Below are 72,089 nucleotides of genomic sequence, written 5' to 3'. Positions count from 1 at the left end.
TTATCTGCATCTACAGTACCTCTGAAAAAATATTTGGGCTTCTAGCTGTGTGTGGGACTTGTTCTATTAGTCCATCTATACTGACCTCCATCAGGTTGCAAATTGAATATAATTTTTATCTGCATCTAGCTCTGAAAAAATATTTGGCCTTCTAGCAGTGTGTGGGACTTTCTCTATTAGTCCATCTATACTGACCTCCATCAGGTTGCAAATTGAATATAATTTTTATCTGCATCTAGCTCTGAAAAAATATTTGGCCTTCTAGCAGTGTGTGGGACTTTCTCTATTAGTCCATCTATACTGACCTCCATCAGGTTGCAAATTGAATATAATTTTTATCTGCATCTACCTCTGAAAAAATATTTGGGCTTCTAGCAGTGTGTGGGACTCATTGTATTAGGCCATCTATACCAAGCTCCACCAGCTTTGAAATTAATAATAATTTTTAGCTGCATCTAGCCCTGAAAATAATTTTTCCCAATAGTGGTAGCAATAGAAATATGGGGCGCACGCCTGGCTAACAAAAATATACGCTTCATAACACAAAACACCAGCCTAGCGCACTGCATTAATAAGATGGCATCATCGTCTCTCCCAGTGCTAGGCCTACTACGCAGGCTAGTATTCCTGTGCCTAAAACACAATGTATGGGTCCGCGCTAGCCACTATGCTGAGGGGTATAAAGCTGCTGCTAACGCTTTATAACAATTCAATTGGCAGATTTTCACAGAGCTCTTCCACAACGCCCACCCATCAGGCAACAGTTGCCCACCCTCCCTATGGGATCTAGTGGCGAATAGCTGATGCCATTAATCAGAGCGTCAGTTGCCCCGTCAACGTGGCAAGCATACGGTAAGGCATGGGAAGAGTGGACACGACTAGTAGCAGGCAGACGGGTTGACCAATGTGAACAAGCCAGATCACAAGTCACCATAGAATTTCTCCACCAGCTAATGATGAGGGGCATATCAGGGGCATCAGCGCAGCGGTGTCTGACCGGAGTAGCATTTCACTTCCAACTACTGAATTGGGGAGATGTGACAAAGATTCATCATCAGACAATCCATAAAAGGGTGGAAAAGGGGTCAGCCAAGTCAGGAATGTAGACGTCCCGTCCCGTGTCACTAAAACTGATTTCTCACATGTTATCCCTAACACCATTAACATGACACTCACAATTTGAAGCAACACTAATGTCTACTGCATTTGTGATCGCCTTCTTCGGGGCGCTATGTATAAGCGAATTAGTCCCTCAATCCAAAATTACCACCAGTGGACGCTTATTACACCAGGAAGTAGTCATAGCCAATAATGCAATACGTGTACGCATACACCAATCGAAAACGGTTCCAGCAGGCAGGGGTACTTGGGTACTTCTACAACCCACAAACGGTACACTGAGTCGGGTAACAATAGTAAAAACATATCTAACCATCAGATCACAAAGTAATTTCTTCGTATCACACATTGATGGAACGCCATTATCAAGATACCTGTTCCAAGCTATATTTAATAAATGCATAACATCGGCAGGGAACCACCCCAAAGATTACGGGACACACTCATTCCGCATAGGTGCGGCCACGGAAGCAGCAAGAGCAGGACTGTCAGAAACGGAAGTTCAGAGGATAGGGAGATGGCGATCCACGTGTTTGGCGAGATACATAAGACCGGACTTGTTATCCTAACGTGGTTTGTTTCTTTTACAGGTGACGCTAAGCCAACAGTGTGAGTGATAGGCCACTCGTATATATATTGGGCACAAAAAAGGGCGAAAGTCCGCCCAGGCGGGAGGAAATTAGAGTTTCATAACAAATATTTCAACTGGAGAGGTATTAGAGGCCTGCTATGGCCACAGCTACTAATGGAGGTAATCAAGGTAGGGAGAGAGGCAAGAGGTCCGGTCATCTTAGTTATACAGGCCGGGGGAAACAACCTAGGTCATCACAAGAGCGCATAACTAATGGCAATAATGAAACTAGACACTGAGCGCTTCAGAGAATTTTTCACAAAATTAGCTACAGTATGGTCAGAGATTGTGCCGATAGCGGTATGGCACGGTGCGCGAGACATCACGGCCATCGAATGGACAAGTCGGGTAATAAATATTCGGATGGCAAAATTTAGAAGAGACAGAGGCGGTGTAGTGATACGACACCGAAAACTGGAAGGAGATAAAGCAGGCCTCATACGGCCCGACGGTGTTCACTTAATAGATATTGGACTGGACATTAGTGTTGAGCCACCCCCGTAGTGTTCGGGTTCGGTTCGGTTCGTCGAACACCGGGATGTTCGAGGAACTGTTCGTCGAACTGTTCGTCGAACACCTTAGAACACCGTCGAACACCGTTAAAACCAATGGCAGGCAAACAAAAACACATAGAAACACATAGAAAACACCTTCAAAGGTGTCCAAAAGCTGACAAACTGCTCAGAAGACGCTTTCTTTAAAAAAGCCGGCCGGCAATTCAGCAGCGGCATACACCGGTACCCGACAATTTAGACAAGAAGGAATAGAGCCTCACACATAGATTAGATAGATAGAAACATGTCAGTCACATATATATGAAGTACAGTGACAGTGTTGCTTACTGTACTTGTCATTTAGTGTAAAGGATTTATTAAAAAATATAATAGTGTTTTCATGCACTGTCTCTTTAAAAAAGCCGGCCGGCAATTCAGCATCTGTACCCGACAATTTATAACAGACAGAATAGAGCTTCACACATAGATTAGATAGATAGAAACATGTCAGTCACATATATATGAAGTACAGTGACAATGTTGCTTACTGTACTTGTCATTTAGTGTAAAGGATTTATTAAAAAAAATAATAGTGTTTTCATGCACCGTCTCTTTAAAAAAGCCGGCCGCAAATCAAGATCTGTACCCGACAATTTATAACAGACAGAATAGAGCTTCACACATAGATTAGATAGATAGAAACATGTCAGTCACATATATATGAAGTACAGTGATAGTGTTGGTTACTGTACTTGTCATTTAGTATTAAAATAAAGGATTTATTATTAAAAAAAATTGGCTTGGGGTTCCCCTTAATTTTAGTCTCTAGCGGAGGTTAAGCAGACAGCTGGGGCAGATGTTTGAAGCCTGGGAAGGGGGTAATACCCACGGAGCTTCCCAGGCTACTAATATGAGCCCCCAGCTGATTACATAGCCTTTACTAGCTATTAAAATGGGGGACCCCCCCAAAAAAATGACGTGGGGTCCCCCCTAATTTAATAGCTAGCAAAGGCTAGGCAGACAGCTGGGGGCTGATATTAATAGCCCAGGAAGGGAGCCATGAATATTGGCCCCCTCCCAGGCTAGAAACACCAGCCGTCAGACGCCCCAGAAATGGCGCATTCATAGGATGCGCCAATTCTGGCACTTAGCCTCGCTCTTCCACGCTGCCCTGTAGCGGTGGCAGGGGGTAATAGGGCTGGGGTTGATGTCAGCTTATAATGCCAGCTGACATCAAGCCCAGGTTAGTAATGGAGAGGCGTCTATAAGACACCCCCATTACTAACCCCATAGTCAAAGTTAAAAGAAAACACAAACACCCAGAATAAAGTCCTTTAATTGAAATAAAGACACAATCCTTTATTGTTCTAAATTAAACCATACTTACCATCACGCCCATTCCAGCTGAAGCCAACGATCTCCTGCAATAAATGAAAAATAATAAAGCAACATCATCCTTACCTTTCCATGGTTCCCACGACAGCTTCAGCTCTGCTACATCGAGATGACAGGCTGGACCGCAGCAGAACGCTGCCATCCAGCCTGTCATCCCGCAGACACTGAGAAGCACAGGCATGCTTGCGCTCTGCAGTGTCTGGCTGTGACGGCATAAAGATGAGACGAGTTCATGTCCAATGAACTCGGCGCACCTCATGCACGTCACTGACAGCGTGGGAGAATTCTCCTGCACTCAGCACTTCAGCGTGAGAATTCTCCCACGCTGTCAGTGAAGTGCATGAGGTGAGCTCATTCATGTCCAATGAACTCAGCTGACCCCATGTACGTCACTGACAGCGTGGGAGAATTCTCACGCTGAAGTGCTGAGTGCAGGAGAATTCTCCCACGCTGTCAGTGACGTGCATGAGGTGCGCCGAGTTCATTGGACATGAACTCGGCTCATCTGGATGCCGTCACAGCCAGACATTGCAGAGCGCAAGCATGCCTGCGCTTCTCAGTGTCTGCGGGATGACAGGCTGGATGGCAGCGTTCTGCTGCGGTCCAGCCTGTCATCTCGATGTAGCAGAGCTGAAGCTGTCGTGGGAACCATGGAAAGGTAAGGATGAGGTTGCTTTATTATTTATCTTTTATTGCAGGAGATCGTTGGCTTCAGCTGGAATGGGCGTGACGGTAAGTATGGTTTAATTTAGAATAATAAAGGATTGTGTCTTTATTTCAATTAAAGGACTTTATTCTGGGTGTTTGTGTTTTTTTTAACTTTGACTATGGGGTTAGTAATGGGGGTGTCTTATAGACGCCTCTCCATTACTAACCTGGGCTTGATGTCAGCTGGCATTATAAGCTGACATCAACCCCAACCCTATTACCCCCTGCCACCGAACCAGGGCAGCGTGGAAGAGCGAGGCTAAGTGCCAGAATTGGCGCATCCTATGAATGCGCCATTTCTGGGGCGGCTGACGGCTGGTGTTTCTAGCCTGGGAGGGGGCCAATATTCATGGCTCCCTTCCTGGGCTATTAATATCAGCCCCCAGCTGTCTGCCTAGCCTTTGCTAGCTATTAATATAGGGGGGACCCCACGTCATTTTTTTTGGGGGGTCCCCCATTTTAATAGCTAGTAAAGGCTATGTATTCAGCTGGGGGCTGATATTAGTAGCCTGGGAAGCTCCGTGGGTATTACCCCCTTCCCAGGCTTCAAACATCTGCCCCAGCTGTCTGCTTAACCTCCGCTAGAGCCTAAAATTAAGGGGAACCCCAAGCCAATTTTTTTAATAGTAAATCCTTTATTTTAATACTAAATGACAAGTACAGTAACCAACACTATCACTGTACTTCATATATATGTGACTGACATGTTTCTATCTATCTAATCTATGTGTGAAGCTCTATTCTGTCTGTTATAAATTGTCAGGTACAGATGCTGAATTGCCGGCCGGCTTTCTTAAAGAGACGGTGCATGAAAACACTATTATTTTTTTTAATAAATCCTTTACACTAAATGACAAGTACAGTAAGCAACACTGTCACTGTACTTCATATATATGTGACTGACATGTTTCTATCTATCTAATCTATGTGTGATTTTCTATTCCTTCTATTCTAAATTGTTGGGTACAGATGCTGAATTGCCGGCCGGCTTTTTTAAAGAGACGATGCATGAAAACACTATTATTTTTTTTGATAAATCCTTTACACTAAATGACAAGTACAGTAATCAACACTGTCACTGTACTTCATATATATGTGACTGACATGTTTCTATCTATCTAATCTATGTGTGATTCTCTATTCCTTCTATTCTAAATTGTCGGGTACCGCTGCTGAATTGCCGGCCGGCTTTTTTAAAGAGACGGTGCATGAAAACACTATTATTTTTTTTGATAAATCCTTTACGCTAAATGACAAGTACAGTAAGCAGCACTTTCACTGTACTTCGTATATATGTGGCTGACATGTTTATATCTATCTAATCTATGTGTGAAGCTCTATTCTTTCGGTTCTAAATTGTCGGGTACCGGTGTATGCCGCTGCTGAATTGCCGGCTTTTCATGTTTCACTGTTGGCACTGTTCCCATCGATTTGGGCAATCACTGTAATGCCACAACCACCATGGCTGTGGCATTACAGTGAGTGGCAGACAATCCCTGCATGATTGGTGCTCTAAATAGCACCAGGCATGCAGGACACGCTTTTGGTGCACTAACAGTTATCGAACATAACCTCGAACAGCCGAATTTTTTGCAAATCGTTCGGGTTCGTCGAACAACTCGAACACCGCCCAAAACAGCTCGAATTTGAGATTGGCGAACAGTTCTAGTCGAACACCGCTCATCTCTACTGGACATATTCCTGTCAGGACTCCAGGACGGAGTGGAACAAGCGTTAAGAGTGATGGGTGGGGGTCAGAGTCCTGCACACGAGTACGCTGGATCCTCCGTGGCCTGGAAATAGAAAGGACATGTTGGAGAGTTACACTTGTTGGCCAACTTGCCGGAGTGGGGACCCAGGGCATGCTGCAACAAGCTGAATTATTTTAGAAATAAAATGCCTTTCTAATGGAATGAGTATAAAGAGTTAATAAAGCTGTGACCGATCCTCACCCATCCAGTTGTAAGAGTTACATTATTGGGTTGTCCATGAAAGGGGGGCGGTAGGGGGGCTGAGCATCTGGGTTTGGTTGGGGATCCCCACAGTCTGCCTAGGCTAGATTAATTTAAAATTCTTATTAGATACACAGGCGGTGCAGCTTGCTTCGCAGCTGGGCTACTACGCCCAAAGTATTGCCTAGGCTAGATGCAGTTAAAAATTCTACGCTGACTAGCAGACACTGAAGATTTGGAGCAGACCTCTGAGTAAACAGCTCTTCAGACTCAACCATCTGTGTTACCCCAAGCCATAGTGTATGTAGTTTCTTACAGTTAAAAGGGGGGGGTGCGACCCAACCCACCTGGAATTGACGATGCCAACGTCACGTAAGACACAGCAAGGGGACTCCCAAAATTGTGGCACAGACACCACTTAACCCTAGAACGCATACCTGTGGCCTTGCAGGCCCGCCCAGTTAATTGTTTTCTATTTTCTGCAAGATTGCTTTAGTTAGAATTTTGAAACTCTAGGTATTCTTCATGTATATAGTTGTTTGTCATTTGAGTTTGAGTTATTCCATGTTATTTGCACACGGGCATAAAGGGCCCCAGGTATGTGAAAGTGTAGATTTTTATGGTCATGCGTTCTAGGGTTAAGTGGCATCAATTGTCCCACTGTTGCTTAAAACGGTTGGTGAGGTGATTTTACCAAATCCCCAAGCTTTTAGTCTCCCAAGGATGACACAGGGGTAGAAATGTCCTTGCGAATCCATGATTTGATCACCTTTATGAACGTGAGTCTGTCTACATTCTCAGTGGACAGCCGCGTGCGCTTATCTGTCAGCACACCACCAGCAGCGCTGAACACACGTTCAGAGAGAACGCTGGCTGCATGGCATGACAAGATCTCCAAAGCGTGAGTGGCGAGCTCCGGCGATTTTTCAAGATTGGAATACCAAAATGAGCAAGGGTCCAGTGACACAGTCATGGTTTCGATGTTCACTTGGAGATTCTCCTGTACCATCCTCTCTAGGCATTGACTATGTGTCAGACTTCTTGTCTCCTGTGGCCTTGCAAAGGATGGTCTAAAAAAGTGGTGAAACGATTCCACAAAATTGCTGTTACCAGCAGATACTGTGTTACTGTTACTGTTTGAGTGATGAAGACTCGACAGTCCCACCGTTGGCAAGTTAGAACTGTGAGATTCACTACGTGCACCACTGGTGTTTTGTGGAAAAGCACATGTAAGATTCTGCAACAGATACTCCTGCATTCGTCAATACCTTTTTATGGCAGGAATTATTTCGGCAAATATACTTTTGTACCGGGGATCTAAGAGTGTGGCAACCCAGTAGTCGGGATTACTTCGAATTCTGACAATCCGGGGGTCATGTTGCAGGTAGTGCAGCAAGAAGGCACTCATGTGTCTTGCGCATCCAGAAGGACCAAGTCCTTGTTGTGTTGGTAGCGAGGTAAGAATCATGCTTCCTTCCTCTGCCCTCTCCCTCCAACCTCGCACAACAGAAATGTGATCAAGGTCTCCCTCATCTGATGAGTCTTCCATGCCCATTGCCAGTTCGTTCTCCACTTCTTCCTCGGCTCCTGCACCTTCCTCAACAGTTTGGCTGCTACCATGCGCCCTGGTTAATCCCTCTCCCCCACCCTCCCATGCCTGCCGCCTTGGTGCTGCCAACCGTCTGGACCTTGGAGATGTTATCCCTTCCGCATACGACTCCTCCTCTACTTCCTCCACCTCCTCTTGTCCCACCACCTGACTCCGAATTCTGTTTAACATGTGCTCCAGCATGTAAATCACCGTAATAGTCATGCTGATAATGGCATCGTCAGCACTAAACATCTTCGTCGCCATTTCAAGACTGTGCAGAAGGGTGCATAGGTCCCTGATCTGAGACCACTCCTCCAGCGTGATTTGCCCCACCTCTGGATCTCGTTGGCCCAGGCTATACGTCAGAACGTATTGCACCAGGGCTTGTCGGTGCTGCCACAGTCGCTGCAACATGTGCAGAGTTGAATTCCACCGTGTCGGCACATCGCATTTCAGCCGGTGAACTGGCAGGCCCAACGACTTCTGTAGAGATGTAAGTCGTTGAACTGCGGGATGTGAACGGCGGAAGTGAGCACACAGCGACCGTGCACTCTGCAGAAGGCCATCTAGTCCGGGATAGTGGGCTAAAAATTGCTGGACAACCAGGTTCAACACGTGAGCCATACAAGGCACGTGTGTGACATTGCCCCGGCGAAGTGCCGCACCCAGGTTTGCAGCATTGTCGCACATGGCCTTCCCTGGTTGCAGGTCCAGTGGAGACAACCTTTCATGAAACTGGGTCTCCAGAGCTGACCAAAACTCCTCAGCTGTGTGACTCACATTTCCCAGACATTTCAAAGTCAACACTGATGCGTTGAGCCCTGCTGCCAGCATAGTAAGGAGGTGTGCAGGATTCCTTCTGCGCAGTTAGAAAGCAGGTGGCATTACCAGACAGGCTTTGGTTGCAGGTGGAGGACCGAGAGGAGGTTGAGGAGGCAGAAGCAGTGGAGGAAGTTCGAGATAAAGAGGATTAACACACAACTCGTGGGGACGGTAAGATTTTGACAGCAGCCCCTTGTCCTGCTGTCACCATAGTTACCCAGTGCCCAGTCAGCGACATGTAACGCCCCTGTCCATGCCTTCTCGTCCAAGTGTCTGTGGTGAAGTGCACCCTGTCACACACAGAGTTTCTCAAAGAAGCGGTGATGTTGTGTGCGACATGCTAGTGGAGCGCAGGCACACCTTTCTTTGAGAAGTAGTGCCGACTGGGCATCTGGTACTGGGGCACTGTGACGGACATAACGTCTTGAAAATCCTCTGTGTCCTCCAGGTGGAAAGGCAGCATTTCTGTAGCCAACAGCTTGCAGATGGTGAAATTCAACCTCTTAGCTTTCTCATGGCTAGGAGGAAATGGTCTTTTACTTTTCCACATCTGAGGGACCGAGGGCTGGCTGTTGTGCTTAGACGGTGTTGAGTAGGGTGTCCCCGGCAACTGCCGGTCTGTGAGGAAGATGCAGGCGGACATGTTAGGTTGCCTTGATCCAAAGGTGGTGCTCTCGATGTCGGAGAGCGCTCAACACTAGCAGGTGTTTCCACTTCCCAATGAACTGACGACCTGCCAATCACACTGGCTGTTGCGGGTAAAGAGGTGGCAGGTCTGCGTCCAAAAACATGTGTGACTGCTGTCCCCCCAGTCACAGAGGATGAAGAGGCTGCGGATGCACAAGATGGGGCAGACGGTGGTTGGCCCAGTCGGCTAGGCCGCATTGTAGCACAGTGAGCTTCCCACTGCAACTTATGCTTCATATCCATGTGACGGTACATGCATGAAGTACTCAAACTATGTATTTTTTGGCCTCTACTTAGCTTTTGCTGACAAATATTACAGATAACACGAGTTGGGTCATCCTTATCGATCTGAATAAATGCCCAGGCTATGCAAGGCTTAGAGCCTATGTGACCTGAAGAGCCACTACGACTTGTGGTCAGAGGCAGAGTTGTGGTTGAGGATGCAGTTGTTGACGTGCTTCCAGTACTCCGTCTCTGTTCAGGAAGGCGCAACCTAACCTCGTCGTCAATAGCATCTGTGATGCCCCGCTGCGCTTGGTATCACAGATCCTACAAGAGTGCATTGATGGAATCCTCCACAAGAGGCCCCCATAAACATTCACACATCTCCACCTTCCACCTCAGACCAGCAGAGGGAGCCCGTTAGGGATATAAATAGGGAAAGTGGAGCTAGGCAGTTCAGTTCCTCTGAAGAGTTCCTGCAGTAGAGAAGCCTAAGAGAGGTCAGTCTGCAGTGGAGCTCAGTCTAGTCTAGAGAACGCAGTTAATAGTTCAGCAGTGGAGCACGAGGCTCCTGCTTGCTAGATTCAGGGAGCCCAGATAGAGCTTAAGGTGTGCCGGTGCCGTAAGATCAGTGAAGCGCGGCAAGCTGCCGTTAGTGTGTATAGCCTAGTGAGGGCCCGAGTAGGCCGAAGGCGAGTGGCGAGTTAGTACATAAGAAGCAGAGGAGCTTAACCAGCTCACCCCGAAGCATTTACCGGACACAGGATCCGAGCTTACCGGTATCTCTATGACCCAGTAAGGCATAACCGGAATCCCTGGAGAACTACAAGTCCCAGGATCGCTAAGGTGCTGATATGTAACAGAGCCAAGAGACGCTTAGGCCCCGCATACTGGGAGCGTGAACTCCAAGAGAAGGCCCTACCACAAGGTCAGCCAGCGCAGGACAGAGACAAAGTTAGGCCTAGCTCCAGGCAGGTCAGAAACTTACTACGCAGAGGCAAGAAACAGGAGGCCCTACACCCGCTCATTGGGGAGGATCCTGATATGCACCCTTCACCCTACAGTGCTCCGGGATGTGCCTGAATTTCCACCAGTAAAAGGTACTGAAGTGACTACCGTGTCCGTTCCCGTTCTTGCTCTGACCCAGCTGGGTCTCGCCTGTCCTGCATTCCCCCTGCATACGCTGCACTGAGACCTAGCTCCACCTGTGGGGAGCTATACCATCAAGCTGCCTTATCACCGGCCTCAGTGGACTGCTGCAGCGCTGGTGCTTGTCACCAGATACCACAGGTGGCGTCATGAACTCTTATAAAATTAACAATTATCCACCCTTTTAAAGAGAGACCCCAGGGTACGGGTCAGGGAGCCGACCACCGCGACATCCCCAAGGCCAGGCAAATGCCCGGGTACTGAGTCATCCCCATCCCCAGGGCTAGTCACATCCTCCTCCACCTCCTCTGCTGACCTCATCGACTGTCTGACTGTGGGTTGACAGTAAGTGGGATCTCCAACCTCGTCATCATCACCCTGTGTGTTATCACACCCGTCGCCCTCAGAGCCAACCTCTTCCTGCCCTGACCGAAAAGTCAAGTTGTCGCTCCAATCAGGTATTTGAGTCTCATCATCGTCTTCATCATTGTCTCCACCAACAGGAGTTACAGTTTGGGAACAAGGGTCTACATTATGCTCAGAACCTTCTTCATCTGGTCCTGGATCCAACTTATAAAGATTCTGGGCATTGGATCAGATCATTACCTCATCTGGATTAACAGAAGCTCTGGAGCAGACCTCCATTTCCCAGGCTATAGTATGAGTAAAGAGCTGGGCAGACTCAGCCATCTGTGTTACCCCATACTCAGATGGGCAGCTGGAGACTTGGGAGCTGTGAGGAAGCAAGTGCGATTGGGGTGACACCTCTGAGGACTGGAGTATTTGTGATGTTGAAATTGAGGTGATGGAGAGCCCACTTGAAGGAGCACTTGATATCCATTGAAGCACCTGCTGTTTTTGTGCCTCATCTAGAATTTGTAGCGATGGGCGTGTCCGTAAGAATGGGATCGTATCACATTGTCCACGAAAAGAAGTCGACATCTTAGTTTGGCTGGAAGATGGTCTTTCTTCTGCAGATGTTACTCCCCCCCCACCGTGGGGGGCCTCGACCCACCGGCGGACAGGCACCAGTATTGGGATAGGGGGGCTGGCCGTCAGGGTCCACCGCGGCTCTGGCACAAACCCGGCGACACAGAGGTGGCACAGGCAGGAACGGACTGGCCGTGTCGGCTTCTCACTTTTTGGATTTTAGAAGGGCATGACATGCCTATATCTGTGTCTCCCCCTCCTTTTACTCCTCCACCTCTTTTCTTTTCGCATGACTATATGTACTTGTCACTTTTCCATGTGTTAGTTGTGTCTTCTGAGCAGTTTGTCAGCTTTTGGACACCTTTGAAGGTGTTTTCTATGTGTTTCTATGTGTTTTTGTTTGCCTGCCATTGGTTTTAATGGTGTTCGAAGGTGTTCGACGAACAGTTCGACGAACAGTTCGGCGAACACACGGGTGTTCGACGAACCGAACCGAACTCGAACACTACGGGGGTGGCTCAACACTACTCTCTAGCTGAAACTCAACCTATCCAAAACTGAACTTCTTTTGCTCCCGCCGTCTACTCACCTCACTAAATTTGACACCTCCCTCTCCGTGTGTGGTATCATAATAACACCAAGCCAGAAGGTGCTCTGTCTGGGTGTTGTGTTTGACACCAATCTTTCTTTCACCTTCCATATACAATCTCTTGCCTGCTCTTGTCGCTTGCACCTGAAGAACATCTCTAGAATCTGCCCATTTCTCACCTTGGAAACAACAAAAACCCTCACTGTTGCATTGATCCACTCCCACCTTGACTACTCTATTAATTGGCCTGCCCCTCATTTGACTTTCCCCTCTCCAGTCCATCCTTAATGCAGCAGCTAGGGTCATCTATCTGGCCAATCATTACTTGGACGCTTCAGCTCTGTGCCAGTCATTGCACTGGCACATTATAGGATCCAATTTAAATTTCTTGTTCTCACCCACAAAGCTCTCCACAGAGCAGAACCCCCCTACATCTCCTCTCTCATTTGTGTTTATCGGCCTACCCATTCTCTAAGCTCCGCAAGTGACTTTTGACTAACATCTGCACTAATCTGTACTTCCCCCTCCTGGCTCCAAGACATCTCCCGAGCTGCACCTATTCTTTGGAATGCTCTACCCCAAGGAATTAGGACAAACCACAACTTCCACAGTTTTAGGAGCTCCCTAAAAAACAAATCTGTTTAGAGTGCTCTTTCATGTTCCCTAATCGAAGTCCTTTTATATTTTTATAGCCCATTCATTATTTCTCCAAACATAAGACTCCACCAAACTCCACCGCACCCAAAAGCACTAGAGATACTGTCTGGTGATGAGCTCATGCAGCCTTTATCTATTCCTCATCCCCTCAAGATGGCTGGACCATCATTGTAAATAAGCCCCTGTACTTTGTGTCACCCCCACTTCATTGTAGATTGTAAGCTCTTACGAGCAGGGTCGTCATTATTTTTGCTTTAATTATTGTATTATCTTTAGCTATGTTAGTTATGACTGTTGTATATGAACCTCTGAATTGTAACGCTCTGCAGAATATGTTGGCACTATATAAATAAATATTAATAAGTGTCACCAACCAGTAATCACTGTCACCCCAAATTTTGACAACATGAGGGTCACAGGAAAGGCAGAGTAACATTTACTCAGCTATGTGTGCCAGACTGCTAACAGGCAAGACTTCCATGTCCTCATCTTGAGGACAACTGACCATGCTCTCCTCCTCCTCCTCCCTGTCCTCAGGACATCCACGCTGAACAGACGGTATGACAGTTGTGCAGGTAGTACCGTGTATAGCCCATGAAACTAGCTACTGTTCTTCCTCCTCCTTTTCCTCTTCCTCATTGTCATCCTATCCACATTGGGATGAGATGAGGCTGGGCTATGTGGAATCACCCTGTATGGTTCCTTGCTCCATCTCATCGTACTCCGTCTGCAATGCATCCTCTTTAATTGTGAGCAGAGAGAGTTTCAGAAGACAGAGAAGCAGGATGGTGATGCTAATTATGGCATCATTGCGGCTCACAATCTTGGTGGAGTCCTCAAAATTTTGGAGGATGGTACAGATATCTAACATCCATGTCCACTCCTGAGGTCTTATGTGTGGAGTCTGACCTGAATACCGATGGCCGTGTTTATGCTGGTGGTCAACAACTGCCCTCTTCTGCTCACAAATCCTTGCCAACATTTGCAATGTAGAGTTCCAATGGATATCGCACACCAGTCGGTGAGCTGGAAGCTGCAAATGCTGATGAAGCACGGCAAGGGCGGTGGAAGCTGTAACTGACTTTCTAAAATGCTGAACCACGAGGTTAAGCACATGGGCTAGGCATGGTACATGTGTGAGGTCGCCTCACTTCAGAGCCGCCACCAGGTTCCGGCCATTGTCACACATGACCATGCCTGGCTGTAGGTTCAGCAGTGTCAGCCACAGATCTGCCTGCTCTTTCAGAGCTGTCCACAACTCTTCAGCAGTGTGCGGTTTGTCACCTATGCATATTAGATTCAGCACAGTCTGTTGCCGCTTGGCCGAGGCAGTGCTGCAGTGCTTCCAGCTTGTGACTGATGTGGTCATTTTGGATATGGAGGCTGAAGAGGAGGAGCAGGAGGTGCAGGAGCTGTAGAATGTGGGGGCAACCCTGATTGACCCAGGGCCGCAATCCTCGGTGTCGGGAGGATGTGTTGCCTCTCAAGGTCCTACTTTCCCAGTAACTGCGTTGTTGAGGGCACGGATAATGTTGTGGGACACATGCTCGTGTAATGCGGAGATGGCACACCAGTAGAAATAGTGGAGGCTCAGTACCGAGGGACAGCCGTTGCCATCAGGATGCGGAAAGTTTCGCTCTCCAAGAGCCTAAAAGGCAACATTTTGAGCGCATTCATTCACAAAATGTGTGAATTTAGTAGTGTGGCCTGTGGGGCATTGGTTGCATTATTTGCACTTGCATTCCAAGGACTGGGATAGGGACTACTGAACACTGCGCTGGGACAAGGATGTGGACATGCTTGCTGATGGTGCTAGTTGAGAGTGTGCAATGACAGGTGCAGGGCGGGAGGTATCTTTGCATGTGCCATGGACAGGGGATTGGCGTGCACGCAAAACAGCGGAAGTAGCAGTGATGGCACCCGCAGACACTGTTTCTGGACCCTGGAGTTCGCCCACTTAATCGGGTGCTTTGCTGCCATTTGCCTGATCATGCTGGTGGTAGTCAAGCTGCAAGTTTTGCTACCCCTGCTGATGCTGGCCTGTTGTGGTGCTATGCCTCCCTCCCCCTGTGTGCTGCTGTCCTCGCTCTGCATGTCCCCCTGCCAAGTTAGGTCAGTTACCATATCATCCACCACCTCGTCTTCCACTTCCGCACCCTGGTCCTCCTCCTGACTTTCTGGCAATTGTGTCTCATCATCTACCTCTTGCGATAGTAATTGCACTTTCCCACCATTGCCTTTGTGTTACCGCAGCTGTGTAAATATTTAGGCATCACTACACATGTTGTTCTCCTCTTCACCCGCTTGAAGCTGGCCGGGCGAGAGGCCCGAATCTACAAATGGAAAAGTGAACAGCTCTTCTGAGTTTCCAAGTGTGGGATCAGTTGTCTCCAGGCACTCGACATGGTGGGAGGAAGGAGGATAAGGGTGAGGAATATGCGGTCCAGATTCATGGCTACTGGGACTTGACCATGTGGATGACAGGGTGGTGGTGGCAAAGTGACTGGAAGCATTATCTGCTATCCAAACAACAACCTTTTGACACTGCTCTGTGATCAATAGTGGTGTTCTGCGGTCCCCTAGTAATTGGGACAGGAAGGTTGAGTGACAAGATGTGGGTGTTTGTTATGGCACAATTTCAGCTTGCCCACGAACTCGGCCTCTGCATGCACCATCACCATCTTGTCCACTCTCCTGTCCCTTGCCATGCACCTTGCCCATTTTAAATGGAAGACAATATTTTCCATGTTCACTACAAATGGCTGGATTTGAACCGCAGTTATATGTGATACGTCTGATGGACCACCATGGTTTTAAAAAGTGGGCCTGCAGGAACTATTCTTCACAGCGACCTTGTGTGAATAGCTTCACTGACACACTGCAACAAAATGGAAATGGAAGCCAGAAATGGCTGATTTTGGAACTGAGTTATATGTGATACGTCTGACGGAGAACAATGGTTTTAAAAAGCGGGCCTGTAGTTTACTAATACTATTCTTCACAGCGACCTCATGTGAATAGCTTTACTGACACACTGCAACAAAATGGAAATGGTAGCCAGAAATGGCTGATTTTGGAACGCAGTTATATGTGATACGTCTGACGGAGAACCATGGTTTTAAAAAGCGGGCCTGTAGTTTACTAATACTATTTTTCACAGCGACCTCGTGTGAATAGCTTCACCGACACACTGCAACAAAATAGAAATGGAGGCCAATATTTTCCATGTTCAGTTCAAATTTCTGGATTTTTATCGCTGAATTAGGGAAAAGATCTGGCTGCATTCTGCAGTGCTAACAAGCAAATGGAGCAGAAAAATTGTGTACTCTGGATTGCTTTTTAAGCAAATAATCAGGATTAAGATAAGAAACAATTAGGCCTGGCCCCTGATACCTGGGGCTATGTCTACAAATATCTGTAATAGAAGGATCAGTCAGAACGTGCAATGGACCCTCTTGTGCTGTATGCACTGCAGTCTGTCAGATTCCCTGCCTGCCTTGCTTTTTAAGTAAATAACCAGGATTAAGATAAAAAAAAAATTATCCCTGGCCCCTAATATCTGGGGCTATGTCTACAAATATCTATAACAACAGCAGCAGCAGACAGAACGTACAATAGACCCTCTTGTGCTATATGCACTGCAGTCTGCCACATACACTGCCTGCATGCCTAACTCCTGCTATCACCACTGAATATATGCAGCTGGATTAGTCCTCAGAAAGACTGTTAGTACAGATGGATATATAGATATGCTGTGGCATACCTATACTAACTATTTACAAGCAAATTTTTCCCTGACTCAGAAGAATCTCTCCCTTCTCTGCCTGTTTCGGGGGTAGACTGTTATGAGCATAGCAGCACCAGGTCTTATATAGACCCGAAGACGCTATGCGGCCAGGCCAGGCAATCACTGTAATGCCCACAACCAACATGGTTGCAATCCCTGCATGTTCATTGGCTCAAAAAAGAGCGCCAAGCATGCAGGACGGGGACTCGAGCTCCCGCCCGAGCAACCCGGAAATACTCTTCGAGCGCCAAGCTTGTCGAGCACAGTGATGCTCAGGTGAGTACCAAGTAGTGGCGAGCACGTTCGCTCATCACTAGTCACAAGCAAACAGTGCATGCATACAACCCCTGGCAAAAATTATGGAATCACCGGGCTTGGAGGATGTTCATTCAGTTGTTTAATGTTGTTGAAAAAAAGCAGATCACAGACATGGGACAAAGCTAAAGTAATTTCAAATGGCAACTTTAGGGCTCTAAGAAACACATGTGGTACTCAGTAAGGGTTTTTTTTTTCAGACCAAGCAGAGAGAAAAAATTATGGAATCACTCAATTCTGAGGGAAAAAATTATGGAATCACCCTGTAAATTTTCATTTCCAAAACTAACACCTGCATCAAATTAGATCTGCTCGTAAGTCTACATCTAAAGAGGATTATCAAACTCTTAAAAGAAGGTAAATCATTATGAATCTGGATCAAATACAAACAACATGGGAAGGTTGTTAAAGGCAAACATACTGGTAGACCAAGGAAGACATCAAAGTGTCAAGACCGGAAACTTAAAGCAATATGTCTCCAAAACAGGAAATGCCTGGTGGAGTGCTTGCATGGCTTACCACCTCTCACCATGCAAGACCGCCATCTTACCTATCAATCCAGGCTGCACACTTTGCTCCAGTACCTGCTGTGTCTCTTGTCTGATTGCTTAGGGCGGCGGCACAGTGACTGCCTGATTCTTATAGTTACAGTGTGCGCACTCCTAATGCCTCCCCAGCTTATTGCTGTGAGTCACTGGATACTTAAACCCCCTCCACCCAGTAGGGGGTGCCTGAACAACACTTTCCTTCAGTGTGTTCCTTGCAACTGAGTTGCCAGGTCCTGTCCTGTATCTTGTCTGTTTCCACCCCTGGGGGCTGTATACCCAGGCCTGTTACCTGTATCTGTGACTTCTGTGACTTCTAGTCGGTTCCACCCCCCTGGGGGCTTTATACCCAGGCCTGATGCCTGTATCTGTGCCTTCTAATCTGTTTCCGCCACCCTGGGGGCTGAGTTCCCAGGCTCGTTCCTGTATCTTGTTCCTGGTTCAGTTCCTGTCTGAACTGTGTCCTAGCCCGTTAACTGTTTGTCTCTATGTCCGAACCTTCCCTTTTCCTGCAGTGTTTGAACCTGCACCTAACTCCAACTCGTTGTCTCTGTACTTCTGTTTGTGAGTTTTGTGTCCACTCGCTACTTCATTGTAAGTACCTTGTGTGCATCTGGTTCTGCTTGTCCCGTTTCCCTGCCTCCGTATCTACCTCCTGTGTTCTAACTATCTTCCTGTGTTTTCCAGTCTGTTCCATGTGAACAAAGTCCTGTCATGTCTGCCTGCACCTTCTGCTTTGTTCTGCTCTGCTTGCTCACCGCACCTGCGGTTTCGCTCTGCTCTGCTTGTTCACCGCACTTGCGGTTTCACTATGCTCTGCTTGTTCACCGCACCTGCGGTTTCGCTCTGCTCTACTTGTTCACCGCACCTGCGGTTTCGCTCTGCTCTGCTTGTTCACCGCACCTGCGGATTTGCTCCGCTCTGCTTGCTCACCGCACCTGCGGTTTTGCTCCGCTCTGCTTGTCCACTGCACCTGCGGTTTCGCTCTGCTCTGCTTGTTCACCGCACTGGCGGTTTCGCTCTGCTCTGCTTGTTCACCGCACCGGCGGTTTCGCTCTGCACTGCTTGTTCACCACACCTGCGGTTTCTCTCTGCACTGCTTGTTCACTGCACCTGCAGTTTTGCTCTGCTCTGCTTGTTCACCGCACCTGCAGTTTCGCTTTGCTCTGCTTGTTCACCACACCTGCAGTTTCGCTTTGCTCTGCTTGTTCACCACACCTGCGGTTTCGCTCTGCTCTGCTTGTTCACCGCACCTGCGGTTTCGCTCTGCTCTGCTTGTTCACAGCAACTGCGGTTTCGCTCTGCTTTGCTTGTTCACCGGCCCGGCGGTTTCGCTCTGCTCTGCTTGTTCACCGCATCTGCGGTTTCGCTCTGCTCTGCTTGTCCACCGCACCTGTGGTTTCGCTCTGCTCTACCCCACTTGTCCTCCGTGCCTGCGGTTCTGCTCTGCTAGTCCACCGCACCCCCACCTCTGTTCCTGTTTCCCAGTCTGTACTGGTCCCTATCCAGCCTGCGTTCATACCTGCCAGTGTCTGCCAGTCTGCATTCCAGCCGTGCCTGCTAGTACCCACCTGTCTGCATGCCAGCCGTGTCTGCATACTAGCCGTGCCTGCCAGTACCCATCTGTCTGCTTACCAGCCGTGCCTGCTGGTACCCGCCTGTCTGCATACCAGTCGTGCCTGCCAGTACCCACCTGTCTGCATACCAGCTTTGCCTGCCCATTCCTGCATTCCCAGCTGTGACCGGGGTCTGACCTGGAGTAGCACCTGGTCCCTCTGCTCGGTTCTTCCCTGGTTCACGGAGTCAACTGAGCCACGGTGCGACCTTGGTTGGACCGAGTTGATACTTAGTCACGCACCTCCAGGCACTCCTCGGTTCATCGTCCAGTGGGTTCACTAACCACGCTCACGCCAGTCAATCTGGGTGCGAGCGTAACAATGCACAACAAAACAAATGAGGAACGAATGGGAGGAAACTGGAGTCAATGTCTGTGACCGAACAGTAAGAAACCGCCTAAAGGAAATGGGATTTACATACAGAAAAGCTAAACATAAGCCATCATTAACACCTAAACAGTAAAAAGCAAGGTTACAATGGGCTAAGGAAGGGCAATCGTGGACTGTGGATGACTGGATGAAAGTTATATTCAGTGATGAATCGCGAATCTGCATTGGGCAAGGTGATGATGCTGGAACTTTTGTTTGGTGCCGCTCCAATGAGATTTATAAAGATGACTGCATGAAGAGAACATGCAAATTTCCACAGTCATTGATGATATGGGGCTGCATGTCAGGTAAAGGCACTGGGGAGATGGCTGTCATTACATCTTCAATAAATGCCCAAGTTTACATTGATATTTTGGACAGTTTTCTTATCCCATCAATTGAAAGGATGTTTGGGGATGATGACATCATTTTTCAAGATGATAATGCATCCTGCCATAGAGCAAAAACTGTGAAAACATTCCTTGAAAGAATACTCATAAGGTCAATGTCATGGCCTGCAAATAGTCCGGATCTCAATCCAATTGAAAATCTTTGGTGGACGTTGAAGAAAATGGTCCATGACAAGGCTCCAACCTACAAAGCTAATCTGGCAACAGCAATCAGAGAAAGTTGGAGCCAGATTGATGAAGAGTACTGTTTGTCACTCATTAAGTCCATGCCTCAGAGACTGCAATCTGTTATTATTGGTGCAACAAAATACTTGTGATGTATTGCAGTGTTCTTTTGTGTGTTTGTTTTTCATGATTCCATAATTTTTTCCTCAGAATTGAGTGATTCCACAATTTTTTCCCTCTGCTTGGTCTGAAAAAAATTACCCTTACTGAGTACCACATTTTTTATCTTGATTTCTTTTAGTGGTTCTTAAAGCCCTAAAGTTGCCATTTGAAATGACTTTAGTTTTGTGCCATATCTGTGATCTGCTTTTTTTCAACAACATTAAACAACTAAATGAACATCCCCCGAGCCCGGTGATTCCATAATTTTTGCCAGGGGTTGCAGTAGCGCAAGTGTTGTCTGGTGATACATAGATACATGACTGTTTCTTCCATTGCTGGACCTGTAAATTCACAGATAAAGGCTTTTGTGCATGTGGAAATAAAGTTCCCTGTTTCCTCTTGACTTCAAGATAATAGAATAAAACTAATTTGCTAGTATAAATAGATGTTATTCATAATTATCCTTTCAAGGCCAATTAAAGAGAATTCATCATCAGATTCATGCCACCTGAATTACGAGCAGCAGGAGCAAGACAATGACTGCACAATTGCAACCAGGTATGCTTTACTCTGAAGCGTTGCGACATTTCAGAATAGGGCTATGTTCACACGGCAGTATTTTGGTCAGTATTTTACATCAGTATTTGGAAGCAAAAAACATGCGTGGAACAATCAGAGGAAAAATATAATAGAAATATGTGCACCACTTCTGTATTTTTCTCCCACTCCTGATTTTGGCTTGAAAATACTGATTTAAAATACTGACCAAATACTTAACATGTTAATGTGGCCTTAAGTTAGTTTACAGAGACTATTTGTCAAGTCCGACTAGTTCAAGGTTTGTCCCAGATGGCATCTCCCTTTCCTACTCTTGTTGACTGACATAGGGAGAGACACCGTAATTTTGGTCCGAGTTCTATCCATTAAAAAATGGATCACACTAGGACCCATTCAAACAGTCCCTCAATACCTTCAAGTTCACACTCACTGCAGCAAAACAAACAACCATACTTCTCATCTCTCATATCCTCCCTTTCTTACAACCCCAATCAGCTATTCAACACTTTCAATTCTCTCCTGCATCCCCCAGTGTCTCCTCCCTCTCCTCTTATTTCAGCTGAAGACTTTGTCTCATTCTTCAGGCAAAAGATTGACACCATCAGACAAAGTGTTTGCCTAAAGTCCTCACAGCCCCTCCTCAAATCCACTCAACCCTCCCCCTCCAAAACCACCTTCTCTACCATTACGGAAGATCAGCTTTCCTCTTTACTCTCCAAATCACACTTCACCACCTGTAAACTTGACCCAATCCTATCCCACCTCATCCCAAACCTTACCACTATTTTCATCTCAACCCTAACCCACCTTTTCAACCTGTCACTAACAACTGGTGTCTTCCCCTCCTGCTTCAAACATGCCGCGATCACACCCATTACCCTTCCTCTCTGACTAGCTATTGCCCCATATCACTTCTCCCCTATGCCTCAAAACTACTGGAACAACACATCCATTCTGAACTGTCCTCTCACCTCTTGTCCTGCTCCCTCTTCTACCGCCTACATTCTGGTTTCCGACCGCATTATTCTACTGAATCTGCACTGACTAAAGTCACTAACGACCTACTAACTGCCAAATCCAAGCGATACTACTTTTTCTTCCTCCTTCTGGACCTGTCATCTGCCTTTGACACAGTGGACCATTCCCTCTAACTACAGACTCTCTCATCTCTCGGCATCACAGACTTGGCCCTATCCTGAATCTCCTCATACCTAACAGACCAGACATTCAGTGCCTCCCACTCACACACACCATCTCCTCATCTTGCCCCCTATTTGTCAGTGTTCCCCAAGGTTCAGTTCTAGGACCCCTGCTCTTCTCCATCTACACCTTAGGCCTGGGACAGCTCATAGAGTCTCATGGCTTTCAGTATCACATACTGTATATGCCGATGACACACAGATCTACCTCTCTGGACCCGATATCTCCTCCCTACTAACCAAAATCCCACTATGTCTGTTCGCTATATCATCCTTCTTCTCTGCTAGATTTCTAAAACTTAACATGGACAATGTAACATACCTGGCGGTGTGCTTGCATAGTGCACCACCTCCCACTATGCAAGACGTAATCTTACCCATCAGTCCAGCCTACAAACCTTGCTCCAGTTCATGTGTGCATGTCTCTTGTCTGATTGCTTAGGGCGGCGGTCCGGTTACTTCCTGATTCTCATAGCTGCTGTGGGTGTGCTCCTAATGCATCCCCAGCCTATTGCTGTGAGTCACTGGATATTTAAACCCCTTCCACCCAGAAGGAGGTGCCTGAGCATCACCTTCACTCAGTTTGTCTTTGCAACTGAATTGCCAGGTCCTGTATCTTGTCTGTTTCCGCCACTCTGGGAGCTGCATACCCAGACCTGTTATCTCTGACTTCTAGTCTGTTTCCGCCATTCTGGGTGCTGCATACCCAGACCTGTTTCCTGTGACTTCTAGTCTGTTTCTGCCAACCTGGGGGCTGCATACCCAGGCCTGTTATCTCTGACTTCTAGTCTGTTTCTGCCACTCTGGGGGCTGTATACCCAGGCCTGTTACCTGTGACTTCTAGTCTGTTTCTGCCACCCTGGGGGCTGTATACCCAGGCTCGTTCTTGTATCTCGTTGCAGAATCAGTTCCTGTCTGAGCTGTCTACTAGCCTGTTACCTGTTTGTCTCTATGTCCGTACCTTCACTTTTATTGCAGTGTCTGAACCTGCACCTAACTCCAACTCGTTGTCTCAGTACTTCTGTTTGTGAGTTTTGTGTCCACTCGCTACTTCATAGCAAGTACATTGTGTGTATCTGGTTCTGCTTGTCCCTTTTCCCTTCCTCCGTATCTACCTCCTGTGTTCTAGCCATCTTCCTGTATTTTCCAGTCTGTTCCATGTGAACAGAGTCCTGTCCTCTCTGCCTGCACCTTCAGCCCTGTTCGGCTCTGCTTGCTCACCGAGCCAGCGGTTTCTCTGCTCTGCCTTGCCCACCGCTCCGGCGGTTCCGCTCTGCTCTGCCTTGTCCACCGCACCTGCGCTTTCGCTCTGCTCTGCCTTGTCCACCACACCTGCGGTTTTGCTCTGCTCTGCCTTGTCCACCGCACCTGCGATTCCGCTCTGCTCTGCCTTGTCCACCGCACCTGCACTTTCGCTCTGCTCTGCCTTGTCCACCACACCTGCGGTTTTTCTCTGCTCTGCCTTGTCCACCGCACCTGCGGTTCCGCTCTGCTCTGCCTTGACCACCGCTCCGGTGGTTCCTCTCTGCTCTGCCTTGACCACCGCTCCGGCGGTTCATCTCTGCTCTGCCTTGACCACTGCTCCGGCGGTTCCTCTCTGCTCTGCTTTGTCCTCCGCTCCAGCGGTTTCGCTTTACACTGCTTGTCTACTGAATCTGCGGCTCTGTTTCTGTCTCCCAGTCTGTACTGGACCCTATCCAGCCTGTGCTCCAACCTGCTAGTACCTCCCTGTCTGCACTCCAGCCGTGCTTGCCAGTATCTCCCTGTCTGCACTCCAGCCGTGCTTGCCAGTACCCACCTGTCTGCATACCAGCCGTGCTTTCCAGTGCCCACCTGTCTGCATACCAGCCGTGTCTGCCAGTGCCCACCTGTCTGCATCCCAGCCGTGCTTGCCAGTACCCATCTGTCTGCATACCAGCTGTGCCTGCTAATACCCACCTGCCTGTATGCCAGTCTAACCTGTCTGCTCCTGCATTCCCCGGTGTGGGTCAACAGTGTGCAAAGCATTCATCAAAGCAAAAGGTGGCTACTTTGAAGAACCTAGAATATAAGACATATTTTCAGTTGTTTCGCACGTTTTTGTTAAGTATATAATTCCACATGTGTTAATTCATAGTTTTGATGCCTTCAGTGTGAATGTACAATTTTCATAGTCAAGAAAATACAGAAAAATCTTTAAATGAGAAGGTGTGTCCAAACTTTTGATCTGTACTGTATCTTAGTCTCCCGGGACATACCCGCACGCAACCTCCGGTCCTCACAAGATCTCCTTCTCTACTCCCTTCTTATCTCCTCTTCCCACAATCGCATACAAGATTTCTCCCGTGCATCCCCCTACTCTGATACGCTCTACCCCAACATATCAGACTCTCTCCTACCGTGGAAACCTTCAACAGGAACCTGAAGACCCACCTCTTCCGACAAGCGTACAACCTGCAGTAACCACTGCTGCATCATACCACTGCAGGACCAGCCCCACCCTCACCTACTGTATCCTTACCCATCCCTTGTAGACTGTGAGCCCTCGCGGGCAGGGTCCTCGCTCCTCCTGTACCAGTCGCCATCACATTTTGTTCAAGATTATTGTAATTGTTTTCACTATTTATACCCCTTTCTTATATGTAAAGCGCCATGGAATAAACGGCGCTATAATAATAATAAGTAATAAATAATAATAATAATAATAGCATCCAACTTTTATGGATGCATTGTAATTTTGTGACATAGAAAACTGTAAACTGGTCTTGTAAATGATTAATAGTGATGATCAAGCACTAAAATGCTCGAGTGCTCGGTACTCAAACTGATCAGGTCGGATGCTCGGACGCGCTCGACTCAAATATCAAGTATAATGGAGGTCAATGGGAATCTCAAGCATTTTTCCGGAAGACACAAACAAGAGGGCTAAAATGGATGGAAACAGCGCTCAAATGGAATGGGAACAGAATGGGGAAGACGTCTGGACTCATCTCTGACTCCCAGGTTTTGGCTGGGAACAATGTTGTCAGAGTGTTACTCCACTTTTACGGACTGACAATAAAACATACCAAACTGAAGATAAAATTAATATTACAGGAAAAAATGTTAGGAAATATTCGTTCCTGTATAATGAATTGTATGTATGGCAAAATTAAAAAGAGAAAAATGCCTCCTCCACCCCTTAATTGCCATCTCTCCTCGTATTTCCCCATTGCCTATGACTACAGTTGATGACATAGTAGAGGGGGAAATAAAACTACACCCACCGGTAGTCATAGATAAAAGTAATTTTAACATTTTACTACCTTATCTGGGCATGTGGTGTATGTGACATGGCTAGACCCAGAGGGACTCCGATACACCCTATTAGACATAAAGGAGGGCCTCACATGCCTTCTGTTAAAATTGTTAGGCAGTGGGACTCCTAGACTCATAAAGCCTATGTACTAAGTGCAAGGGCTGCCAAAAATTAGAAGGAGGGACTGCAATACACCCTGGAAGACAAATAGAGGAGGGTCTCAGAAAACATTGTTTTACCTATTTTTAAGGAGTGGGACTCCTAGACAGTTAAAGCCTATGTACTAAGTGCAAGGGCTGCCAAAAATTACAAGGAGGGACTGCGATACACCCTGTGTTTCTACAATTGTACTTCACATGAAGGCATTATGTGTTTAGTATAGATACGTGTATGCACTATTTCCTTAGTGCCACCAAGAACCATTTGATGTTTCTAATAAAGTTTTTTTAGTCTGACACCTTATTTGGCTAATAATAATAATAATAATATTTTTTGAACACTATGACCTAGGTGTTTTTCTTTTGGGCTACCCTGGAAGACACGTAGAGGAGGGCCTCAGAAAACTGGTAAAGCCTATGCACTAAGTGCAAGGGCCGAAAAACATTTACCCCTGGGGGTATACATATATATGTAAGATAATTGTAGAGGTAGGCCTCATACATTTCCTGAAAAAATTATGAAGGGGGGCATCATACATACCCTCTAAAAATTTGGAACCAGGGCCGCCTGTTTAGTCTCTAAAAATTATGAGTGAGGGCCGCCTGATGACCCTCTAAAAATTATGAGAGAGGGCCGCATGCCTTGCGTATTTTAAATTACATATATATTATATGCCTGCAAACTTTCCGACATTAATAGGGAAAAGAAAATATGAAGACCTGAAAAGGACTTATGTTTTTAGGTTGCAGCAGCAGTATATCTATAGAAAGACTGTAAGGTAATAAACCCTACATGCCTCTAATCCAAAACCATCCCTCCTCCACCAGCTATCCCTACACTGAATGCAGGTAACAGCGGTTTTTCTAGAGAAAGGACAATATGTAGCCCTGAAAACGACTTTTGTTTTAATGGTGCAGCAGTGGTATACAAGTACCGCAATAGCAATTAAACGCTGTCTATATGCCTGCTCTAATCTAAGCTAGGCCTCCTAGATCAATTATTCCTGAACTGCTTTCCGAGGAGGGTGGGCCGAGCATCGCATCACCAGGTCTTATATAAGACCCTATGACACAATGCGGCCTGCCAATCATAGAAATGCCAGTAGCCAACATGGCTACGGCATTACCATGTATGGCAGGTAATCCCTGCATGTTTATTGGCTGTCTAACGTGATACTCGATCGAGTAATGAGCATACCCGAGTACCCCAATGCTCATTCGAGAATCGAGCAGGGGTAAGCTTGCTCATCACTATTAATAGCTGCTGATGTAAAAAATGGATTGTACACTGACAGCACATTGATTGCATGTAACACCATTGCCAGCTCGCCTGCATCGTTTCCCTTCCTCCTCCATACAGGCATGCTGGCAAACTCACTGCTTTGGCCTCGCAGCATGGTTCCCTTTCTGCTGGCATGTCTCCTGCTTCTGTATGCCACACTTCCTGGCAGCTTGCCTACTGTGTGCGCGGGACCGCTTCCCCATTCTTAAAGGGGCAGCACGTGCACATAATAAAATTCCCTCAGTGAATAGCTGGGAAGCAATTAGTATAATGACCTCACCTGCTGGATGGCTCTCAGCCTATTGCTAAGAGACACCCTGTATAAAAGACTCCTTCTCACTTAGGGAGTCACTGAAGCAACAGCTTTCATTACTATGTAGTTTCCCCGACTAGTGAGTTGTTAGGTCCTCTGGTCCTGGTGTGGCCAGGTCCGGACCCTGAATCCCTGGTCCGTGTGTGGCCAGTGCCTGAACATTGTCCCTTGGTCCTGGTGTGACCAGTCCTGTTTTTGAAGTCCCCTGGTCCTGGTGTGGACAGTTCCCCGAGCACTGTCCATTGGTCCTGGAATGGCGAATCCTGCTCCTGGAGTCCCCTGGTCCTGGTGCGGCCAATGTCCAAACATTGCCGCCTGGTCCTGGTGCGCCCAGTTCCCTGAACATTGCCCCCTGGTCCTGGTCCGGCCAGTTCCCTGAATATTGTCCCCTGGTCCCGGTGTGGTCAGTGTCCGAACATTTCCCTATCCATGTATCCGACTGCTACAACGTATCCCAGAAGAATCCCCCTGAATCTCTGTGTCAGTATCCGTTCTGCAGTAAACCTGAACTTATTTTATTAGTCTGAATGGAGCCATAGTCTGTGTCAACTAACATTATCCCTGGGGTCAGCTGCTGTAGTATCAGCATCTGCCTAGGAGTGGTACCTGGCGGCTACCTGCAGCCCAGTCTGTTTCCACCATCTGGAGCTGCAGTGAACACCAGGTAGCATCTTAGCTACACCCCTATCTAGGCAGACCCGACCCTGTGGTACAGTGTGTCCACTAGTCCACTTGCACCACCGGGTGGTGTAGCATTGCACATGGATGACAAGTGAGATAAAAGTCGTTTCACTTTTCTGGATGAAATTCTAAATGATTTTTTATGCTGTCATGTGAACCTAGCATGATCAGAGCAGGGAGAAGCCACCAAGGACTGACCTCAGATTAGTCTGCCGAGTAACATGGCACTGATTCATCAATGTCTTTATGCCCAAAAAGAGCTGTTGTTTTCCCTGCGCCAAAAATCTCACTCCAGTCATGGAGGTTCATGCCACTCATCAGATGCTCCAGATTCATGAGTATGCATGCAACTCTTCATGAATCAGGAGCATCTGACTATCAGACCCTTGATCAAGACCGGTCTTGATAAATTTCGTCCACAGTCTCTAGACAACTTTGCAAAGTATCTTTATTCTGGAATGTGACAATGCTTAAGAGTAAGACATACCTGGCTGCAATTGACGTGCCCAAGGGATGGGGACTCGGCGTCCGGGCCTTGCTGTTTGGTTTTGGGGGATGCCGCAGTGGCCGGCTCCCAGGGCCGTACCCTGGGGTCAGTCTTAAAAGCAAGAAATAATGGGGGAAAAGGTGTATGGGAAAGGGGAAAGTTTGTGACGCCTCCCGTGGAGTCTGGTGAGGATCACCAGCGCTGCTACAGTCCTCTGAGGCCGGTGGTCAGGCAGCTTAGTTGGTGCGGCTCCCTACAGGTGGAGCGGGGCCTCAGGGCAGCGTAGGAGAGGGGATGCCGGACAGAGGAGACCCAGCCGGGACAGGAGAAGAATAGGCACACTCACAACAGTTCACTTCAGTACCTTTACTGGTGGTGTTTCAGGCACGATCCAGGGCACTGTAGGGTGAAGGGTGCATATCGGGACTCTCCCCAGTGAGCGGGTGTGGGGCCTCCCGTTTCTTGCCTTTTCCTGATAAGTTTTTGACCTGCCTGGAGCAAGGCCTAACTTAGTCTCTGTCTTGCACCGGCTGACCTGGTGGTAGGGCCTTCTGTTGGAGATCACACTCCCTGGTCTCTTGGGCCTCAGTGACTCCTGACCCTGGTATATCAGTCAGCTTTTGGTGTTCCTGGGACATGTAGTTCGCCAGGGGTTCCGGTTGTTTCTGCTGGTCCTTGAGATCCTTGCAGACACGGACCCGGTGTCCAGTAAATGGTTGTGGGGTGAGCTGGTTAAGCTCCTCTGCCCCCTATGTAGCTCACTTACTCCACTTGCCTTCGGCCTCGCTCGGGGCCCTCACTAGGCTTCACACTGGCAGTAGGCCTCACTACTCTTCACCGCTCTTATGGCGTCGGCACGCCTTAGGCTCACTAACCTGAGCTCCCTGAGTCTAGGCTGGACTGACAACTTCTCTGGCTGCAGCAGACTGACCTCCTCACAGACTAGACTGAACTGCCTAGCTCCACCTTCCCTTTTTATATCCCTATCCGGGCTCCCTCTGCTGGTCTGAGGTGGAAGGTGCAGGTGTGTGTATGCTATGAGGGCCTATTGTGGAGGAATCCGTCCATGCACCCCTCTAGGATCTGTGGCACCAATACGCAACAGGGCACCACACAATCATGCAGCCAATGTCTTGTTCATGCTGCGGTTCAGGTAGCATGAATCTGATGACAGTAGTCACATTATTAAAAAAATGAGGGTAACAATTTACCTCTACTGTGAATGCAATAAATACTGTATATCTCCATTAACTTTATTTTTGGAAAATCATGTAATTTAATTTGTATAGTTAGTGTCATTGTACTATATGCCTTTGACGCGCCCCCTGGGCCGTGGGGTACCCGGTGCCGGGCCGGTGGATGCTGGGGAAAAGTCACAGTGGCGATGACCCAGTCCGTGACCCAGGGCGGTCAATAAAAGGGGTTATGTATAGGGGATTTATAGAGGTTTTATAGAGTTTGTGACGCCACCTGTGGAGTGCGGCTAAAGGGAGCCGCCGCTGCGGAGTAGTCCTCTGAAGCTGATGTTACTGCAGCAGGGATGGTGTGGCTCTCCACAGGATGAGCTAGCTCCAGGGCAGTGTAGATATTGCAGGTTGTGCTGGACGTTGTAGTGCAGGGATTGATGACGCAGCAAGAAACACAGAGACAAGGAAATGCAGTCCCAGGGTCTTTACCTGTGCTATTTAGACAAGCCGGGACTAGGGTACTGGATAGAAGTGGAAGTCCGGGCAGCCTGAAAGCAAGTAAAGAATCCTCCTTACCAGGTGAAGTTGGAGGCCTTCCCTTTCCACTAAACTCTTTGGCCCTGCTGCTTGTAGCTGTGCGGTGGCCCTCGTCCCTGAGTGCGGCGTTTCTGTGCTCACCCGTATGACAGGCAGCTCGGGCCTTGCTGGGGCGTCGCTCCAACGTGGCGGTGCTGGACCCTGCGGTGCTGCTGAGCCTCCAGGCGTCTGATGGGCCAGGAGACCTGCAGTCTCCTGCCCTCCGGTTTCTGCAGCTGGGCCTTCAGTGCCCCACAGCCTCGGACTCTGGTGTCCGATTCTTCTGTGCGGTACTGCTGGGGTGAGCTGCCGCGCAGCTCCAGTCCCCAGCTCCTCTCTCCTCGACGTCCTCTCTTCAACTCCTGACACTAAGACTAACTAACCCCGCCCCCAGATCCCAGTTGCCAAGGGGAGGGGGCTCCCCTTGCTGGTCTGGAGCCAGGAAAGTGTTGCATGTTTAGTATCCCTGACAAGGGGATCCCTGCTTGCTTCCAGGCATGGCATTACCTCTTTTGAGGGAGGCAAAGCCACTGTGGCAACCGGACCCCCGGGGTGCCACACCTTCACTATCTGATGCCGGTTCTGCGACTTGTAAATGTTAGTAAGAAATGTGGTTTATTCCACTTCTAGCCCATGTATACACAGAGCGGACACACAATGGATTTTCAGTTTGGATTTTCAAAATGGAAAATCTGCAGTACATTACTGCACCAGCATAGATTTTATGAAATGTCATCCACATGTGCAAGAGACCTTTTGCAGTAGAAATTGACCAGCGCTACATGTCAATTTATACTGTGAATTTGTACTGCAGATTTCATCCTTCGCAATGCATAGAGTGAAATCTACAGCAAATATTCTGTTACAAAAGTTGTTTCAAATTTGTTTTCCACTTTCAAATTAAACTGTGAAGAGTCCACAGTGGATCAGTTTCTGAGATAGTTCTCATCTAAGGCATTTCCTTTAAGGCTGTGTGCCCACAATGCGTTTTTGGTGCGTTTTTTTATGCGGATTTGCAGCGTGGAAACGCTACAGAAATGCATTGCATACCTTATCCCATGAATTCCTATGACATTCTGCAAGTTCTGTGCACATGGTCAGGATTTTTTCTGCGTGGATTTTACTCACAGAAAAAATTTGGACATGACCAATTCTTGTGCGTTTCTGCATGCATATTTGCCTATACAGTGCATTGGAAAAACGCATGGCAAATCCGCATGCAAAAACGCATCAAAAACACGTCAAAAACGCATGTAAGAACCGCATGCATTTTTCTGCCAAGGAGATGCAGAAATGCTCAGGAAAATTTCTGCTTCATTTCTGTATCGTGGGCACTAAGCCTGAGGCTAAGTGCACACGATGCGTATTTGAAGCGGAAAATTTCCGCTTCATTTCCGCATGTCCTTTTTCCTGGAAAAAGCATGCGGAATTTGGCATGCGTTTTTCACGCGTAATTCGCGCGTTTTGCACATGCGGAATTGCCTTGCGTTTTCTACTGCATTGTAGATGGCAATACCGCATGCGTAAATGCACAAAGAATTGACATGCTGCGTAATTTTCCGCACAACAAAACGCTGCGGAAAATTCCACAGCGTGGGCATTACAATTGCGGAATGCCATAGGGGACCATAGCAGAAGGCTAACATGCGTAATTCATGCGTTTACGCTGTGGAATTTTCCGCACAAAATACGCATGAAATACGCATCGTGTGCACTTAGCCTTAGGCTATGTGCCCACGATGCAGAAATGCTGCATATTTTTACGCTTCTCCCTGGCAGGAAAAACGCATTCGTTTTTTACATGCGTTTTTCCCGCCAGGTAGAAGCGTTTGTGAAGCGTCTTTGCATGCATTTCTGCATGCGGGTAATCAAGCGCTTTTCCAAGCGATTTTAGCATCACTTGGAAAAGTGCTTGACAACTTGTTCACACTATATAAATCCATGCAACCGGCATATATAGTGTGACCAAGTAATAGTTAAAAAAAAGAATAAGAATGGTAAAAAAAAAAAAGATTATACTCACCTTCCGGTGTCTTCCCAGTGTCATCTCTGCTGCGTCCGGTCTCTTGCAATGCTCGGGGTGGTGTGAAGGACCTGTGGTGACGTCATTGAGTTATGTGATGGGTCACATGACTCAGTGACGTCATGGCAGGTCCTTTACAACAGCGCGAGCATTGCAAGAGACCGGACGGCGTGGACAAAACACCGGGAGGACATCGGAAGGTGAGTATAAACTTTATTTTTTATTTTAAATTCTTTTTTTTACAGATTCTATGGTATCTGGGTCTGGATAAGACTCTCCTCTCCTCCAGACTTGGGTACCATCCGCACATTAGAACGCGGCAATTACGCAAGTACAGATGCAGTCGTGCGGAATTGGCGCATTCTAATGCAAGTCAATGGTGGTGAAAACGCAGCGCTTCCGCAAAATTAATGGACATGCTGCAAATTTTTGAGCGCAGCATAAACGCTGCGGAAAAATACGCAGCATGGGCATTGAAAGTGCGGAATTGCATTGGAGACCATGGGGGAAGGTTTACCGAGCGTTTCCCAAGAGTTTACACTGCGGAAATTCCGCAGCGTAAACGCTTGAAAAACGCATCGTGGGCACACAGCCTTAGGCTATGTGCCCACGATGCAGAAATGAAGCAGAAAATTTCTGCAGCATTTCTGCATGGTCTTGGCAGTCAAAAACGCTTGGGGATTTTACACGCGTTTTTGCAGCATTTTTACATGCGGATTTGACTTGCGTTTTTCAAGTCCATTGGGACCTCAAATCCGCATTCAGAAACGCACAAATAATGGACATGCTGGACGTGCATGGGCACAGAACACGCAGGTTTTCATTGGGGATCATGGGGCACGGATTACCAAGCGTTTTTAAAGCGTTTCTGCTGTGGAAATTCTGCATCAAAAACGCTTGATAAACGCATGGTGGGCACACAGCCTTAGGCTTAATTAACAATTAAGGCTGTGTGCCCACGATGAGTTTTTGGTGCGGATTTGCAGCGCGGAAACGCTCCAGAAACGCATTGCATACCTTATCCCATGACTTCCTATGACATTCTGCAAGTTCTGTGCACATGGTCAGGATTTTTTCTGCGCAGATTTTACTCGCAGAAAAAATCTGGACATGACCAATTCTTGTGCGTTTCTGCATGCGTATTTCCCTATACAAAGCATTGGAAAAACGCATGGCAAATCCACCTGCAAAAACGCATCAAAAACGCGTCCAAAACCGCATGCGTTTTTCTGCCAAGGAGATGCAGAAATGCTCAGAAAATTTCTGCTTCATTTCTGCAAGTCCTCTCCCGGAAAAACGCATGCGGAATTCCGCACGCGTTTATCGCGCGTTTTTCTCGCGCTTATCGCGCGTTTTCCACATGAAGAATTGCCTTGCGTTTTTTATGCATTGGACAAAGGCAATTCCACTTGCGGAAACGCAAAATTAATTGACATGCTGCGGATTTTTGAACGCAGCATAAACGCTGCGGAAAAATCCGCAGCATGTGCATAGAACTTGCGGAATCCCATTGGGGACCATGGGGGGCGGAGTACCAAGCGTTTTACAAGCGTTTCCGCTGCGGAAATTCCGCATCAAAAACGCTTGTAATCCGCAACGTGGTCACGCAGCCTAATTTAAAAGGTCCTTAAAAGGTCATATAGATGGGAGTTATTAAGATATGACAACTCCTTTAAGTTTATATACAGTGAGGAAAATATTTAGATTTGAGAGTCCTCAGTGGTCTGAGGAGCACATTCCTTAGTTGATATAAAAAGACATAAATCCATGTGACACATTCATCCCTGTACTGTCAAAGGATGTCATTAGTTTGTATTCCCAGTAATTTCATGTCCATGATGCTGTGATCAGGGATACAAAAATGTTTTGCCACAGGTAGATCTATTCTTTTTCTTTTATTGTGTGGCAATGAGAATTCATCCTTGTTCTAAGTTTTTGTCCTGTCTCCCCTACTATTTCAATATTTACGGCCATATCTGTTTATCCCTCTCCCATACTAATAGTTCTGCTTTACGTCACTTGTCTCATCTATTGCGCTATTTCTGTGTCTTGCTGTGGATAAATATGTGACTCTTCAGATTTTGTGTTATACTATGCCTGATGAAGAGACCTGAGTAGTCTCGAAAGCTTGCAATTTGTTATCATCTTTTCAGTTAGGCATTAAAAGGTATCAACCACTGAGGACTCTCAAATCTAAATTTTTTCCACCTACTGGATAACAAGCTACAAAGTTATATATTTTTCCTATACAGTGAGGATTCACTCTCTTTGGCAGATGGCAGTGTTTACACGGGAACAAGGTTCTTGTATTAAACAGTGAGCGGTTTATTAAATGTCCATAAACAGTTCACAGCTCACAAAACAAAATAGCTTTTCCTTGGTATAAAGAGTATGACAAAACTAAAATAGTCCATAAAGCAATACGGGCTCACCCACTCAGGTTAAGGTTCACACTTTCAATTCCTGGCAGAAAATAAAAACCATTAGAGTCCTTCCCTTCTCTCACAAATAGACAACATCTGAGACAGCACAGTTGCCTATTAAATGGGCTGAGAAGCCTCGATTGGACATTTGGGAGCAGCCAGCCCCATCCAACTCTTCTAGATACTTTTAAAACCCGGACACAAATCAGCACTCAATAAAAAAAAGCCTCTCACTAACGATGCAGGAGCCTGCTTTCCCGGGCTTCACATCCCTGAGGCTAACCAGCTAGTAGGTGACACATACAGTGCTGGTCACTATTATTTGCACCCCTTCATTTTTTCATAGACTGTACAATATCTTCAGAAATAAATTGAAATGTACCAAAGTTATATCCTCATGCTTTTTTAATTAGTGGTCCAGAGTAATATAACAATAAACATTGGTTTTCAACTTCCATGTTGCAATTTCAAAAAAGAAACAGAATAAACAGCATGTGCAGCAATAAAGGCATGCCTAATTAATACATGGTTGCACATCCTTTGGCATTGATGACAGCCTTCAAATTTTTCTTGTAGCCATGTATAAGGTTCTCTCACTTCTCAGCTGTAATTTTCTCCCACTCTTCCTTTGCAGTTTGTCCAAGCTCTTGAAGGTTTGCAGAGTTCTTTTTCCCAATGGCAGATTTCACCTCACCCCAAAGATTTTCAATGTGATTAAGGTCAGGACTAGTGTTGAGCCACCCCCGTAGTGTTCGGGTTCGGTTCGGTTCGTCGAACACCGGGATGTTCGAGGAACTGTTCGTCGAACTGTTCGTCGAACACCTTAGAACACCGTCGAACACCGTTAAAACCAATGGCAGGCAAACAAAAACACATAGAAACACATAGAAAACACCTTCAAAGGTGTCCAAAAGCTGACAAACTGCTCAGAAGACGCTTTCTTTAAAAAAGCCGGCCGGCAATTCAGCAGCGGCATACACCGGTACCCGACAATTTAAACAAAAAGGAATAGAGCCTCACACATAGATTAGATAGATAGAAACATGTCAGTCACATATATATGAAGTACAGTGACAGTGTTGCTTACTGTACTTGTCATTTAGTGTAAAGGATTTATTAAAAAATATAATAGTGTTTTCATGCACTGTCTCTTTAAAAAAGCCGGCCGGCAATTCAGCAGCGGTATCCGACAATTTATAACAGACAGAATAGAGCTTCACACATAGATTAGATAGATAGAAACATGTCAGTCACATATATATGAAGTACAGTGACAATGTTGCTTACTGTACTTGTCATTTAGTGTAAAGGATTTATTAAAAAAAGTAATAGTGTTTTCATGCACCGTCTCTTTAAAAAAGCCGGCCGGCAATTCAGCATCTGTACCCGACAATTTATAACAGACAGAATAGAGCTTCACACATAGATTAGATAGATAGAAACATGTCAGTCACATATATATGAAGTACAGTGATAGTGTTGGTTACTGTACTTGTCATTTAGTATTAAAATAAAGGATTTATTATTAAAAAAAATTGGCGTGGGGTTCCCCTTAATTTTAGTCTCTAGCGGAGGTTAAGCAGACAGCTGGGGCAGATGTTTGAAGCCTGGGAAGGGGGTAATACCCACGGAGCTTCCCAGGCTACTAATATGAGCCCCCAGCTGAATACATAGCCTTTACTAGCTATTAAAATGGGGGACCCCCCCAAAAAAATGACGTGGGGTCCCCCCTAATTTAATAGCTAGCAAAGGCTAGGCAGACAGCTGGGGGCTGATATTAATAGCCCAGGAAGGGTGCCATGAATATTGGCCCCCTCCCAGGCTAGAAACACCAGCCGTCAGCCGCCCCAGAAATGGCGCATTCATAGGATGCGCCAATTCTGGCACTTAGCCTCGCTCTTCCACGCTGCCCTGGTGCGGTGGCAGGGGGTAATAGGGCTGGGGTTGATGTCAGCTTATAATGCCAGCTGACATCAAGCCCAGGTTAGTAATGGAGAGGCGTCTATAAGACACCCCCATTACTAACCCCATAGTCAAAGTTAAAAGAAAACACAAACACCCAGAATAAAGTCCTTTAATTGAAATAAAGACACAATCCTTTATTGTTCTAAATTAAACCATACTTACCATCACGCCCATTCCAGCTGAAGCCAACGATCTCCTGCAATAAAAGAAAAATAATAAAGCAACATCATCCTTACCTTTCCATGGTTCCCACGACAGCTTCAGCTCTGCTACATCGAGATGACAGGCTGGACCGCAGCAGAACGCCGCCATCCAGCCTGTCATCCCGCAGACACTGAGAAGCGCAGGCTTGCTTGCGCTCTGCAGTGTCTGGCTGTGACGGCATAAACATGAGACGAGTTCATGTCCAATGAACTCGGCGCACCTCATGCACGTCACTGACAGCGTGGGAAAATTCTCACGCTGAAGCGCTGAGTGCAGGAGAATTCTCCCACGCTGTCAGTGACGTGCATAAGGTGAGCTCATGTCCAATGAACTCAGCTCACCTCCTGCACGTCACTGACAGCGTGGGAGAATTCTCCTGCACTCAGCGCTTCAGCGTGAGAATTCTCCCACGCTGAAGCGCTGAGTGCAGGAGAATTTTCCCACGCTGTCAGTGACGTGCATAAGGTGAGCTCATGTCCAATGAACTCAGCTCACCTCCTGCACGTCACTGACAGCGTGGGAGAATTCTCCTGCACTCAGCTCTTCAGCGTGAGAATTCTCCCACGCTGAAGCGCTGAGTGCAGGAGAATTTTCCCACGCTGTCAGTGACGTGCATGAGGTGAGCCGAGTTCATTGGACATTAACTCGGCTCATCTGGATGCCCTCACAGAGAGACACTGTGGAGCGCAAGCAAGCCTGCGCTTCTCAGTGTCTGCGGGATGACAGGCTGGATGGCAGCGTTCTGCTGCGGTCCAGCCTGTCATCTCGATGTAGCAGAGCTGAAGCTGTCATGGGAACCACGGAAAGGTAAGGATGATGTTGCTTTATTATTTTTCTTTTATTTCAGGAGATCGTTGGCTTCAGCTGGAATGGGTGTGATGGTAAGTATGGTTTAATTTAGAACAATAAAGAATTGTGTGTTTATTTCAATTAAAGGACTTTTTTCTGGGTGTTGTGTTTTTTTTAAATACTTTACTAGAAATTCATGGTGGTCATGTCTAATATTGGCGTGACCCCATGAATTTTGGGCTTAGGGCCAGCTGATAATGCCAAGCTGGCCCTAACCCCTTTATTACCCAGTGAGCCACCGCATCAGGGCCCTGGATGAGTTGGGTACAGCGCCAGAAGATGGCGCTTCTATGAACGCGCCATTTTCCGGGGTGGCTGCGGACTGCAATTTGCAGCGGGGGTGGCCCAGAAAGCTTGGGCCTCCCTGCGCTGCGGATTCCAGCCCCCAGCTGCATAGTTGTACCTGACTGGACACAAAAACAGGGCGAAGCCCCACGTCAATTTTCTTTAAATTATTTCATGAAATAATTAAGAAAAAAAGGGCTTCCCTATATTGTTGTGTCCGGCCAGGTACAAATAGGCAGCTGGTGGTTGGGGGCAGCCCGTTCCTGCCTGCTGCACCTGACTGGACACAAATATAGTGCGAAGCCCCACGTCAATTTTTTTTTAATTATTTCATGAATTTCCTGAAATAATTTAAAAAAATTGAAGTGGGGCTTCGCACTATATTTGTGTCCAGCCAGGTACAGCAGGCAGGAACGGGCTGCCCCCATCCACCAGCTGCCTATTTATACCTGGCCGGACACAACAATATAGGGAAGGCCTTTTTTTCTTAATTATTTCATGAATTTCATGAAATAATTAAAAAAAATTGAAGTGGGGCTTCGCACTATATTTGTGTCCAGCCAGGTACAGCAGGCAGGAATGGGTGGCCCCAACCACCAGCTGCCTATTTGTACCTGGCCGGACACAACAATATAGGGAAGGCCTTTTTTTCTTAATTATTTCATGAATTTCATGAAATAATTAAAAAAAATTGAAGTGGGGCTTCGCACTATATTTGTGTCCAGCCAGGTACAGCAGGCAGGAACGGGCTGCCCCCAACCACCAGCTGACTATTTGTACCTGGCCGGACACAACAATATAGGGAAGGCCTTTTTTTCTTAATTATTTCATGAATTTCATGAAATAATTAAAAAAAAAATACGTGGGGCTTCGCCCTATTTTTGTGTCCAGCCAGGTACAACTAGGCAGCTGGGGGCTGGAATCTGCAGCGCAGGGAGGCCCAAGCTTTCTGGGCCCCCCCCGCTGCAAATTGCAGTCCGCAGCCACCCCGGAAAATGGCGCGTTCATAGAAGCGCCATCTTCTGGCGCTGTACCCAACTCATCCAGGGCCCTGGTGCGGTGGCTCACTGGGTAATAAAGGGGTTAGGGCCAGCTTGGTATTATCAGCTGGCCCCAAGCCCAAAATTCATGGGCTCACGCCAGTATTAGACATGACCGCCATGAATTTCTAGTAAAGTATTTAAAAAAAACACAACACCCAGAATAAAGTCCTTTAATTGAAATAAACACACAATTCTTTATTGTTCTAAATTAAACTATACTTACCATCACGCCCATTCCAGCTGAAGCCAACGATCTCCTGCAATAAAAGAAAAATAATAAACCAACCTCATCCTTACCTTTCCATGGTTCCCACGACAGCTTCAGCTCTGCTACATCGAGATGACAGGCTGGACCGCAGCAGAACGCTGCCATCCAGCCTGTCATGCCGCAGACACTGAGAAGAGCAGGCATGCTTGCGCTCCTCAGTGTCTCGCTGTGACGGCATCCAGATGAGCCGAGTTCATGTCCAATGAACTCAGCTCACCTCATGCACGTCACTGACAGCGTGGGAAAATTCTCACGCTGAAGTGCTGAGTGCAGGAGAATTGTCCCACGCTGTCAGTGACGTGCATGAGGTGAGCTCATGTCCAATGAACTCAGCTCACCTCATGCACCTCACTGACAGCGTGGGAAAATTCTCCTGCACTCAGCGCTTCAGCGTGAGAATTCTCCCACGCTGTAAGTGACGTGCATGAGGTGCGCCGAGTTCATTGGACATGAACTCGTCTCATCTTTATGCCGTCACAGCCAGACACTGCAGAGCGCAAGCAAGCCTGCGCTTCTCAGTGTCTGCGGGATGACAGGCTGGATGGCGGCGTTCTGCTGCGGTCCAGCCTGTCATCTCGATGTAGCAGAGCTGAAGCTGTCGTGGGAACCATGGAAAGGTAAGGATGAGGTTGCTTTATTATTTTATTTTTATTACAGGAGATCGTTGGCTTCAGCTGGAATGGGCGTGATGGTAAGTATGGTTTAATTTAGAACAATAAAGAATTGTGTCTTTATTTCAATTAAAGGACTTCATTCTGGGTGTTTGTGTTTTTTTTAACTTTGACTATGGGGTTAGTAATGGGGGTGTCTTATAGACGCCTCTCCATTACTAACCTGGGCTTGATGTCAGCTGGCATTATAAGCTGACATCAACCCCAGCCCTATTACCCCCTGCCACCGCACCAGGGCAGCGTGGAAGAGCGAGGCTAAGTGCCAGAATTGGCGCATCCTATGAATGCGCCATTTCTGGGGCAGCTGACGGCTGGTGTTTCTAGCCTGGGAGGGGGCCAATATTCATGGCTCCCTTCCTGGGCTATTAATATCAGCCCCCAGCTGTCTGCCTAGCCTTTGCTAGCTATTAAATTAGGGGGGACCCCACGTCATTTTTTTTGGGGGGTCCCCCATTTTAATAGCTAGTAAAGGCTATGTATTCAGCTGGGGGCTGATATTAGTAGCCTGGGAAGCGCCGTGGGTATTACCCCCTTCCCAGGCTTCAAACATCTGCCCCAGCTGTCTGCTTAACCTCTGCTAGAGCCTAAAATTAAGGGGAACCCCACGCCAATTTTTTTAATAATAAATCCTTTATTTTAATACTAAATGACAAGTACAGTAACCAACACTGTCACTGTACTTCATATATATGTGACTGACATGTTTCTATCTATCTAATCTATGTGTGAAGCTCTATTCTGTCTGTTATAAATTGTCGGGTACAGATGCTGAATTGCCGGCCGGCTTTCTTAAAGAGACGGTGCATGAAAACACTATTATTTTTTTTAATAAATCCTTTACACTAAATGACAAGTACAGTAAGCAACACTGTCACTGTACTTCATATATATGTGACTGACATGTTTCTATCTATCTAATCTATGTGTGATTCTCTATTCCTTCTATTCTAAATTGTTGGGTACAGATGCTGAATTGCCGGCCGGCTTTTTTAAAGAGACGGTGCATGAAAACACTATTATTTTTTTTGATAAATCCTTTACACTAAATGACAAGTACAGTAATCAACACTGTCACTGTACTTCATATATAGGTGACTGACATGTTTCTATCTATCTAATCTATGTGTGATTCTCTATTCCTTCTATTCTAAATTGTCGGGTACCGCTGCTGAATTGCCGGCCGGCTTTTTTAAAGAGACGGTGCATGAAAACACTATTATTTTTTTTGATAAATCCTTTACGCTAAATGACAAGTACAGTAAGCAGCACTTTCACTGTACTTCGTATATATGTGGCTGACATGTTTATATCTATCTAATCTATGTGTGAAGCTCTATTCTTTCGGTTCTAAATTGTCGGGTACCGGTGTATGCCGCTGCTGAATTGCCGGCTTTTCATGTTTCACTGTTGGCACTGTTCCCATCGATTTGGGCAATCACTGTAATGCCACAACCACCATGGCTGTGGCATTACAGTGAGTGGCAGACAATCCCTGCATGATTGGTGCTCTAAATAGCACCAGACATGCAGGACACGCTTTTGGTGCACGAACAGTTATCGAACATAACCTCGAACAGCCGAATTTTTTGCAAATCGTTCGGGTTCGTCGAACAACTCGAACACCGCCCAAAACAGCTCGAATTTGAGATTGGCGAACAGTTCTAGTCGAACACCGCTCATCTCTAGTCAGGACTCATTGCTGGCCATTTTAAAAGTGTCTATTTTTTCTTTTTCCATCCTTTCCTCTGTACTTTTGGATGTGTGCTTTGGGTCATTGTCTTGCTGGAGGACCCATGAACTTAGACTCAAACCAAGTTTTATTTTACACTGGGTAGGATATTTCGCTCTAAAATCTAATGATAGTTCTCTGATTTCATGATTCCTGTGATACGGTCAAGGCCACCAGTACCAGATGAAGCAAAGCAACGCCCCAGCACTATGGATCCTCCACCGTGCTTAACTGTTTGTAAGGTGTTCTTTTCCTTATAAGCTTCAATGTTCCGTCTGTAAATAAACTGTTGCTTTGCATTGCCAAAAAGCTCTATTTTTGTTTCATCTGTCCGCAGAACATTTTCCCAGAGGGATTATGGTTTGTCAAGATACTCTTTGGCAAAGATCAGTCATTCCTTTTTATGTCTTTTCTTTAGCAATGGCTTCTTCCTTGGTCTTTGCCCATAATGCTCTGCTTGTTTTAGTGTGCAGCGTATGGTACTTTTTGAAACCATGAACCCAGACTGTTCCAGGTTGGCCTTCAGGTCTTTGGATGTTTAACGTAGTGTTTTTTCCACGATTCGCACCAATCTTCGAAGACATCGCTTGTCAATTTTCCTCTTTTCCCCACGTTCAGAGAGGTTCTTGACGGCTCCATGCTTGGCAAACGTCTTAATAACATTGCGCGATGTTGAAACTGGGATACCAAGGTCTTTAGAGTTGGCCTTATACCCTTTAGATGTCTTGTGTTTGCTACTAATAGCAGTTCTGATTACCTCAGACAGCTTCTTTGTCTTCACCATTATGACAAAGGAACAAGGTTTACCATGTGGCTTTTTAAAACACTGAAGTCATCATTCATTGGCTAATTCATGTCACATGGGCACCGACAATTAATCACAGGAGTATCTCTATTGTAATTTACCACAGGCAAGTCAAAATGTGTTTCCATACTGAATTAATGTAAAAGATTCCAATACCAGTGTCACAGCAAGCTTTAGGTGTTGCTATTTTTCCCTCCCATTGTTTTTGGTTTTAAATTATTGTTTATCATTTGATCTTTTGTATTTAACACGAGTGCGCTATACAAAAAAAACTTTCACTTGATTCTGTGTGACTGCAGGCTTATGAATCCCCCCAGCACACACACTGTGCGCTGAGGGGATTCGCCAGTTTCTGACCCGGGACCAGAGGGTATGTATGTGTTTTGCAAACTTTCAGCCAGTGGGAGCGGCCTCGTTTCCATATACTTGTATGGAGCGAGGCTGCGTCCTCTAGTCGGCCACTCCCACTGGACAGACGCGTCACTAGACAGGGCAAAGCCTCGCTCAATACAAGTGTATGGAACGAGGCCATACCCACTTCTCTGACCCTGGATATGTGTATACATAATGCATACATACCCTTTTGTCCCAGGTCAGAAACCAGCGAATCCCCGCAGAGCACAGTTCATGCACTGGTGGGATTCATAAGTCTGCAGTCACACAGATTGACTGCAGACTTATCAATTTGGAACGGACAATCCATTTAAAGTGTTAATGTTGTCTTTAAGGATTGCTATTCCAATAAGTAGAACCAGAATTCAAGTGATCTTCCTCTCTGAAGAGAATATGTATATATTTATATACTGTTTAATACATAAATGTAAGCTAGGTGTAGTTTTATGTCAATGCTTATGTGATGAACTTTCTGATGTTTTTATTCCTGAATTTTACATAACAATTAGAACAAGTCATTTATTTACCTCAATTTTTCATGTTCTGAAAATAAAGACATTGAGAAGCATTAGCTGTACACTTGTGAAGCAAAACAAAGTCAACATCTATCACTTGTCTCACCGCAGACAAAGACAAATGATTTGACAGTTGTTTTACGATAGACGACTGATTTAGAGTTTGCAAACTTTAGAGATGCAGAGCTACTTGTAAACACTATACCTGGAAAATAAGAGCCAGGATTCCACTGAAAAATGTTGAATCTTTTCTCTATTATAGTCACTGTAGACATTTTGGAAATCAGGGATATCAGGAAAGCAGAGAGAATTCAAATTTTATGGTTAGCAGTAGAGCCTATGAACAGAAAGGTATACATTTACTGCATAATCTGAGAATTTAAGTGTCAAACTATGATTAAGATAATCCTGCGTCAACCACAAAATAATATAAGGAATGAACATTAATTATCTGGGCATAAAGAAATCAGAATTTAGGATTAATGACACTGTAAGTTATGCTATGTATCTTAAAGATTTCTGTTGAATTTGCAGCAAATTGTAATAATGAAAAGCTGATGAGAGAGAGACCGCTTCCCTATATTACTGTAATTTTTGGATTAGTATTCACAGACTGAGACTACTACTCTAATTTTCAGTGTGGTTTAGCACTGCAATAGTACATCACAATCAGATCAGTTAATGTTCACAATTTAAAACTGCTTATACTGCGTCTCTGTCCTGGAAGTAACCAACACTGTTCAACCTAAAGACAACGTCTGTCCTGGAAGTTGCACAGTTTTTTAGATAACGCTACATGCTTTGCCTATTTGTGCTGAGGCCACATAGTATTTTGCTTGCTGGTGGCGCAGGCTGGCAGGAGTGGTAAAGTCACCAGGTCAATACTAGTAAGGGAAGTAAAGGTACAAAATCAGTAGACTCAAGAGTAGTCCATAAACATGCCGAGATCAGTACAGGAAACCAACAAACAAAACAGGAACTGATAAGCAGCACACCAGAGCAAAAACTAACTATATCTGGCAACTACCCTCAGTAAGCTGGGATCTTAAGTGGGTTGTGTTGCTTAAGCAGGAAGCTGAACAGAATACAAACCCACACTGCAAGACTGGATGGCACTAATGGTCCCACCCAGCTGAATCTCAGTGGCCGGACAGTGCCTGTGCCGCACAGAGCTTCAGGTCCTGACATCTCATCCATCACCAGCGCCTCCCACTGAATAAATATGAAGGCACCTGTTGACAGAAGCAGACGTCGCAGGAGCAGGTCCCACATGACACCTGACATGTGACAGCAACATATTGCTAATGCTACCAAGAGCAGTCAAAGTGATCTAAACGTGCTACCATGACCTGCAACATCTCCAGACTTGTCTCCAATCGAGCACAACTGGAACACCATTGGTTGGCAATAGCAGAGGGAGCTGCCAGCGGTAGATCTTGATGATTTTCCCAAGTGCATTCAACGTAGCCGAACATTCCTCAGACAACCATTAGTAACCTCACTGGCAGCAGACAAAATGTGTAAGTGCATGTATTTTATACGAGACTCTGAATAAATCAAGATGTTTTAAAACATTTTGTGTTCAATTTTTCATCATGTGCATATTAGTAACATGTCTATCCATCTCAATCCAACTCCATGACTTTTCCTTCTTGGTGTTGCAATTTCAATGTTGAGGAGTGAGTGCATTAATCTTAGTATTGGTGTAATTGTACATTTAAAGTGTTTCTACAAAAAAGGGATAAAATGGCGTCCCTGATATAATTCTAACTGCAGCCCGTCCTAGTCACATGTCAGGAAGGGCTGCAGACTGAAGATATACAGCTCCCAAGATGTGTGTGCCAACTGACAAGAGCCTTATCACAAATATATCAGTTGTCCAGGCTGTAATACATGAAGAAATACACCTCTTCCTCACTAAGCACAAAGAAGATTATCTCCAGCTTCATCCTCTTCAATGATATTTGTTTTCCTTTTGGGCGCATTCAGTCTCCATGCACTGTTATAAAGCTGTCAGACTAGTGGAGGAGGATGAAGCTGGAGATATCCTCACCAAGCACAACATAAGTCAACATTTCTTCACATATCACAGCCCTGCTCCCAGCCGCCAATTTAGGTATGTGTGATATGTGTCACCCTGGCCTGGATGCCACAAAGTGTAATAAAGCTGTGTCTGAGAGCAAGGGGGAGGTTCTCTAGTCAGGGGAACATTAGCATGCAATGCCTCCTGTCTCAGGCCAGTAGGGGGAGCAGGCTGCCCCTATAAAAAGCTGGTACTGGGGGCAGGGTTAGGGAGAACTTGATGGCCTGTCTCAGCACTGAGACTTGTCCCAGAGCAGAGCAGGGACAGACAGTTGCACTGCACCTAAGAGGAAGTGTGGCAAGAGGAGAGCCACAAGCCAGAGACAAGAGGCGAAGCAAGCCTGTCTTGGCAGATAAGAGACTGACTTTACCAGACTTTGGTGTCTGAGGCTGGGAGGATTCTACATCCTCCAGCAGAGAACCAGTCCACAAGGGACTGTATATTCCTTGGCCTAAGAAGCCTGGAGACCCTGCCACAACAGAAGGGACCAGCAAAGCCGTACAAGGCTGGGAGCAGAAAGGAACCCACGTCGCAGGCCATACAGGCGAGAATACACGGAGAGCTCGGAAGCGTGGGCTGTTATCCTATAAGGAGGAGATAGCCTGAAGGAGCGCAGAAAGCACGGTAGGCCTACACCCTCACCCTGACCAGGGCCAATCTCCCAATTGCTCTCAGACATCCAGGTCCCCTCCTAGCCGGGACTGTTTGTGGGTCAGTTTACCTGTTCTAGTAAAGACCCTGGACTGCAACCTGTTGTCTGTGTGCTTCTTGCTCCTCCAGCACTATCAGCACTGAGACTCTCACTACCATCACTCCCACCATCCATTATACTGCCCTGGGGCCGCACTCTTCCCGTGGGGAGTCACACTACCCTAGCTGCATACATCATCAGCCCCAGCGGTCTGCATACAGCGGCAGTACCTAATGACCGCAAATCCACGGGTGGCGTAGTCGGACATTATCAATAGCACATAACGGACTACCACTGGCCTGACCACCCTGAGCCACGGAACCGGGTCGCCACTACTACTCCCATCGTCTCCCTATTGCCCGGATCCGAGTGCCCCACGGCCCAGGGGGCGAGTCAGCTTTGGCGTAGTCAGCAGGATTTCGTGCCCGCAACCACCGGGTACTGCGTGCCTGAAAAAGACTTTTGTAACTTACCTGTGGCGAAGTTTCCCGCCGTCCGAAGTCGTTTCCCGCCATCCGGAGCCGATTCCCACCATCAGATGCCATCTTGGACCGTTTCCCGCCGTCTTCTGCCGTCTTCCCGCCATCCGCAGCTGCTTCCCGCCATCGGACGCCATCTTCAGGACGCCGAGCAGGAAGAAGAGGGGCGTGGAAGCCGAAAGCGCGCGAGACCCGAAGCTCCGCCCCACGCACCGACGCTGCGCAAGGTCTTGGAAGGGAGAGAGAGCAACGCTGACGTCATCAGGACGCGACGCAAGGTCCTCGTCCAGAGCAGCAGCAGCGGAGCCGCGGCCTACAGAAGAGGATCGTCGGAAGGTAGGCCACGCTTGACTAGGGGGGAGGAAGATGTCGGACACAGAGGCGCCCACTACCACCAACGCAGCTGCAGCAGCGGTGATGCCCTTTTCCCTGCCCTACATCCCTGGAGCGGCCTGGCTGCCCAAGTACTCAGGGGAGCCCCATGCCCTAACTGACTTTAAGGAAAGGCTGTACAGTTTGTTCCAAGTTTACCCCCTGACAGAGGAACAGAAGGTCAGCATACTAACAGGGCAGTTAACTGGCGCAGTCCAAAGGGAGGTAAATTCATGGCCCACTGAGGAGAAAAGGACTGTGAAGGGTATTCTGGCCCGGCTGCGGGGTACCTTTGACACACGTACCTCTGCTGAGATTAAAATGAGGTTCTATGGATGTAAGCAGCGGGCACAGGACAGCATCAGAGACTATGCCCTAAATTTGCAGGAAGCCTTGAGGGCTATCCAACAAACTGACCCTGGCAGTGTGCAGGAAACGGATAAACTGCTAACAGAACAATTCATAGAAGGTCTGCTGTCTAGCGCCCACAGGGCCCAGCTGCGCCTCATGTTCTTCGAGACGGTCACTTCGAGACGGTCCTCCTTTACCTGGACGACGTGATCGTCTATTCGAAGACCTACGAGGACCATCTAAAGCACCTGGCCGAGGTGTTCGAAGCCCTGGCAGGCTACGGCCTGAAGGTGAAACCATTGAAGTGTCACCTGCTGAAACCAAAGGTCCAGTACCTAGGGCACGTGGTAAGCGCAGAAGGAGTGGCCCCCGACCCTGACAAGGTCACGGCAATCAAGAGCTGGCCAAGCCCCTCGAACATCAAAGAGGTGAGACAGTTTCTCGGGTTGGTAGGCTACTACCGAAGGTTCATCCCCGGGTTCACTAAGATGGCAGCTCCTATGCAGGACCTCCTGATCGGACAGTCTAAGTCCAGGAGCCAAAAGCCGCCCTTCAAGTGGGATAAACCGGAAGAGGAGTCCTTCCACCAGCTAAAGATGGCCCTCACAGGGGACGAGATTATGGCCAGCCTTTCATTCTCCACACAGATGCCAGTAATGTGGGACTGGGAGCCGTACTGTCCCAAAACCAACAGGGCAGAGAAAGGGTGATCGCGTACGCCAGCCGGAAGCTGAGGCCCACCGAGAGGAACCCGGAGAATTACAGCTCCTTCAAGCTAGAATTCTTGGCGGTGGTGTGGGCCGTGACGGAACGCTTCAAGCATTACCTGGCCTCCGCAAAGTTCACCGTGTACACGGACAACAACCCGTTGACACACCTGGACAATGCAAGACTGGGTGCCCTGGAACAGCGGTGGATGGCCCGTCTCTCCAACTATGACTTCATGATCAAGTACCGGGCAGGCAAAACCAATGCCAACGCGGACGCCCTATCAAGGATGCTTCACTTACCTGAAGGTGACGAAGACCCAGAAGAGCTGGAGGAGGTAGAACTCCCCGCGTTTCACCGGTATGGAGCTGCTCAACACTCTCACCGTGTGAAGGAGGAGGATCTAACAACCGTGATGATCAATCCACTACCTCACCACAGCTGGGCCGAGACCCAAGATAGTGACCCTGCCATCCGCCTGGTGAAACATCTGCTGACCCAGGAAGACGCCCGCATGGATCCAGATGCCCCAGAGGAAGCCAAGCAGCTATGGAAAGAGAAGAGCAAGCTGTTCCTCTACGAAGGCAAGTTGTGCAGAAGGATTGTCAATCACCGGACGCACGAGCTGACCTGGCAAGTCGTGGTCCCAAGGCGGGATGCAGCTATGGTCCTGGGGGCTTACCATGACCGAGCGGGACACTTCGGTTGGAAGAAACTGGAGTTCCTATTAAGAGGAAGGTTCTTTTGGGTCGGCATGAGAGGAGCTGTAGAAAAATGGTGCAGAGACTGTGGCCCTTGTCACCTAAGGAGGAAGGACCGTACCAGCCAGAAGACACCCTTGAGGCCCATCGTCACCACGCAGCCTCTTGAGCTGGTAGCTCTGGACAACATCAAATTGGCTCCAAGCCGGTCTGGATACATCTATGCCCTGACAATCGTGGACCACTATTCACGTTTTCTAGTGGTGGTCCCGGTAAAGGACTTGACAGCCCAAACAGCGGCCAGAGCCTTCCAGCAATATTTCTGCCGTCCACACGGGTATCCGGAACAGGTCCTGACAGACCAGGGTCCAGCGTTCGAGGCTGAAATCTTCCAGGAGTTCTGCAACCTCTATGGCTGTAAGAAGATTCGTACAATGCCTTACCACCCCCAAACCAACGGGATGTGTGAGAAGATGAACAATATAGTCATTTATCTCCTGAAGACGCTGCCCCTGGAGGAACGCAGCCTGTGGCCAGAAAAACTGCCGGACCTGATAGACCTATACAACAATATCCCGGTGAATGCTACAAACTGCACCCCGGCTTACCTGATGCGAGCTAGACCAGGTAAGCAAGAAAAACTCTTCAATCAACATGCCCCTGCTGGTCCCCTAGAACCTGGTGAGCAAGTCCTAAAGCGAAAAAGAAGGCTACATAAGTTGGATGACCAGTGGGAAAGGGAACCCTACACCGTACTGCAGTCTGACCACGACAACCCAAAGGTGTGCGTAATCACCAAGGACGGAGGAGAAACCACTAGTGTCGTCTCCAGAGACCACCTCAAAAGATGCCCCGAGCAACTCCGTAGTGCAGAAGAGGATCAGAGTGACCTTGAACCCGCAGAGGACAAGGAAGAAATGATCAGCACCGTTCTCGGAGAGTTCCCTCAGTCCTGGACTCGCATAAATGATGCCATAGTGGTACCTGTCCTGCATTTCCTGCAACCGGCACAGCAACAACCAACACCAGAGCCAGAAGGTGAAGAGGAGCAAGCAGTTCCAGAGGCAGAAGAGCCTGTACCAGCAGCCCAGGAGAGTCAACCCTCTGCTGACAGTGAGCCTGCCATGCCTGCGGTAAGCCAAAGAACCCGCAGACAGCTGCCTGCCCTACCTGTACACCCAGCTGGTAGCTGCACCCCTAACACTAGTGGGGAAAGCCAGGTTGGTCCACCACCAGACAGTGGGCTACATAGATCAACTAGGAGCACAAAGGGACAGATACCCGCTCGCTGGAGAATATAGAGCGCGCTAAGATTGTAAATGACCCTGCTGCCAAATGTTGAATTGTTTGCCAAGTTACATGCATGTTTGGTAATTCTGTGTTTCAGTTTCTTGCAGCTACCGTAAGGACTCAAAGGTTATGGACTTTTTATAACCGGGACCTTGTATGGACTGCATTCGGGGCCTAACCCAGGAATGAACTAAGACTGTAAAGGACTTGGGTTAGGACAGACCCCCACCTGGTTAAGGCTCCCCATTGTATTGGTGATATGGACACCCGGTCACAGGCCACACTGTGACCTTAAGAACTCAAATTTGTGCGTCGTCTGTCTGTTAATGTTTTATTGTTATGCATATTGTCTTTGTTTATTGTTTAGTCCCGGAGTACTAAATTTCACTAGGGGGGAATGTGTCACCCTGGCCTGGATGCCACAAAGTGTAATAAAGCTGTGTCTGAGAGCAAGGGGGAGGTTCTCTAGTCAGGGGAACATTAGCATGCAATGCCTCCTGTCTCAGGCCAGTAGGGGGAGCAGGCTGCCCCTATTAAAAGCTGGTACTGGGGGCAGGGTTAGGGAGAACTTGGTGGCCTGTCTCAGCACTGAGACTTGTCCCAGAGCAGAGCAGGGACAGACAGTTGCACTGCACCTAAAAGGAAGTGTGGCAGGAGGAGAGCCACAAGCCAGAGACAAGAGGCGAGGCAAGCCTGTCTTGGCAGATAAGAGACTGACTTTACCAGACTTTGGTGTCTGAGGCTGGAAGGATTCTACATCCTCCAGCAGAGAACCAGTCCGCAAGGGACTGTATATTCCTTGGCCTAAGAAGCCTGGAGGCCCTGCCACAACAGAAGGGACCAGCAACGCCGTACAAGGCTGGGAGCAGAAAGGAACCCACGTCTCAGGCCATACAGGCGAGAATACACGGAGAGCTCGGAAGCGTGGGCTGTTTTCCTATAAGGAGAAGATAGCCAGAAGGAGCGCAGAAAGCACGGTAGGCCTACACCCTCACCCTGACCAGGGCCAATCTCCCAATTGCTCTCAGACTTCCAGGTCCCCTCCTAGCCGGGACTGTTTGTGGGTCAATTTACCTGTTCTAGTAAAGACCCTGGACTGCAACCTGTTGTCTGTGTGCTTCTTGCTCCTCCAGCACTATCAGCACTGGGACTCTCACTACCATCACTCCCACCATCCATTATACTGCCCTGGGGCCGCACTCTTCCCGTGGGGAGTCACACTACCCTAGCTGCATACATCATCAGCCCCAGCGGTCTGCATGCAGAAGCGGTACCTAATGATCGCAAATCCACGGGTGGCGTAGTCGGACATTATCAATAGCACATAACGGACTACCACTGGCCTGACCACCCTGAGCCACGGAACCGGGTCGCCACTACTACTCCCATCGTCTCCCTATTGCCCGGATCCGAGTGCCCCACGGCCCAGGGGGTGAGTCAGATACATCTCATGTCAGTTGAGACACAGGTCTTGGGAGCTGCATGTCTTCAGTCTGCAGTCCATGGAAGATAGTCATAATACTTCTGTGGATGGGTGCACAAATAGGATCCTGTCCCGTAGATAAATAGAAAAAAATTTGGGACTGCAGATAGGCGCAATGGTGAATTTTATTATAAAGAGCAATCCAGAATGGTAATAAACGTTTCGGTCAGCAATAGACCTATCCTGCATTTACTAGCGGTGGACGGCGCAGCATTACACAAGCGCTGAGCTCCTAGCAGTCTCCACATTGCAATCTGAGCACTGACAAAGGTCTATTGCTGATTGAAACGTTAGTACTACACATATGCTTCATACATGTGGGTCACTGTACATAATACTGTTGTATTATTTCTTTATTAGTATGCTTTGCTTATATCGCCTGATTAATTCCGGAGCACTTTACAGACATTATTATCACTGACCTCATTGGGGCTCACAATCTATCAGTATGTCTTTGGAGTGTGGGAGGAGACTGGAGTACCAGGAAGAAACCCACGCAAACACGGGGAGAACATACAAACTCCTTACAAAAGTTGTCCTTGTAAATTAAACAGCGCCAAATGGATTCAGAAGGGACGGCTCCTACTAATCCATCGGATGATGGTAGATTGTATTTATGTATTCTGGAGACTGATTGCATATAAAAGGATTACGTTATTAAGTTACATGCGTTTTCAGTTTTACTTACTAAATTAAAAAATCAATAGAATACTAATCATCATAAAGGGTCAAATCCTAACATAAAGGATAATAATCGCTAGTTTTAACAAGAAGCTAAATTTTCAACATTCTAATAGAGCATAAGAATGACTAAAAAAACTGCAGCATTTAGATTCTGCTGCTTCGGATTGATATACAGACAGATGTCTATAAAGATCCTCGAATGGATTGGAGGAAAATGGTGGAAATGTTCTAATTTTAAAAATGTAGCATTAATAAAGTATGAGCAGTATGACTCAATTCCCATGAATTTAGCAACTATGGCAATGCATATGACTGTCTCTTGTAGGTGAGCCTCTTAATCAGTTTGGTTCATCTTTCAACTGTCTTGCGCCAGCGCCACTTTTGTGTAAATTGTGATGATGTGTTGCAAGTTTTCAAAAAGTTGTCAAAGCTGACTATGACTGGTGTAAAAATACTAAAACCCTCAATCATTTTGTGCAACTTTGTGTTGTGCTAAAAATGTGCAACATTTAAGTTTTAAGCAAAGATTTTGGTAAAAAACTTCTTAATGAATTGGGCCCTTTGTGCTAAAGTATAATTTTATGTATATTGAGAGAAGCAGGAAGAGAAGCTGGTCAGCATGTTACCGCAAGTACTCAAATCGCATACGAGCAGTCGCATGACGACTGCTCCAGCATCCAAACAGATCACAATCCTGACACTGTGCATATTGTACACTGGATTTGGTAAGACTCAGTCAGGTAACTTTACTGCAGAATTTGATGCCTGTTTCCAAAAAAAGACTCCAGTTTTAATATTACATGTGGCTTAAATTGCAACTTTTTTTTGCCAATACAAATAGCTTCTGCATTTTGGGAGAGTCGTCTAATTTAAAAAGATTCATTGCTATTATTATTATTAATAATATTTTGAAGATTTATTTACGTTTTGGCCTAAATGTATGGAGTATTAAACTTTTAGAGGAGAATTATCAGATGCGCAAGCGCATATGATGTTTATGTCCAATGTCAAAGGTTATGGCTTGTCAGGAAGGTTGTTTCAAACAACTTGGAGAATAAACCACAGCCTTTTTGTGGATGTCGGCTTGTACAAATTCTTCTGTTTCTTCATGTGATCCCAGACAGACGCAATAAGGTTGAGATCAGGGCTATGTTGATCACTGTCATCACTTCCAGGACTTCTTATTCTTCTTTTCGCTGAAGATAGTTCTTAATGACATTGGCTATATGACTGGGATTGTTGTCCTCCTGCAGAATATATGTGCAGCCATTCGGATGTCTCTCTAATAATATTGCATGATGGATATGTATCTCCCTGTATTTTTCAGTATTATGGACACCAATGAATAGGTAATGCTGAGGACCTCAGATGCTGTGGTCGACCAAGGAAAGTTGGTGTAGCAGATGAAAGACACATCATATTTACTTCTAAAGATGAGCCGGTCATTTGAAATTCAAAATTACCAGCTTCATCACATTTTCCCCCAAAATTTGATTTGCGGCAAATAAATGCACCACAAATTCTAATGCTAAAAGGTCTTCCCACACATAATCTTTGGTCTTCCCAAGACCTTCTTCTCTCCTCCACACTTGTATGTCCCTCACTCAATCGCCTCCAAGACTTCTCCCGAGTATCCCTCATTCTTTGGAATTCAGTGCCCCAACACGTCGAGTTATCCACCACATTTGCAACTTTCAGATGGAACTTCAAAAGCCATCTCTTCAAGAAAGTTTACAGCTTGCAATGGCCCTGCTGCTATCTCACAACCATCGGAACTGCTGCAACCTCAACCTACTTTCTTCTTATTCATTATCCTGTAGACTCTAAGCCCACAAGGGCAGGACACTCTCCTTTTAGTATCAGTCTGTCATTGTTAGTTTGTTCATTCTAATTTAAATTTGCATTTTTGTATGTAACTCATTTTTACATACATAGCACTATGGAATCAATGGTGCTCTAAAAATAGATAAATAATAATAATATAATAATACCTTTGCATGAAAACAGGAACTGCGGTGCAGAAAAATGGCAGCAGGTGCTCCAAATAGTTTAAAGTTTAAATTTGAGATATTTGGCTGTAACAGAAGGCAGTTTCTTGCTGAAAGCTGGAGAGCAGAACAATTAGTGTTTGCAGGCAAAAGTGAAGCATAGTGGAAGATCCTTGCAAATTTAGAGATGCGCTTCAGCAAACGGAGTTGATTATTTAGTCATAATTAATGAATTTTCCTCAGTGCTGAGAAATATAGGCAGGTGCTTATCCATCATGTAATACCATTAGGAATGTGTGTGATTGTCTGCAAAGTTATTCTGCAACAGGACAACAACCCCAAACATACAACCAATGTCATTAGGAACTATCTTGAGAGTGAAGAAGAACTGGAAGTCCTGGAAGTGATGATTTGGCCACACCGAGCATTGAGCTCAGCATCGTAAAGGCTGCCTGGGATTACATAAAGATACAGAAGGATTTGCATAAGCGACATCCACCGAAGATCTGTGGTTACTTAGTTCTCCAAGGTGCTTGGAACAACCTCCCTGCTCATTTCCTTCAATTACTATGTGGAGGAGTACCTAGAAATCATGCTGTGATGTTGTTTTGAAGGCAAAGGTTCAATTTCTCTTTTGTTCATTCACTTTGCTAATTGATAAAAAAAAATTAGTAACACTTCTATTTTTGAAAGCATTCTTACTTTGCAGCATTTTTCCAACACCTACCTAAAACTTTTGCACAGTACGGTATTTATTGTCTTATGCAGTATAAATTAATGGTGCTGGCAAATCCATTTTAAATTTGCAAGTGAAATGTTGCTATCCGACCACAATTATCCTTGTTATATTGTAATAAGTATACAGTATATATAATGTTCTGCATTACATTTTACTGTAAATGAGAATGTTCTAAATGCATAACATGAATTTGTTTTTTTAGCGAGTTCTTCTGGAGATTAATACAAGCAGTGAGCACCACATGGTCTGAAATCTATTATTTTGCTTCTTGACTGAGCCTTGTATATTTATAATTCTATAGTTAGATACTGAATGCTTGATTGCTCTTTAAGAACAGAGGCAACAGAAGGACAACAGAAGTACATCAAGTTAAGCATAGGAGGAAATTTCAGTACATTTGCAAATGTTTAGTTTTACAACGTGAGCTGTTTCCATAAAAGCAAATCTATATTTATACTGAAGATCACGTCTGAGCAGAGATTCCCAGTAGTCTGTGAAAAACGGAATCCCTTATATATTTATGATTAGACTTTGCATATTTTACCCAACAAAACATATGCTCCTGAAATCCAGCTTGAAGGTATCATTGCTGCTTAATGAGGAGAACATTGAAGGTGCTATTATTATTTTACTTGGATTTTCAAACATTTTTGTTAAAGGCATAAAGCTTCTTTAGATGTTAACAAAACACTGAAATAAATCCAGAGGACATGGCAAAGTCCTTAATACAGAGCCCTCCGGAGCCATGTAGCGAGCACTGCTATACAGGCTTCTTCTGAGTTCCAAGTGTTTTGAAATATTCTCTCCTACAAGCAATGAATCCCCTAGATTCAGATAGAAAAAAAACTCCTGGGGTAGCAGGACAGGATGAATCAGTGGTTACCACATTTTAGAAACTACACCCCTCAAGGAATTCATCAAGAGTTGTAGTGACCAATTTGGACTCAGAGGTTCTTCACAAAAGTTTATAACATTGGGACGGGCGTCATGAAAAAAAGTTTCCATGAAAATGTTGCTTTAGCCCCAAATTTCTCATTTTCACACACAAAGAAAATGGACAGGACAACTTATTGTGCAATTTGACCTGAATACACTGATACCCCATATGTGGTGGGAAACTACTGTAACCTTGCAGCGCTAGGGTCCTGGGTTCAAATCCCACCAAGGACAACATCTGCGTATTCCCCCCATGCTTGTGTGGATTTCCTCTGGTTTCTCCGGTTTCCTTCTACACTCCAGTGATAGGGAAAGTAGATTGTGAGCCCCAAAGGGGACAGTGATGTAAAGGGCTGTGGAATTAATGGCGCTATATAAGTGAGTACAATAAATAAAAATAAATTAAATTGAAAGCTTATGGAGGTACATTAGAGGGTTTTCTGGCTCATGCTCCTCTACAGTAAGCATATTAAAGCTCCATACAAAACGAAGCCATAATGCAGAAATGTGCATGAACCCTAAAATTTTGTAAGATGTTGAACATCTCTAATACACTGCCACTGGGCCAAATTGTTACTATTAGAGATGAGCGTTGTTCTACTCGAACTGTTCGCCAATCTCAAATTCGAGCTGTTTTGGGCGGTGTTCGAGCCGTTCGGCGAACACGAACAATTTGAGAAAAATTCGGCTGTTCGAGGTTATGTTCGATAACTGTTCGTGCACCAAAATCATAACTGGATTTTTTCTCAGTAATGATGAAAATTAATGTTAATACGCAGTTTGAGTGTACAGCGGGGTGGGGGGAGGGGCAGGGGATGGATCTCTGCAGGAACAATGAAGATCTCCATTTTTTTTTCTCTTTCCCGCATTTGCAGTGGGGAGGTGCAATCTGTCAGCCTATCAGCAGCGCACACACGGAGCGAAGTGCTTTTTTTCACACAAGCAAGGGCATGTGTCATTGGCAGTGTATGTCACATGTCCTTGCCCTATAAGACCAAGCCATTTTCCCCGTCGCCACCATTTTCTCACTGCTGCAGCTGCGTGTTAGACGGCACCGCTGTTGCTGTGTGCGCTATACCTTGTTAATTTCAAGCCAATTTTCGCACAAATCTACAGATAGCTTGGGAGTAGGGAATAGTTGTGATTGCGGTCCTTTTAAGGACTAGGTTACAGCATTTCCTACGACTTTTATCAGGCAGGTCTGTGCTCTTAAATAGATAGATTGTGGGAGTAAAGACTAATTGTAATTGGAGTCCTTTTCAGGACTAGGTTACATCAGTTCCTATCAGTTTTTGCCAGGCAGGTCTGTGCCAGTGCTGTGCAAGTTTTTTTCACAGCATTTGGCTGAATCTAGCAAAGCTAATCCTTTTTGGCCTATTGCAGAGTGTGTTAGTCAGTGGAGTAGCCTATCTGTGTTGCAAGATATACCACCTGTGTATAGAATACCAATTTTTTTACTGCACCTAGTGAAGTAAAATCTTTTGGGCATAGCATCATTCTATTAGTCCATCTATACTGACCTCCATCAGGTTGCAAATTGAATATAATTTTTTTCTGCATCTAGCTCTGAAAAAATATTGGGCTTCTAGCTGTGTGTGGGACCTGTTCTATTAATCCATCTATACAGACCTCCATCAGGTTGCAAACTGAATATATTTTTTTCTGCATCTACCTCTGAAAAAATATTGGGCTTCTAGCTGTGTGTGGGACTTGTTCTATTAATCCATCTATACATACCTCCATCAGGTTGCAAACTGAATATATTTTTTTCTGCATCTACCTCTGAAAAAATATTGGGCTTCTAGCTGTGTGTGGGACTTGTTCTATTAATCAATTTATACAGACCTCCATCAGGTTGCAAACTGAATATATTTTTTTCTGCATCTACCTCTGAAAAAATATTGGGCTTCTAGCTGTGTGTGGGACTTGTTCTATTAATCCATCTATACAGACCTCCATCAGGTTGCAAACTGAATCTATTTTTTTCTGCATCTACCTCTGAAAAAATATTGGGCTTCTAGCTGTGTGTGGGACTTGTTGTATTAGTCCATCTATACTGACCTTCATCAGGTTGCAAACTGAATATATTTTTTTCTGCATCTACCTCTGAAAAAATATTGGGCTTCTAGCTGTGTGTGGGACTTGCTCTATTAATCCATCTATACAGACCTCCATCAGGTTGCAAACTAAATATATTTTTTTCTGCATCTAGCTCTGAAAAAATATTGGGCTTCTAGCTGTGTGTGGGACTTGTTCTATTAATCCATCTATACAGACCTCCATCAGGTTGCAAACTGAATATATTTTTTTCTGCATCTATCTCTGAAAAAATATTGGGCTTCTAGCTGTGTGTGGGACTTGTTCTATTAATCCATCTATACAGACCTCCATCAGGTTGCAAGCTGAATATATTTTTTTCTGCATCTACCTCTGAAAAAATATTGGGCTTCTAGCTGTGTGTGGGACTTGTTCTATTAATCCATCTATACAGACCTCCATCAGGTTGCAAACCGAATATATTTTTTTCTGCATCTACCTCTGAAAAAATATTGGGTTTCTAGCTGTGTGTGGGACTTGTTGTATTAGTCCATCTATACTGACCTCCATCAGGTTGCAAACTGAATATATTTTTTTCTGCATCTACCTCTGAAAAAATATTGGGCTTCTAGCTGTGTGTGGGACTTGTTGTATTAGTCCATCTATACTGACCTCCATCAGGTTGCAAACTGAATATATTTTTTTCTGCATCTACCTCTGAAAAAATATTGGGCTTCTAGCTGTGTGTGGGACTTGTTCTATTAATCCATCTATACAGACCTCCATCAGGTTGCAAACTGAATATATTTTTTTCTGCATCTAGCTCTGAAAAAATATTGGGCTTCTAGCTGTGTGAGGGACTTGTTCTATTAATCCATCTATACAGACCTCCATCAGGTTGCAAACTGAATATATTTTTTTCTGCATCTACCTCTGAAAAAAATATTGGGCTTCTAGCTGTGTGTGGGACTTGTTCTATTAATCCATCTATACAGACCTCCATCAGGTTGCAAACTGAATATATTTTTTTCTGCATCTACCTCTGAAAAAATATTGGGCTTCTAGCTGTGTGTGGGACTTGTTGTATTAGTCCATCTATACTGACCTCCATCAGGTTGCAAACTGAATATATTTTTTTCTGCATCTACCTCTGAAAAAATATAGGGCTTCTAGCTGTGTGTGGGACTTGTTCTATTAATCCATCTATACAGACCTCCATCAGGTTGCAAATTGAATATAATTTTTTTCTGCATCTAACCCAGCCAATAGTTTTGGCCTAATACCACAGTTTGGCCACTCAGCTCTCCTCGGTTCCCATCCATTGTTTTTTTGTGCAAACAACTCCAGAGTTGTGAATTAGTTAACCACCAAAATGAGTGGAAAAAGGCCTGCTGCTGGTGGAAAGGGGAATAGGCGTGTTGGGAAGGGGAAAAAAGGTTGTGTCCGTGGGGTAGGTGTTAAAGCAACAGTAACATCTGCAGAAGAAAGACCATCTTCCAGCCAAACTAAAATGTCTACTTCTTTTAGCGGACAATGTGATAAGATCCCTTTCTTACGGCCACGCCAATCGCTACAAATTCCAGATGAGGCACAAAAACAGCAGGTGCTTCAACGGATATCAAGTGCTCCTTTAAGTGGGCTCTCCTCCACATCAACTTCAATATCACAAATACTCCAGTCCTCAAAGGTGTCACCCCAATCGCACTTGCTTCCTCACAGCTCCCAAATCTCCAGCTGCCCGTCTGAGTATGAGGTAGAACAGATGGTTGAGTCTGCAGAGCTGTTTACTCATACTATAGCCTGGGAATCAGAGGTCGACTCCAGCGCTTCTGTGAATCCAGACGAGGAAATGATCTGCACTGATGCCCAGAATCTTTATGAGTCGGATCCAGGACCAGACGCAGAAGGTTCTGACCATAATGTAGACCCTCATTCCCAAACTGTAACTCCTGTTGGTGGAGACAATGAGGAAGACGATGATAAGACTCAAATACCTGATTGGAGCGACAACTTTAGTTTTTTGTCAGGGCAGGAACAGGTTGGCTCTGAGGACGACGGGTGTGATAACGCACAGGGTGATGATGATGAGGTTGGAGATCCCACTTACTGTCAACCCACAGTCAGCCAAGAGATGAGGTCAGCAGAGGAGGTGGAGGAAGATGCTAGTGACGACGAGGTCAGGTTGCGCCTTCCTGGACAGAGACGTAGTACTGGAAGCACGTCAACAACTGCATCCTCAAACACAACTCTGCCTCTCACCACAAGTCGTGGTGGCTCTTCAGGTCGCATGGGTGCTAAGCCTTGCATAGCCTGGGCATTTTTTCAGATCGATAAAGATGACCCAACTCGTGTTATCTGTAACATTTGTCAGCAAAAGCTAAGTAGAGGCCAAAAAATACATAGTTTGAGTACTTCATGCATGAACCGGCACATGGACATGAAGCATAAGTTGCAGTGGGAAGCTCAGTGTGCTACAATGCGGCCTAGCCGGCCGGGCCAGCCACCGTCTGCCATATCTTGTGCATCCGCGGCCTCTTCATCCTCTGTGACTGGGGGGACAGCAGTCACACCTGTTTTGGGGCGTAGACCTGCCACCTCTTTACCCGCAACAGCCAGCGTGATTGGCAGGTCATCATTTTCTTTGGAGGTGGTAACACCAGCTGGTGTTGAGCGCTGTCCGACATCGATAGCACCACCTTTGGATCAAGGCAACCTAACATGTCCGCCTGCATCTTCCTCACAGACCGGCAGTTTGCCGGGGACACCCTTATCAACCCCGTCTAAGCACAATAGCCAGCCCTCGGTCCCTCAGATGTGGACAAGTAAAAGACCATTTCCTCCTAGCCATGAGAAAGCTAAGAGGTTGAATTTTACCATCTGCAAGCTCTTGGCTACAGAAATGCTGCCTTTCCGCCTGGTGGACACAGAGGATTTTCGAGACCTTATGTCCGTCGCAGTGCCCCAGTACCAGATGCCCAGTCGGCACTACTTCTCAAAGAAAGGTGTGCCTGCGCTCCACCAGCATGTCGCACACAACATCACCGCTTCTTTGAGAAACTCTGTGTGTGACAGGGTGCATTTCACCACAGACACTTGGACGAGTAGGCATGGACAGGGGCGTTACATGTCGCTGACTGGGCACTGGGTAACTATGGTGACAGCAGGACAAGGGGCTGCTGTCCAAGTCTTGCCGTCCCCACGAGTTGTGCGTCAATCCTCTTTATGTCAAAGTTCCTCCACTGCTTCTGCCTCCTCAACCTCTTCTCGGTCTTTCACCTGCACCCAAAGCCTGTCTGGTCATGCCACAAGCTTTCTAACTGCGCAGAAGGGATCCTGCACACCTCCTTACTATGCTGGCAGTAGGGCTCAACGTCATCAGGCGGTTTTTACATTGAAATGTCTGGGAAATGTGAGTCACACAGCTGAGGAGTTGTGGTCAGCTCTGGAGAACCAATTTCATGAATGGTTGTCTCCACTGGACCTGAAACCAGGGAAGGCCGTGTGCGACAATGCTGCAAACCTGGGTGCGGCCCTTCGCCGGGGCAATGTCACACACGTGCCTAGTATGGCTAACGTGTTGAACCTGGTTGTCCAGCAATTTTTAGCCCACTATCCCAGACTAGATGGCCTTCTGCAGAGGGCACGGTCGCTGTGTGCTCACTTCCGCCGTTCGCATCCCGCAGCTCAGCGACTTACATCTCTACAGAAGTCGTTGGGCCTGCCACTTCACCGGCTAAAATGCGATGTGCCTACCCGGTGGAATTCAACTCTGCACATGTTGCAGCGACTGTGGCAGCACCGACAAGCCCTGGTGCAATACGTTCTGACGTATAGCCTGGGCCAACGAGATTCAGAGGTGGGGCAAATCACGCTGGAGGAGTGGTCTCAGATCAGGGACCTATGCACCCTTCTGCACAGTTTTGAAATGGCGACGAAGATGTTTAGTGCTGACGATGCCATTATCAGCATGACTATTCCGGTGATTTACATGCTGGAGCACATGTTAAACAGAATTCGGAGTCAGGTGGTGGCACAAGAGGAGGTGGAGGAAGTAGAGGAGGAGGAGTTGTATGCGGAAGGGCTAACATCTGCAAGGTCCAGACGGTCGGCAGCACCAAGGCGGCAGGCATGTGAGGGTGGGGGAGATGGTTTTACCAGGGCGCATGGTAGCAGCCAAACTAGTGAGGAAGGTGCAGGAGCCCAGGAAGAAGTGGAGGACGAACTGATGGAAGACTCATCAGATGAGGGAGACCTTGATCACATTTCTGTTGTGCGAGGTTCGGGGGTGAGGAAAGAGGAAGGAAGCATGATTGTTACCTCGCCACCAACACAACAGGGACTTGGTGCTCCTGGATGCGCAACACACATGAGTGCCTTCTTGCTGCACTACCTGCAACATGACCCTCGAATTGTGAGAATTAGAAATAATCCTGACTACTGGGTTGCCACACTGTTAGATCCCCGGTACAAAAGTAAATTTGCCGAAATTATTCCTGCCATAGAAAGGGATGCACGCATGCAGGAGTATCAGCAGAGACTGTTGCAGAATCTTACATGTGCTTTTCCACAAAATACCAGTGGTGCACGTAGTGAATCTCACAGTTCCAACTTGCCAACCGTGGGACCGTCAAGTGTTCAGCACTCAAACCGTAACAGAACCACAGTATCTGCTGGTAACATCAATTTTGCGGAATCATTTCACCACTTTTTTAGCCCATCCTTTGCAAGGCCACAGGAGACAAGAAGTCTGACACATAGTCAACGCCTAGAGACGATGGTACAGGAGTATCTCCAAGTAAACATTGAAGCCACGACTGTGTCACTGGACCCTTGCTCTTTTTGGGCTTCCAATCTGGATAAATGGCCGGAGCTAGCCACTTACGCCTTGGAGATCTTGTCATGCCCCGCAGCCAGCGTTCTGTCTGAACGTGTGTTCAGCTCTGCTGGTGGTGTGCTGACAGATAAGCGCACGCGGCTCTCCACTGATAATGTAGACAGACTCACGTTCATAAAGATGAACAAATCATGGATCCGAAACGACTTTTCTACCCCTGTGTCATCCTGGGGAGAGTAAAAGCTTGATGATTGGTTAAAATCACCCTACCAACCGTTTTAAGCTTTCAAATTACTAATCATGTTTATCTGTATCTTGGCTGGAAAATAATTTGGGCTTTGTAGCAGTGTGCAGCACTGATCCTATTAGGCCATCTATACTAAAGCTTCACCAGATTTAAAATTAATAATAATTTTTAGCTGCATCTAGCCCGGAAAATAATTTTGGGGCTCCGAGATGCGCAAGACACATAAGTGCCTTCTTGCTGCACTACCTGCAGCATGACCCTCATATTGTCAGAATTCGAAGTAATCATGACTACTGGGTTGCCACACTCTTAGATCCCCCAAACTTTTCGATCAACCTTTTCATTTTAATAAAGACAAAAAAATGGTCATTTTTGAAATTATAAGCATTAGCAGGTTGTTAGAAACTGAAATCAAACAGTTTTCAACTCAAAACTTTATTCTAGGTGATGTTACATTTTCACATAGGACCCCTTGTTCGAAAGGAGCTTCTGAATTCTCTCGTCCATTGAATTTGTCAGGTTTTGGATGGTTTCTGCTTCAATTGTTTTGCATGAGGACAGAATACCCTCCCAGAGCTGTTGCTTAGATGTGAACTGCCTCCCGCCATCATAGACACTCCTTTTAATGATGCTCCAAAGGTTCTGAATGGGGTAGAGGTCAGGGGAGCATGGGGGTCACACCATAAGTTTGTCCCCTTTTATGCCCATATCAGCAGAGATGCAGATGTTTTATGTGCAGCATAAGATGGTGCATTATCATGCAGAAAAATGATCTTGCTGTGAAATACACGGTTCTTTTTCTTGAACCATGGCAGGAAGTGCTGTTTGAGAAAATCCACATACATTATGGAGTTCATCTTTAGCGCCTTCAGGGATCCTAAAGGGGCCGACAATCTCTCTCCCCATGATTCCAGCCCAAAACATTACTCCACCTCCTCCACTCCATCCATCTGGACCATCGAGCGCTGCACGGCACTCATCCGTGAACAAAACAGTTTTGAAATCAGTCTTCATGTAATGTTTGGCCCACTGGAGCCGTTTCTGCTTGTGTGAAGTGGATAGAGGAGGTCGACAGGATAAGGTATGCACAGCTGCAAACCTCTGAAGGACCCTGCATCTTGTTATTCGGGGGACGTTGGATGCACAAGCAGCTTCAAAAACTTGTCTGCTGCTATGACAAGGCTTTTTTGCCGCTGCTCTTTCAACCTGACGTAATTGCCTGTAGGAAAGAGTCCTCAATTTGCCCTTATCAGCACGCACACGTGTGTACTGTGAATCAGCTACATACTTCTTGTTTGCCAAGACACTTCATCCTGATCATCGCACAATGTTGATTGTAGTCATGCCTTGACCTAAACACTCCACAATTTGTTGCTTCTCAGCAGCCGACACATCCTTTTTCTTTCCCATTTTGGCAGAAAATGTAGGCTGCTTAATAATGTGAGACAGCCTTCTTAAGTAGTCTTGCCTTTCATTGGACACACCTGCCAAACTAATTAGCACAGGTGTCTGCAATTGCTTACAGTGATATAAAGAGCCCTGACACACATCACCATCAATGAGTTTAACTGACAAACAAACAAATTCTTCCCTTATCACTCCTAAACACTTTTTGCATAATAATTTGGAACGCAGTGTACATGTGCTTTTCCACAAAACACCAGTGGTTCACGTAGTGAATCTTACAGTTCTAACTTGCCAACCGTGGTCTGTATGGAGTTGTTCAATAAAGGGCCCAAAATTAAGATAACATAGATGGGAGAGGTCTCTATGAATAGGAATTCCTAAGTATTTGATACCCTGTGAGGGCCAGGCAAAGGGAAAGTTGGACTGGATGGAATTCTATATGGATTTGGGGAGGGAGACATCGAGGGCCTCAGACTTCGCTGCATTGATTTTAAAATTTGACCATGTAACAAAGTGATCTATTTCAGCCATAACAGCATGGATGGATATATGTGATTGAGTGATATATACTAGGACATCATCAGCATATAGAGAGCACTTGTACTCGATGCCTCCCACCTCAATCCACCTAATATTGGGGTTATGGCGAATTGATGAGAGCAGGTGCTCCGTCACTAGGATGTATAAGAGAGGGGACAGAGGACATCCCTGCCTTGTCCCATTGGTGATTGTGAAAGGTGATGAAAATGTTCTGATGCACCCCCTGGGCCTTGGGACACCCGGAGCCGGACCCATTTTGGTGGATGCTGGTGGTTGCAGTCTTCGTGGCAGCGACCCGGTCGCTCAGGGTGGTCAAACCAGTGGCGGAACTATTTATGTGGTTTTGATGTTTAAATGTCCGACTACGCCACCCGTGGATTGCGGTCAGAGTGAACCGCCGCTCCAGGGCAGACCGCTGAGGCTGGTGTTGTGGGTGCAGCAGAGTGTAGCATAACTCCCCACGGGAGGAGTATAGCCTCAGGGCAGTGTATGCGGAGGATGGGGGTGATGGTGCAGGTAATGGCTGCCCACGTCGTACTGTGCTCACCAGGTGAGGTGCTCAGACAACTCCCAGATAACTTTGGAGCGCTTCACAGGACCCCCTTTGCGTGTCCTTTGTCTGGCCTTTCTTACCAACCCTTCTGTCCGGCTGCCTCGGGACTCCTCTTGGTAAACTTGGCGCCAGTTTCCCTGACCCTATGTGGTGCCTTCCTAGCGGGTGTAGCGAGGGGCTGCGCCACATAAAATGTCACAGCCCCATGTTTCTAGCTGAGGGTCGTTTCCTGCCTCCACTAGTTTCGGGGACCGGTCTCCCCCTTTGGCCTGACCCCTCCACGCAGGTGGATTCGGGCGTGCGGTGGCGACTCGCCCGTCCGCACCCCTGGGATCCCTTCGTTCCTCGTTACTGGAGCCTTCTCCACTCCTCTTCCTTCCTTCTCCCTCTTCCAGGCCTGGGCCTCTGTTACTAGGCCCGCCTCCGGAGCAGAGCTCATGCAGAGCCCCTGCTCCTTGCCACTTCTGCTCAGACTTCTCTGCACTGAACTAAGATGGTGCCCACCTTTTATACTCCCTTCTCAATGCACCCAGGAACTGCTTCCTCCCTGCTTCTGCACTACAGGGTTCCCCTTCCTCAGTGTTCCCTCCCCCCACTCCAGCCAGGGACAGGGACTGTCGTGCCCATCTCAGGGGCATATTGGTCGCCCTGCCCCACGGCAATGTGGTGTAATGCATGCAGGTGTCGGGTCCTGATCCACACTACATCCTTACCTGAGAGTGAGATATCACACCTCTGGGTGAGGTGCAATACCTCTGTAGCAACCGAGCCCTCAGGGTGCTACAGTTCCATTTATCTTCAGCCTAGGTGACGTATTGTGATACAGGGCCGTGATTTTGGCTATAAAAGGGTCCCCTAGACCCCTACCACAAGCTTTTTAAGAGAATCATTTATGGCGTGCCAGGAGACTCTATGGAATGCTTTCTCAGCATCCAACGAGAGTATCTAATTACAAATTTTTAACTACATCTAGCCCAGGAAATACTTTGTGCCTAGTAGCAGTGTCTGCTAGTCAGCGGATTATCCCGGCTGTTAAGCAAGCTACACCACCTGTAGTTTGGACACTTAATTTTTTCAAAGGAAATGCTTCGGGACCACGGGATACTCAGTGAAGAGCATCAGGAGGCACCCCAAGGCATAGGGGCTGGGACTGGCAGTAGGATGCCTTGCAGTGGACAGCCGAGCTCGATCCTTATAAAAGCTTTTTAACTGCAGCAGCTTTAGTGGACGCTACTGGAGCTGGAATTACGCGGCTGCTGGCATGAGACTTGCCCTCCAATAGATCCTTGTAAATTGATTTAAAGTGTACATATAGTTACATATAGTTTATAAGTAGTGTTGAGCCACCCCCGTAGTGTTCGAGTTCGGTTCGGTTCGTCGAACACCCGTGTGTTCGCCGAACTGTTCGTCGAACTGTTCGTCGAACACCTTCGAACACCGTTAAAACCAATGGCAGGCAAACAAAAACACATAGAAACACATAGAAAACACCTTCAAAGGTGTCCAAAAGCTGACAAACTGCTCAGAAGACACAACTAACACATGGAAAAGTGACAAGTACATATAGTCATGCGAAAAGAAAAGAGGTGGAGGAGTAAAAGGAGGGGGAGACACAGATATAGGCATGTCATGCCCTTCTAAAATCCAAAAAGTGAGAAGCCGAGACGGCCAGTCCGCTCCTGCCCGTGCCACCTCCGTGTCGCCGGGTTTGTGCCAGAGCCGCGGTGAACCCTGACGGCCAGCCCCCCTCTCCCAATACTGGTGCCTGTCCGCTGGTGGGTCGAGAGAGCCCCCCTGTGGTGGAGGCAGCTCTAAGCTTTTTAATTTAAATTGTCCCTCTAATTTGAATGAATACACTTTAAATCCATTTACAAGGATCTATTGGAGGGCAAGTCTCATGCCAGCAGCCGCGTAATTCCAGCTCCAGTAGCGTCCACTAAAGCTGCTGCAGTTAAAAAGCTTTTATAAGGATCGAGCTCGGCTGTCCACCGCAAGGCATCCTAGTGCCAGTCCCAGCCCCTATGCCTTGGGGTGCCTCCTGATGCTCTTCACTGAGTATCCCGTGGTCCCGAAGCATTTCCTTCGAAAAAATTAAGTGTCCAAACTACAGGTGGTGTAGCTTGCTTAACAGCCGGGATAATCCGCTGACTAGCAGACACTGCTACTAGGCACAAAGTATTTCCTGGGCTAGATGCAGTTAAAAATTTGTAAGTAGATACTCTCGTTGGATGCTGAGAAAGCATTCCATAGAGTCTCCTGGCACGCCATATATGATTCTCTTAAAAAGCTTGGGGTAGGGGTCTAGGGGACCCTTTTATAGCCAAAATCACGGCCCTGTATCACAATACGTCACCTAGGCTGAAGATAAATGGAACTGTAGCACCGAGGGCTCGGTTGCTACAGAGGTATTGCACCTCACCCAGAGGTGTGATATCTCACTCTCAGATAAGGATGGAGTGTGGATCAGGACCCGACACCTGAATGCATTACACCACATTGCCGTGTGGCAGGGCGACCAATATGCCCCTGAGATGGGCATGACAGTCCCTGTCCCTGGCTGGAGTGGGGGGAGGGAACACTGAGGAAGGGGAACCCTGCAGTGCAGGAGCAGGGAGGAAGCAGTTCCTGGGTGCATTGAGAAGGGAGTATAAAAGGTGGGCACCATCTTAGTTCAGTGCAGAGAAGTCTGAGCAGAAGTGGCAGGGAGCAGGGGCTCTGCATGAGCTCTGCTCTGGAGGCGGGCCTAGTAACAGAGGCCCAGGCCTGCAAGAGGGAGAAGGAAGGAAGAGGAGCGGAGAAGGCTCCAGGAACGAGGAATGAAGGGATCCCAGGGGTGCGGACGGGCGAGTCGCCACCGCACGCCCGAATCCGCATGCGTGGAGGGGTCAGGCCAAAGGGGGAGACCGGTCCCCGAACTAGTGGAGGCAGGAAACGACCCTCAGCTAGAAACCGGAGGCTCTGACATTTTATGTGGCGCAGGCCCTTGCTCCACCCGCTAGGAAGGCACCACATAGGGTCAGGGAAACTGGCGCCAAGTTTACCAAGAGGAGGCCCGAGGCAGCCGGACAGAAGTGTTGTTAAGAAAGGCCAGACAAAGGACACACAAAGGGGGTCCTGTGAAGCGCTCCAAAGTTATCTGGGAGTTGTCTGAGCCCCTCACCTGGTGAGCACAGTACGACGTGGGCAGCCGTTACCTGCAGACGTGGTCTGGATAATAAGAACTGTGAGTAAAGGCCCTGAACTGCATCACTGACTCCGTGTCGTTACTGCTGCTGCCCTGCACCATCACCCCCATCCTCCGCATACACTGCCCTGAGGCTATACTCCTCCTGTGGGGAGTTATGCTACGCTCTGCTGCACCCACAACACCAGCCTTAGCGGTCTGCCCTGTAGCGGCGGTTCACTCTGACCGCAATCCACGGGTGGCGTAGTCGGACATTTAAACATCAAAACCACATAAATAGTTCCGCCACTGGTTTGACCGCCCTGAGCCACGGAACCGGATCGCCGCCACGAAGACTACAACCACCAGCATCCACCAAAAAGGGTCCGGCTCCGGGTGTCCCAAGGCCCAGGGGGTGCGTCAGAACATTTTCATCACCTTTCACAATCACCAATGGGACAAGGCAGGGATGTCCTCTGTCCCCTCTCTTATACATCCTAGTGACGGAGCACCTGCTCTCATCAATTCGCCATAACCCCAATATTAGGTGGATTGAGGTGGGAGTCACCGAGTACAAGTGCTCTCTATTTGCTGATGATGTCCTAGTATATATCACTCAATCACATATATCCATCCCTGCTGTTATGGCTGAAATAGATCACTTTGTTACATGGTAAAATTTTAAAATCAATGCAGCGAAGTCTGAGGCCCTCGATGTCTCCCTCCCTAAATCCATATAGGATTCCATCCAGTCCAACTTTCCCTTTGCCTGGCCCTCACAGGGTATCAAATACTTAGGAATTCCTATTCATAGAGACCTCTCCCATCTATGTTATCTTAATTTTGGGCCCTTTATTGAACAATTCCATACAGACCATGGTTGGCAAGTTAGAACTGTAAGATTCACTACGTGAACCACTGGTGTTTTGTGGAAAAGCACATGTACACCGCGTTCCAAATTATTATGCAAAAAGTGTTTAGGAGTGATAAGGGAAGAATTTGTTTGTTTGTCAGTTAAACTCATTGATGGTGATGTGTGTCAGGGCTCTTTATATCACTGTAAGCAATTGCAGACACCTGTGCTAATTAGTTTGGCAGGTGTGTCCAATGAAAGGCAAGACTACTTAAGAAGGCTCTCTCACATTATTAAGCAGCCTACATTTTCTGCCAAAATGGGAAAGAAAAAGGATGTGTCGGCTGCTGAGAAGCAACAAATTGTGGAGTGTTTAGGTCAAGGCATGACTACAATCAACATTGTGCGATGATCAGGATGAAGTGTCTTGGCAATCAAGAAGTATGTAGCTGATTCACAGTACACACGTGTGCGTGCTGATAAGGGCAAATTGAGGACTCTTTCCTACAGGCAATTACGTCAGGTTGAAAGAGCAGCGGCAAAAAAGCCTTGTCATAGCAGCAGACAAGTTTTTGAAGCTGCTTGTGCCTCCAACGTCCCCCGAACAACAAGATGCAGGGTCCTTCAGAGGTTTGCAGCTGTGCATACGCCATCCTGTCGACCTCCTCTATCCACTTCACACAAGCAGAAACGGCTCCAGTGGGCCAAACATTACATGAAGACTGATTTCAAAACTGTTTTGTTCACGGATGAGTGCCGTGCAGCGCTCGATGGTCCAGATGAATGGAGTGGAGGATGGCTGGTTGATGGACACCCCACGCAAACACGGCTACAGCGCCAACAAGGAGGAGGTGGAGTAATGTTTTGGGCTGGAATCATGGGGAGAGAGATTGTCGGCCCCTTTAGGATCCCTGAAGGCGCTAAAGATGAACTCCATAATGTATGTGGATTTTCTCAAACAGCACTTCCTGCCATGGTTCAAGAAGAAGAACCGTGTATTTCACAGCAAGATCATTTTTCTGCATGATAATGCACCATCTCATGCTGCACATAAAACATCTGCATCTCTGGCTGATATGGGCATAAAAGGGGACAAACTTATGGTGTGACCCCCATGCTCCCCTGACCTCTACCCTATTCAGAACCTTTGGAGCATCATTAAAAGGAGTGTCTATGATGGCGGGAGGCAGTTCACATCTAAGCAACAGCTCTGGGAGGGTATTCTGTCCTCATGCAAAACAATTGAAGCAGAAACCATCCAAAACCTGACAAATTCAATGGACGACAGAGTTCAGAAGCTCCTTTCGAACAAGGGGTCCTATGTGAAAATGTAACATCACCTAGAATAAAGTTTTGAGTTGAAAACTGTTTGATTTCAGTTTCTAACAACCTGCTAATGCTTATAATTTCAAAAATGACCATTTTTTTGGTCTTTATTAAAATGAAAAGGTTGATCGAAAAGTTTGGGGGATCTAAGAGTGTGGCAACCCAGTAGTCATGATTACTTCGAATTCTGACAATATGAGGGTCATGCTGCAGGTAGTGCAGCAAGAAGGCACTTATGTGTCTTGCGCATCTCGGAGCCCCAAAATTATTTTCCGGGCTAGATGCAGCTAAAAATTATTTTTAATTTTAAATCTGGTGAAGCTTACTATAGATGGCCTAATAGGATCAGTGCTGCACACTGCTACAAAGCCCAAATTATTTTCCAGTCAAGATACAGATAAACATGATTAGTAATTTGAAAGCTTAAAACGGTTGGTAGGGTGATTTTAACCAATCATCAAGCTTTTACTCTCCCCAGGATGACACAGGGGTAGAAAAGTCGTTTCGGATCCATGATTTGTTCATCTTTATGAACGTGAGTCTGTCTACATTATCAGTGGAGAGCCGCGTGCGCTTATCTGTCAGCACACCACCAGCAGCGCTGAACACACGTTCAGACAGAACGCTGGCTGCGGGGCATGACAAGATCTCCAAGGCGTAAGTGGCTAGCTCCGGCCATTTATCCAGATTGGAAGCCCAAAAAGAGCAAGGGTCCAGTGACACAGTCGTGGCTTCAATGTTTACTTGGAGATACTCCTGTACCATCGTCTCTAGGCGTTGACTATGTGTCAGACTTCTTGTCTCCTGTGGCCTTGCAAAGGATGGGCTAAAAAAGTGGTGAAATGATTCCGCAAAATTTATGTTACCAGCAGATACTGTGGTTCTGTTACGGTTTGAGTGCTGAACACTTGACGGTCCCACGGTTGGCAAGTTGGAACTGTGAGATTCACTACGTGCACCACTGGTATTTTGTGGAAAAGCACATGTAAGATTCTGCAACAGTCTCTGCTGATACTCCTGCATGCGTGCATCCCTTTCTATGGCAGGAATAATTTCTGCAAATTTACTTTTGTACCGGGGATCTAACAGTGTGGCAACCCAGTAGTCAGGATTATTTCTAATTCTCACAATTCGAGGGTCATGTTGCAGGTAGTGCAGCAAGAAGGCACTCATGTGTGTTGCGCATCCAGGAGCACCAAGTCCCTGTTGTGTTGGTGGCGAGGTAACAATCATGCTTCCTTCCTCTGTCCTCTCCCCCCAACCTCGCACAACAGAAATGTGATCAAGGTCTCCCTCATCTGATGAGTCTTCCATCAGTTCGTCCTCCACTTCTTCCTGGGCTCCTGCACCTTCCTCACTAGTTTGGCTGCTACCATGCGCCCTGGTAAAATCATCTCCCCCACCCTCACATGCCTGCC

Source organism: Phyllobates terribilis, unplaced genomic scaffold (genome assembly GCF_046119375.1).
Source record: "Phyllobates terribilis strain yellow unplaced genomic scaffold, ASM4611937v1 Scaffold_1__5_contigs__length_1240528914, whole genome shotgun sequence".
NCBI classification, from domain to species: domain Eukaryota; kingdom Metazoa; phylum Chordata; class Amphibia; order Anura; family Dendrobatidae; genus Phyllobates; species Phyllobates terribilis.
This window is presented reverse-complemented; position numbering follows the sequence as displayed.